Source organism: Hyperolius riggenbachi, unplaced genomic scaffold (assembly GCF_040937935.1).
Source record: "Hyperolius riggenbachi isolate aHypRig1 unplaced genomic scaffold, aHypRig1.pri scaffold_120, whole genome shotgun sequence".
Lineage (NCBI taxonomy): Eukaryota > Metazoa > Chordata > Amphibia > Anura > Hyperoliidae > Hyperolius > Hyperolius riggenbachi.
In genome coordinates, this window is record NW_027152343.1 from 155,560 (window position 1) to 226,507 (window position 70,948).

Sequence of the window (70,948 nt, forward strand, 5' to 3'; positions counted from 1 at the left end):
ATATTCCTATTATACTTACTAGTTCTACATCCAGATCACGTTGTCATCTCCTTCTGTATCTTGGCTTGTTACTGCCCTCAAGTGAACATTTCTGTTGTAGCACTTGTATAAAGCTGGGAAGTTCTGACAGATCAGAAAGTTTGGCATGCTACCACCTCTCCGAGAGAATGAAGCCTGAAGTTTTCATTTTGGTATTGGAAAGTAGAAGCTGTCCGGGTTATGACAGATGGAGACAACATGACAGTTCCTGTCAGACTTTACCTGCCACTCATACACAAAAAGGACACTTTTTCGTGAAAAGTCCTCCAGTGTTAAAAAGCTAATTATTTTAAATGCCTCACACTGTCAGTCATGGCAGAGGGGCCATCTAATGCATGCATGATAATGAACTGTGAAATAAAAAAGTATATTCTCTGCAGCATGCACTCATATTATGTATAATTAAAGGATCCATTGCATTTGAATTGTAAAATACAGTTACCGATTACATCCAAGATTGAAGTATGGCTGTTTACCAAACAAGTTCATAATGAGTGTTGTTCACTACGAGTAGCTATGAGTATGTACAGTAGCTACTCATAAACCAAATTTTAATAAAAGTGACTCTGAAGTAAGTCTCTTTTTTCCTGCTTTTGTCATATAATTATATAAATCATATAATTTGTAATATAATCATATAAAGTTAAGCATGAATGCCCCAGTGAAATCGCCGCATCCCCACGGCAGATAAACGATTTAATAGAGAGAAAGCGACCTGCAAAAGTTCCACGACTTTGCAGGTCGCAGATCGTGCTGCCCTGGAGAGGCAGAGCTTTGAGCTGTAACTCTGCTTCTCCGCAATCAATCTCTGCGGGTCTCCGCCTTCTCTATGCCCCTCTCAGTGAAAAAAGACAAAGGGGCGGGGAGAGGCGGCGATCCGCAGAGATTGACTACGGAGGAGGCTGAGCTACAGTGTAAAGCTCTGCCTCTTCGAGGAAGTAAAGCCCAGCGAGCCCGGGAGCTTTGTAGGGCTAATCCTCTGTCATAAATCAGTCATCTCCTGCAGGGATGCAGCGATTTCACTGGGGCATTCATGGTGAACAGGATTATATAACAAAAGCAGGGAAAAAAGAGACTTCATAGTCTCTTTAAATAGGGCTGTCCACGGAAGAGGGGAGTTAACTTGCCTACGCGGCCACCTATAGCCGATGCGAAAGGAGGAAGTAGTGGCGTTATGGCTATAGGCACCAGCACAGGTAAGTTACCCACCCTGCCGCAGGCAGTGCTATCTAATTTAAATTTCGATAAGTGGCATAAGACAAGACAAATAACATTTATTCTTCCTCGATCTTTACCATGCGTCTGTATTGTCTTTCCCCGCTGATCTCCGGCTAGGACTTCCAATAAAAATGTCCACAAAGCTGGGCCAACTAAATTATGAACAAGATTACAATCCAGTTAACAATAGTTCTGATATACTCAGATGATACAATTTAGTGGAATTGCTGTCACAATTTTCCAATCAGTCAATAATGTAAAGTGCTGAACTGCACTCTCCACTATTTTAGATATCTCCTAGAAAGAATAAAAAGGCTGTACATAGCGTAATACTGTTTCTAATAGTCCACAACACCCCGTGCTTTGTGATCAGTGCACCACTCGTGAACACACAGCTTGCTTCACACTTCCAAATTTTGCGCTCACCAGATGTCAGCCACTTCAGACACCAGGTGGATCTAGCATTTTATCAATAACCTCACAGGCACTTTAAATGTTCGATTCTACTTTATCAGCTTAGAGCTCCAATCTTTTATAGAAGTAGGTCTTGGTGTGGTCAATTGGTGAATCCTGCAAACAGCAACTTTGATATTCCAGAGACACAGCACAGATCTGCTGCTTTTATAAAAGTTGGTCTTGGTGTGGTAAATTGGTAGATCCTGCAGCCAGCAGCTTCTTATCCCAAAGACACAACACAGATCTGGCAGCTGCTTGCTGCCGCCTGGCAACTGCCCACTGCTGCCTGGCAACCACCACCTGGCAACCGCCCGCCGAGCACACAGCTCAACCGCCCATGGAAGGAGGCCAAAGTTTCTAGGATAAATACCTATCAGAGTAGAAAGCTATCAGGGTGGAAAGAAAAAACATTCCCGGCTTGCCATAAGTATTTTATGGCTGTATTTACTTATCAGTGAGGGTTATGCTATAGTCTGACCCAATCCAACCTGTTCCCGACCCGAATAAAAACTGTTACTTGCATACCTGATGTTTCAGGCTTCTTTCAGGCAGACAAAGAAAAAAAGGAACACAGCCTAGTTATTTGTGTGCTAGGCACTGTACATACACAAGTCTATCTCATCATGTCACGTCACCTCGGATGTCCTTTAACACTTTTCACAACAGCTTGGAAAATCCTATGCATTCTCTCTGTCTTTCTGCACGGTGATTTATCACTTTGTTACTTGACGTAATTTACAAAGGTTGTTGCAAAAAATGAACTCGTAATGGGCATAAATGACGGAAAAAATGAAATCAAGAGAAGTTTATAAACTTCAGGTCCAGCCTTGATTTGATAACAGATGGCACTTTATTTGCATATAAGAATTGTTATAAAATCTCTTTGGTATCCCCAGACCATAAATATGTGAATCAGATAGAACATATTGCTTGGAGAAGGAATGTTAGAAGAGTTTTTACAGATGTTAGAAATCAGCAAGGAGTAGTTGTAGGACTTTAAATAGAGGAAAAAGAGGAACTGGAACCAAAGTAACTTAATGATTGCTTATTTTTACACAATATTCATTTATTTAGTCACTGTTTGCCCATTGTAAATTCTTTTTTCTCTCTGATTCATTTTCTGAAATTAGGCGGCAACATCTTTAGTACTGGCAAGTTATCTCTGCGGAATGTTCATTTACTGAGAGTGCTAGATTCAGTACAAAAAAAATAGCTGGTCTGCCAGAATTTGGCATAATAAACAGCCTAGGCTAAGCATCTGTGGGAGGGTGGAGCTACATAGCAATATCCAGCAACATATAGCTATAGGAAGTGTTTCTGATGCTGAAACCAGGATATTTACTGTAAAAGTGGGTATCCTGAATAATTTACTGCATTCTACTATACAGTATGTTGTTACAGTTCCTCTTTAACCCCTTCTTGACCGGCTAACACCGATAAGCGTCGGGAAGGTGGCAGCCCCAGGACCACCTAACGCCGATCAGCATCAAGAGCGGTGGGCGGAGATTGTGCGCATCCCAGATGAGTGATGGAGCGGAGCTCCAACATCAGCCTTCTAGCCCACGATCGGGGCTAGCAGGCTGTCAGACATTGTAAATAAAGATTTTTTTTCAGTTGTACAGTGCTACGATGTGACACAGCACTGTACAGGGGACAGCTTAGTGAGTGACAAAGCTGTCAGCTCGAGTGGCTCACAATGCGATCTCCTCTCATAGGCTGATGCCTATGAGAGGTGATCACTGATTGGATCTCGGGGGGGGGGGAGGAAGGAAAGGGGGATGAAAATAATAAGAAATTAGAAAATAGGGAAATTTATTTAAAAAGAAAAGAAGAAGAAAATTAATTAAAAAAAAAAAAAAACAGATGCCACCAACAGAAAGCACTGTTAGTGGCAAGAAAGGAGGGCAGATTCATTTGTGTGCTAAGTTGTATGGCCGTGCAGCACACTGTTAAAGCTGCAGTGTGCTGAACAGGGCCGGTTCTTTCATAAAGCAAGGTGAAACATTTGCATCAGGCGCAGAGATTTCAGGGGCAGCATTTTTGTACTGTGTGTACCTTCCTGAGGAGGAATGGAGTGGCTGAGGGTGAGCAGTTTGTTTGTCACAGTAAGCCTGTGGTCCTGAACTGGTTAAAGAGGAGCTGTTAGGTATAAGGTCTCAGAGGAAAAAAACACATATATCAGTAGCTAAAGATTGGCTGTACTTACATTACATATGCATTTCACTGTCCACGTTTGGATTTCACAGAATTTTTATATAGTATTTGCAGAGAATGATGCTCCTGACAGCTCATGGCAGGTTCCATGTTTGTATGTCTCCTATGAAGCCAAATGTGTCGTCATGTCCTCCCTGCTTCCTGATTATTCCACTCACAAAAAAGATAAAACTACTGTGCAGTGAATATTAATTAGCCATGTGGCTAGGAACAATAGCGGACTCATGCAGTATACTCTGCCCGGAAATTTTTCAGTGCTGTGAGCTGGACTGCGTTGTAACATATGGCTGTAACTTCTCAATAGCAGCCGAGAGGAGGGCCCCAGAATGCTTTGCAGTATGGTATGCGGCGTCGCGGCCTCTTAAGAGCTTGGGTCTAACAGCCTTGCTGTTCAGCACACATCAAAAGAGAATTTTTAACTTCAGTATTGCCTTTTTGGCTTCCTTCTAAACTGTTTAACACAGGAGAATAGAGGTTTAAATTAGCTTTTGCAGCCTGACAGTTACTCTTTAAAGGAAACCTGAGACCACAATAAATTGCCTGATTTATACTTACCTGAGGCTTTTTCCAGCCTCATGAGGATCAAGGGCTCCATCGCCGTCCTCCCCGGCTGCTCCATTCTCCTGTTATGAGCTTTTTTAGATTGCCCAGTTGTGCTGTTCTGCGCATGTGGGGCCCAACCGGGCACATGCCCCCCGTTGCGCTACTACAGCCAGGACCATTCTGCGCCTGCAGAGCACTGCTGCACAGGTGCAGGATTCTCCAGGCCATGGGAGCATGATGGAAGGTGCATGTGGCCGTCCATGCACAGAAGAACACAACTGGCCGCAACTGGCCAACCGAACAAAGCTCAAGATGGGAGAGCGGAGCGGCCGGGGAGGACGGCAATGGAGCCCGCAGTCTTCATGGGGCCTAGGTAAGTATAAATCATGCAATTAATGTGGTCTCCGGTACACTTTAACCACTTGAGGACCCACCCTTTACCCCCCCTTAAGGACCAGCGCTGTTTTAGCTGATCTGTGCTGGGTGGGCTGTGCAGCCCCCAGCACAGATCAGGGTGCAGGCAGAGCGACCAGATCGCCCCCCTTTTTTCCCCACTAGGGGGATGATGTGCTGGGGGGGTCTGATCGCTCCTGCCTGGGTGTTGCGGGGGGGGCACCTCAAAGCCCCCCTCCGCGGCGAAATTCCCCCCCTCCCTCTCATCCCTGTCCCCCCTGGCAAATCTGGGCTGCACAGGACGCTATCCGTCCTGTGCAGCCAGTGACAGGCTGTCCCCTGTCACATGGCGGCGATCCCCGGCCGCTGATTGGCCGGGGATCGCCGATCTGCCTTACGGCGCTGCTGCGCAGCAGCGCCGTACAATGTAAACAAAGCGGATTATTTCCGCTTGTGTTTACATTTAGCCTGCGAGCCGCGATCGGCTGCTTCCTGATTAATTAGCCTGCAGCCGGCGACGCAGAACTGCGTCGCTGGTCCTGCAGCTGCCACTTTGCCGACGCGCGGTATGAGTGCGCGGTCGGCAAGTGGTTAAAAAGAACCCGAGGTGGGCAGATGGGGGGGAAGATAGGACACAGAGGCATGTTCTCTGCCTCATGACATGCATCAGTGTCCCCACACTGCCGCTCTCTGCCCCCCCCCCCCCACCATAGCCCCCCGAGATTAGTGACAATATTTGTCGCTATCTCGGAGGTAAACACAGGGAGAGGGATTCCCTGCATGGAGAGGGATTCCCGGCTGCAGGGTTTTCTGAGCTGCCATTGGGCAGCTCTCTCTCCCTGGACGTGCCCCCTGCCGCTCCCCCGCCTCCCTGCACGCTGCAAGAGACACACAGTCTCTCATTGCAGCGTCGTGACCTGTAGGTCACGAAAGTGAAAGTGGGCTAGTGTGGCGCACAGGAGAGCCGGGGAGCGGCGTTTTTCGCGCCTACCTTATTTGCTCAGCTAGGGAGCATACTTTATTTCTTGAGCCCACCTCGGGATAATACAAGCAATGGAACACTGAATTCAGAGATCAGTTGCAATAACTGATATATAAAACAGTGCATCCTAGAGTTCCCCTTTGTGGCAGTAGATTTGGGCGCATGAGACAAGTGGACAAAAAGGGCGCCCCATTCACTCCCGTTATAAATATCGTTTATCGGGCGCCGAACAGGGAGAAAAAGGCGCCCGAGATTATTAACGTTTTAACAAACGGCGCCCGGAGAATTTTAAGGATTTATGACTATGTTTGTGATGATTTAACTTTACAAAATCAGCCCGTGACGAATAACGTTTATAAAGATACTAAATCACTATTTATAAAACATTTCTAAAACATTATCCACCCAAAAAAAATTATTACATTTTTTTATTTACATTTTTTATTTATTAATGTCTGTAAAACATTATTATCCATAGGGGGTCTTAAGTTTAGGCACCAACAGGGGGGTCTTAGGTTTAGGCACCAACAGGGGGGTCTTAGGTTTAGGCACCAACAGGGGGTCTTAGGTTTAGGCACCAACTGGGGAGTCTTAGGTTTAGGCACCAACAGGGGGGTCTTAGGTTTAGGCACCAACAGGGGGGTCTTAGGTTTAGGCACCAACAGGGGGGGTCTTAGGTTTAGGCACCAACTGGGGGGTCTTAGGTTTAGGCACCAACAGGGGGGTCTTAGGTTTAGGCACCAACAGGGGGGTCTTAGGTTTAGTCACCAACAGGGGGGTCTTAGGTTTAGGCACCAACTGGGGGGTCTTAGGTTTAGGCACCAACAGGGGGGTCTTAGGTTTAGGCACCAACAGGGGGGTCTTAGGTTTAGTCACCAACAGGGGGGTCTTAGGTTTAGGCACCAACTGGGGGGTCTTAGGTTTAGGCACCAACAGGGGGGTCTTAGGTTTAGGCACCAACAGGGGGGTCTTAGGTTTAGGCACCAACAGGGGGTCTAGGGGTTAGGGAGAGGTACAGGGAGGGTTTTTAACAAACGTTAAAATAAGTTTCAGTTTACAAATAGGGAAGATTAACGTTTTAAGAATTGCCGATCTCATACACATTATTTAGTGATTTATAAATTCTTAAAACACTATTTCTAAACAAAATTCTACACAATATTTCAATAAACGATAATACTGTTTATCGTTTACACCACGCGCCCTTTTTTCCCCGATGCCCTTTTTTGATGTACCCCCCCTTTGTATGGTTTTTATTATCTAGAGTTAAATAACTGCTCAACCGTGCATATTAGAGTGCACTTCTATTTCCCAGCTTAGCCTTTTCTTTTATGATATTCCAGTAGCAGGGGAATCAGAAATCACCATGGTTACTGCTGTGTGTGAAACTGCTGATCAAAACCAGAAGACCCATGGGTAAAAGGAGAAAACAGCAGAGGTTTTGCTATAGATGCTGACATTTATTCCTGTGTAACTGACTGGACAAACATAACTGAGGAGTGTGTGATCAAAAGACGAGCGTCAGAGCAGCTCTGAGAACAGAAAATAAGGTGTCGGTGTTTGAAGGCGCGTCCCCAGAAACGGATGTGTAAATACATTCCAGGCGGGGGAAGCGTTCTGTGACCTTCAAGACTGGTAGGATTGCTGTCCTTTATAAGGAGCAGCTTTATTCATGCACAGTGTCGCCTACACCTATTTTAGCCCGATAAAAAAATAAAGAAAAAAGATAATGCATGCAAACTCTGTAACTTCTGCTTAAAAAAAAACCTGAGGTGAAAATGAACTGATCAGTCAACCAATTGTATCTATCCTCCTACTCCTGAAAATTATTTTAATTTTAGAATCCCACAGTTGTATATTCTTTTTAACCTCCCTGCGGTATGATTATATCCGGATTTTAGGGTCTGAAAGCGTTGCAATTTTTTTCACATGCTTTTAGCCTCTAAAACCAGGAAAAAAATCACACCGCAGAGAGATCTGCAGCAACCCCAGCACTCACTCCCCTCCCTGGGATCCAGCGCTGCAATACTCTCTCTGTCCTCTGGGTAGTGTTGTAAACCTATAGTGAGATCGCTGTCTGTTGTCATGGCAACAAATGGTGATCTCACCCGAGGGATCCAGAGCCTCCGAGGACCGGAAGAATGGGTATTTCTTCTTCCAAGTGACAGCCACCACCCAGGCGCGGTCCGCCCATGATGCCAAGTGAGGCGACTTCCTCAGGCGACAGAAGTCTGGGAGCAGCACCAGGCAGGACCAAGAAGTGAAGAGAGTACCTGGCCAACCTATACAGGGGGCAACTGTACCTAGCTACCAACACTGGGGTCACCTATAACTGGCTACCTACCTATACTGAGGGTGTTTTGGGGGGCTCACCATCCTACCATCAAAACAGCATCATTTGGCAGTGATACCATAAACATAGTTAGGCAGCATGTACCCGCCTAACTAAAATTATTAGGTAGAGTGCCTCCACATAAATAGGACAGTGTGCACCCCTAAATCTAATGCAAAGGCATTAATCCCTTTCATCACAAAAAATCATTAGGCAGTGTCCCCTTTAAATCATTGGTGGGCAGTGGTGCTTATAATAAAAAGACACCAAACTCACCATCCAAATCACTCGCATCAACAGCCTCCTATGTACCAGAGGCTGGAGGACATTTCCCAGCACAACACATTTCCCATAAGCCTCTGAGGCACTGCACTCAGGACGTTACTTTTATTTTGCTATCTGACCATACGAAGTATGCATTTCATACTCCTCATGGCTCCTGTTGCACGTCACATGACATGCAAAAACACTGGAAGCCATACAGAGGTACCAGGTTTCACAATAACCAGCTGCAGTCATGAAAGGGTTGAAGCACAGCCACAGACCTGACCAGACGCTGAGGCCTGGAACCCACTGAAAACCGCAAACGCAAAACGCAACCGCTAGCGTTTTGTCTGAGCGGTTTGCAAGCGGATTCATGCGCGTTTTTGGTCTTGTTTTGCAACATTGTATTTTTTTCCCCAGCGGGTGCCTAGCGTTTTGCGTTTTGCATTTTTATCCTGATTGGTCCTGTGAATTATTTTTCATTTTGTTTACAGTGTGCTGAACCGCAAAACGCTAGCAAAACCGCTCAGTTTAGGTTTTGCTGAGCGTTTCTGCTAGCGTTTCAATACTTTACATTGAAGCGCTAACGCTCCCAAAATGCTGCAGGTCCTGCGTTTGCGTTTCTGGGAAACGCAAACGCTCCTGTGGAAGTTGCCCTATCCATTAACATTAGCCCAGCGTTTTGGCAAACTGCTAGTGTATCGCAGTGCTGCCAAAACGCTGCCAAAAGCGCTCCTGTGGGTTCCAGCCCTGAAGCAGGTAACACAGCTCCCTGCAGTACCGGATTTACTTCACAGGAGCCTATAGGCCCAAATGTCCTGGCACCTTGCCCTCTATGAACCTACAATCCCCCACTAAACTGCACCGCAACTGTGTTGGCTGTCCTAGCTGTCACTTCTCCCTTACTTCCCTTGCCTGTAATAGGTAGCTTCAGGTGCCCCTTAGTATTAGGTAGCCAGAGGTACCCTCAATATTAAGTAGCTAGAGGTACTCCAAAGTATTAGGTAGCTAGAAGAAGCTCAGTATTAAGCAGCTAGAGGCACCCCTAGGGAGGCAGATCTCATTACTGGAATGCGGAGAGCAGGGTGAGTAACCTCTCATTTACACTCTGCTTGGGGCTATGCATAGGGAGGAGAGAAAGGAGGAAGAGAGGCACTCATGGAGTGGAGTGAGCCACCTTTCAATCATCATGCGCCTGTAGGCACGTGCCTACAGTGCCTTATGGTCAGCCCCATTTCTAGGGGTTTGCGGCCCGTGCGGCCGCCCTAAACCCCCGGCTGGGGGAGGCGCCGTGATGGAGGAGGAGCTGCGGCTGTGGGGAGGGTGGCCCGACCTCTCCCTCTCTTCCTCTCCCCGTGGCCCCCTCGGTGCTCCCCCCCCTCCCTGCGTTCCAATCGCCAATCACTTGCCGCTGGTCTCCTCTTCTGCATAGCCGCTTATGCACACTCTACTTCCAGGAAGTGGAGTGTGTATAAGCGGCTATGCAGAGGAGGAGACCAGCGGCAAGTGATCGGGATGAGGTGAGTTGCTGTATACAGCGCTTCCTGCTGCGCTCACATTGCAGTGGAGGGGGGAGCATGGAGGGCAGCCCAGGGAGAAGTCTGGCCACCCTCCTCATAGGCTGACTATCCCCTCGGAGGGAGGGGGGGTTAGTGAGGTTTCACCTACCTATTTAACCTGTATTGCCGGCATCTACCTATTTAACCTATACTGGGGGCAGCTACTATCTAACATATATAACCTATACTGGGGGCACCTACCTATCTAACCTGTACAGGGGGCTCCTACCTGTCTAGCATATACTGGGGGCTCCTACCTATCCAACTTATACTGGGGGCTCCTACCTATCCAACTTATACTGGGGGGTCCTACCTATCTAACCTGTACTGGGGGCACCTACCTATCTACTCTATACTGGGGACACCTACCTATCCAACTTATACTGGGGGCACCTACCCATCTAACCTATACTGGGGGCACCTACCAATCTAACCTATATAACCTATACCGGGGGCACCTACCTATCTAACCTGTACTGGGGGCTCCTAACTATCTAGCATATACTGGGGGCACCTACCTATCCAGCTTATACTGGGGGCACCTACCTATCTAACCTGTACTGGGGGCACCTACCTATCTTGCCTATACTGGGGACACCTACCTATCCAACTTTTACTGGGGGCACCTACCTATCTAACCTATACTGGGGACACCTACCTATCTAACCTATAATGCAGTTACCTACCTATCTAACCTATACTGGGGGCACCTACCTATCTAACCTATACTGCAGGCAACTATTCTGGCTACCTATATTGGAGGCACCCACCTAGCTAACCTGTACTGGGGGCACCTGCCTATCTAACCTATACTGGGGACAACTATACTGGCTACCTATACTGGAGGCACCTACCTGGCTAACCAATACTGGGGGCAATTATACTGGGGCACCTATGCCTGGCTACCTATACTGGGGGGACCTATAGCTGGTTACCTATACTGAGTGCAACTAGACCTGGCTAACCTCTACTGTGGGCACCTATACCTGGCTCCACGGGGGAGGCGCAATTTTTACACCCTCGCCCTGGGTGCATTTTAGCCTAAAAACTGCCCTGCTTATGGCAATCCAGCCCTGGCTTCCTGTGCTATACAGGATATGGTGGGGGCACAAGGGCTACATAATACTGTTCTCTGAGGCATAGGAGGCTAGTAAAGGCTACCTACCGGTAATACTGCTATTTGGGGAGGGAGGGCACAGAGGCTACCTATTTCCTAACTGGTTGGGGAGAGGCATAAAGGATACCTTATACTCTTATTGGGGGTGGGGGCAAAAGCTACCGAACATTAGTATCTTGGGGCCCAAAAAGTACCTAATAGAGGGGTGGATGAGCCCATCCAAAGTTTTGCTGGGGACCCAGCGATTTCTAGCCATGTCCCTGGTCAGAAACATGTCACCACTCCTCCAGAAATTGATTTACGTATAGAGATGGGATTCTTGGGTAATTGCGGACTATTGTATGGGCAAATTATATTCTATGTGGAGAGTGAGTTGGGCTTTAAAGCGGGACTGAAGACTATCTAAAAAAAAAAAGTTTCACTTACCTGGGGCTTCTGCCAGCTCTCTGCAGCGAATCTATGCCCACACTGCATACTGCGCCTTTGCAGGAAGCTCCTGCCTATGGGAACGCATACGAGGATACGCATGGCCAGGGCACAGGGGACGTCAACTTAGAAGTCGGCTTCCACTGCGTGAAGTGAGAGTGAGCCGCGGCGGAGGAACGGAGGATTGTTGAGGACCGGCGTGGGCACAGGATGGCTGCGGGGGGCTGGCAGAAGCCCCATGTAAGTGAAACTATTTTTTTTAGATAGTCTTCAGTTCCGCTTGTCTTCAATATGTGAGTACCTGTACATTTTCAAGAGGTTTAAAAAAAAGAAGTTATTTCACCATGTTATGTAATCTTCATTAGGAATAGACTTTTGGCTCCATCTTCTGGTAAACACTGTTATGTACAACAGCATCAACATAACTGCAGTTTATTTATAACTGCAGTTTATAACTGCAGTATATAGAAAGCTAGTATTTATAAAGTTTATTTATAAAATAATACAGATTAAATCAAACTCAAACTGCCCTCTGATCAGCAGTTATAAACTTAACCAATTTTTCATCTTTGCATAGATCTAAGAAATCTTGAGCTGATTGCGGTTTACAAACACTTCCCTATTTCCAGGAATCTGATTGGACTAATGCATACCTCGCAACTTATTGAGATAAGAAAGTGGGACACTTTAAAGGCCCATACACACGTCCGTTTTTTGCGAACGACGGATCGTTTGAACGACCCGTCGTTCAGTCGTTCGCCCGCTAAATCGGGCGTGTGTACAGACTGCCTTATCACGCAAACGACAGTCTGTACACACGCCCGATTTAGCGGGCGAACGACTGAAGGACGGGTCGTTCAAACGATCCGTCGTTCGCAAAAAACGGACGTGTGTATGGGCCTTAAGACATGCCCTTGCCACACCTCTAACCACGCCCACACCACATACCTTGCCGTGCATATCTCAAGAATTCAGAACCAAAAGATGTAGTTTTATCATTCAAACCACACTGGTCCTCTTTATTATCATTAGTTCTCCTTCATTTTAACATTCAAAAATAAAAAATATATCAATTCAATTGATGGTAATAAAGTTTTGAGTAAGTTAAACACATTTTTCAGTAGATAAATAAATTTCTTTACACACAGACCAAAGGAGCACACAGACCCAAAGGAGAAGAGCGCTGGCTGGAACACTCTGCACACACCTTGCAGGGGCCCCAGGAAACAACTATTCACTGGGGGGGGGGAGTCCTGGGGGCCCATCAGACTGCTCTGTGCCCAAGGCAATTGCCCAGTTTTCCCCTTAAAAGCGCTGGCCCTGAAGACAGATGGATAATGCCACCTTTGCCAAAAATGTAGCTGTTTAGCAGCCCCCGAGAGAAGCAGAAGCAGGCTAATGGATGATTTTGGCGCCCCATAAGCGCTAATGCAGATATCGGCTATTGGGTGTCCAAAGCAGAAATTTGGGCGCCCGATAAATAGCAGGCACCGGGCCCATCTGAACGAAATTTCTTGTTTTTGAAAATTAGAATGTAATAGTTTTTGAAATGTTTTTGTCTTTTGTATTTAGTAAATACAAAAAGGTTTTGGATCAGCACCCATCCAACGTAGGGAGAAACGTGTGCCCAAGCTTATGGCGTTCCACACCACTGGAGCCGTCAATTCAGTAAGTCCACATGGAGCAGGCACCAGTGATGAAAAAAGTCATCTCTTTATTGATCACATGGATTAAAATCAGCAGTGATATTACAACGACAGACCGCTGTTTCGAGCCATAGGGCTCTTTATCAAGTTGTCAAAAAAACTGCAATACAAACAATCACCTTCCACCATTCCTTATATACACAAGTAGCACCAATCGGTGGTCAGTGTTTGAATCAACGAATCACAGTGCATAAACAGCATGGAGGACCTGATGGGGAACTGTGTGATACACCAAAATGCACACCCCTTCAGATCAGACCACTCCCACAGAATATGAATATGGTAAAAAAAGTACTTAAAATTCTCACCTATTGTAAACAAAATATTCTCCAGCTTCCCTGACTTCATGACTGAACATGGGGAGAGCCTCCAGCCCGCCGCGCGGTTTGCAAGATAAAAAACGCCGTTTTTGCCAGCTCCAGCCAATCAAAATGTGACTAGTGTCAACCAATGAGAGGCCCCTATGTCTCCAAGCGGTGACCAATCCGCTTCAACATACGCATCAGCCAATGGGCTATGCGTACGTCACAACGCATCACACGCGGCGGTCAATCCGCATAGACCTGCGGCCAGACCAATAGGCAACGCGTATAAAACGACGCTTGGGCGGCAACGACCAATCCGCATGTACATGCGGACCAGCCAATAAACAATGCGTACATTGAGACAAATCAAAGGAGGCGGCCAATCCACAGTCATCAGCAGCGCATATACTATAAACAATGCGTACTACGTGACGCAACACAAAACTGGCCAATAAATATAAATGACCATTCATGCGTTCCTGAGGACTGCATAGTAAACATAAAGAGAGAACCGCCTCCTCAAAATAAAGCAGCCAATAGATTTCACATTGGCTGCTCAGACAACACTCAACTCAACACTCAAGCTGTGGCCAGACATTTTGTAGAGGCGGGCCACAATGTCTCACAATTGAGAGTCCAAATAATCGATGGGGTCCCAATGGGGTGGGGAGGGGGGAGGGATCGTGATAAAGAGCTATCCAGACGTGAAGCGTTCTGGATTAAAAAATTGGGTGTTCTGGGGAATGGAGGTTTAAACTTAGATTATGATCTGTCCTTCTGCATTTGAAATTGTTAGGATCCATGTGGCTTGTTTGTCTCTATATTGATTACAAGGGAATTTTTATCAATTGATGTAGTAGACGGTGTGTGGTGTTTGAGTCAAAAAAAATTTAATAACACAGTAAGAGAACATGGGTTTTTCCTAGTTTTTTCCTGATCTAGATTCCTGGCTTCTACTCTGCTGGAGGTGGGGAGAGTATCTGGTCACCATATATGGTTGTCTGAGCAGCCAATGTGAAATCTATTGGCTGCTTTATTTTGAGGAGGCGGTTCTCTCTTTATGTTTACTATGCAGTCCTCAGGAACGCATGAATGGTCATTTATATTTATTGGCCAGTTTTGTGTTGCGTCACGTAGTACGCATTGTTTATAGTATATGCGCTGCTGATGACTGTGGATTGGCCGCCTCCTTTGATTTGTCTCGATGTACGCATTGTTTATTGGCTGGTCCGCATGTACATGCGGATTGGTCGTCGCCGCCCAAGCGTCGTTTTATACGCGTTGCCTATTGGTCTGGCCGCAGGTCTATGCGGATTGACCGCCGCGTGTGACGCGTTGTGACGTACGCATAGCCCATTGGCTGATGCGTATGTTGAAGCGGATTGGTCGCCGCTTGGAGACATAGGGGCCTCTCATTGGTTGACACTAGTCACATTTTGATTGGCTGGAGCTGGCGAAAATGGCGTTTTTTATCTTGCAAACCGCGCGGCGGGCTGGAGGCTCTCCCCATGTTCAGTCATGAAGTCAGGGAAGCTGGAGAATATTTTGTTTACAATAGGTGAGAATTTTAAGTACTTTTTTTACCATATTCATATTCTGTGGGAGTGGTCTGATCTGAAGGGGTGTGCATTTTGGTGTATCACACAGTTCCCCATCAGGTCCTCATGCTGGTCCTCATGCTGTTTTAATCCATGTGATCAATAAAGAGATGACTTTTTTCATCGCTGGTGCCTGCTCCATGTGGACTTACTGTCTTTTATATTTACAAATGTTTCATTTTTGAAAATTGTTATTTTTTTTATGTATTTTTGATATATAAATTCAAATGTTTTGGTAACTATGGGCTCAGACACACTATAAGGGCATTTCTGAGCGCTTTTTAGCCTCAAGAGCTTTCTGGGAGCTTTTTAAAAAATGTTCCCATTAACTTTCATTAAAATCAAGTTATGTGTTTTTATTGTGCTTTTAATGAAAGTTAATGGGAGCGTTTTTTAAAAAAAAACTCTCAGAAGGGAGGCCAAAAAGTGCTCAGAAAAGTGCTTAGGGCCGGTTCACGCTTGCCTGCATTTGTGTTCGGCTCTGCAATTGCGATTTGCAGGCCAAATCTCGTGATTCATCGCGATTTGCGCTTGTGATTCCCATTCAGTAGAACAAGAATCACAGCGCAATCGAAACACTGCATGCAGCGCATTTGCGATTGATTGAAATCACAAACAATGCTTTGTGAATGTATGCATAGCGTACATTAGTAGCAGTGGTTTGCTGATCGCCAGAGATCAGCAAATCGCTGAAAAATCGCCCAGTGTCAACTAGCCCTTATAGTGTGTCTGAGCCCTATGTGAGAGTGGGGGAGTTAAAGAGTTAACTTTAATGGGGGATTTATGTATTATTTTTTTTATCACAGGCACTTTGATCGGTGAATGGGAACTGTATGTAGCGAGGTATGTATATCTTTGCCCCTGCTACAATTAAAAGCGTAGATATACTGCCTCTGCTGCAGTAAGTAGTTAATAGAGGCAGAAGGTGCCTCACCTGGACCATCACAATGCCAGAAATGGACCAGAATATAACATTCACCAATATTCACTATAACTGATATCTTCCTGATTGAAAATTGTCTGAGAATGAATTGTTGCACCACTTGATTTTCATCAGATCTCAGCACAAATCCATTTGACAATTTTCCAACATTCTTAAGAAATGAATTTCAATAAAAACACTAAATCTACTAGGGATTGGTCAAAAATCAAGACTCATGAAGAGAAACGAGGTTTTACTAAAGTGCACCACCATCCCCTATACAATTTCCTGGTGTCTGGTTGTCTCCTCCCTCCCCTTTACAGTTCCCCTGGTGTTTAGTGAACCAACCTCCCCTATACAGTTTCCTAGTGTCTAGTGGCTCCCATTCCGCCCCTATACTGTTCCCCTGGTGGCTAGTGGACCTCCCTCTTCTATACAGTTTTCTGATGGTTAGTGACTACCCTTCCTCCCCTATACAATTCTCTGGTGTCTAGTTGCCCCTCCCCCTATACAGTTCCCTGGTGTCTAATGTCCCTTCTCCCTACCATAAACAGTTTACTGGTGTCTAGTGGAACTCGCCTCCCCTAAAGTGGTGTCTAGTTTCCTCCCACCCTCATCTATTCAGTTCCCTGGTGTCTAGTGGCCTTCTTCCCTACCCTACACAGTTCCCTGGTGTCTAGTGGCCCCTCTCCCTCCACCATCTGGCTTCTCCAGGTCTCCCCCCCCCTCTAAAATATAGCATCCCTGGTGGTCTAGTGACCTAACATAAATCATCCAATGATATAACATACATGCAAACACTAATCACTAAACGAGAGATAGGGTATTGTATAGCAAAGCACTGGGATCCAGAGGAATCCTATTTGGACCCTTTGTACTAATATATATATATATATATATATATATATATATATATATATATATATAGTGGGTTGCAAAAGTATTCGGCCCCCTTGAAGTTTTCCACATTTTGTCGTATTACTGCCACCAACATGAATCAATTTTATTGGAATTCCACATGAAAGACCAACACAAAGTGGTGTACATGTGAGAAGTGGAACAAAAATCATACATGATTCCAAACATTTTTTTTACAAATAAATAACTGCCAAGTGGTGTGTGCATAATTATTCGACCCCCTTTGATCTTAGTGCAGTCAGTTGCCTATAGACATTGCCTGATGAGTGCTAATGACTAAATAGAGTGCACCTGTGTGTAATCTAATGTCAGTACAAATACAGCTGCTCTGTGAGGGCCTCAGAGGTTGTCTAAGAGAATATTGGGAGCAACAACACCGTGAAGTCCAAAGAACACACAAGACAGGTCAGGGATCAAGTTATTGAGAAATTTAAAGCAGGCTTAGGCTACAAAAAGATTTCCAAAGCGTTGAACATCCCACGGAGCACTGCTCAAGCGATCAGTCAGAAATGGAAGGAGTATGGCAGAACTGTAAACCTACCAAGACAAAGCCATCCACCTAAACTCACAGGCCGAACAAGGAGAGCGCTGATCAGAAATGCAGTCAAGAGGCCCATGGTGACTCTGGACGAGCTGCAGAGATCTACAGCTCAGGTGGGAGACTCTGTCCATAGGACATCTATTAGTCACGCACTGTACAAAGTTTGCCTTTATGGAAGAGTGGCAAGAAGAAAGGCATTATTAACAGAAAGCATAAGAAGTCCCGTTTGCAGTTTGCCACAAGCCATGTGGGGGACACAGCAATCATGTGGAAGAATGTGCTCTGGTCAGATGAGACCAAAATGGAACTTTTTGGCCAAAATGCAAAACGCTATGTGTGGCAGAAAACTAACACTGCACATCACTCTGAACACACCATCCCCACTGTCAAATATGGTGGTGGCAGCATCATGCTAGGGGGGTGCATCTCTTCAGCAGGGACAGGGAAGCTGGTCAGAGTTGATGGGAAGATGGATGCAGCCAAATACAGGGCAAACTTGGAAGAAAACCTCTTGTAGACTGCAAAAGACTTGAGACTGGGGCGGAGGTTCACCTTCCAGCAGGACAATGACCCTAAACATCAAGCCAGGGCAACAATGGAATGGTTTAAAACAAAACATATCTATGTGTTAGAATGGCCCAGTCAAAGTCCAGATCTAAATCCAATCGAGAATCTGTGGCACGATCTGAAAACTGCTGTTCACAAACGCTGTCCATCTAATCTGACTGAGCTGGAGCTGTTTTGCAAAGAAGAATGGGCAAGGATTTCAGTCTCTAGATGTGCAAAGCTGGTGGAGACATACCCTAAAAGACTGGCAGCTGTAATTGCAGCAAAGGTGGTTCTACAAAGTATTCACTCAGGGGGCCGAATGATTACGCACACCCCACTTTGCAGTTATTTATTTGTAAAAAATGTTTGGAATGATGTATGATTGTCGATCCACTTCTCACATGTACACCACTTTGTATTGGTCTTTCACTTGGAATTCCAATAAAATTGATGCATGTTTGTGGCAGTAATGTGACAAAATGTGGAAAACTTCAAGGAGGCCGAATACTTTTGCAACCCACTGTAAATTACTTTTTTTAAATCTTCCTTTGAGCATGCAAACTCTATGTATATATACATACATACATAGAGTACAAAGGGTCCAAATAGGGATTCCTCTGGATCCCAGTGCTTTGATATAACATACATGCAAAGAGGTGTTCAGAATACAAGTACGGTAACAAAAAACAAAAAAAAACAAATCCTCACCCTTGGCTCAAAGTGTCACAGCGTCCCAAATGAGGCTGCTACTCCATGTCTCCCCCACCTGTAAACCTCACGTGGTATCCCAATAACGCTTCTCCATAGGCAGTGAATGGTGGTAATGGTGTCCCTTAAACGAGAAATTCCGGCAATAATCCCATGCGTGGCCACGCACATGATATTATGGCAGGACGTCCTACAATATTGTGCCACACTGATTCACATTGGTGTGTGTGACAGCATGCCCCTCCCTCGCCCTTGCTATTGGCTCGTGCTCGCCCTTGTTATTGGCTCATGCTCACCCTTGCTATTTGGCTTATGCTTGCCCTTGCTATTGGCTCGTGTTCGCCCTTGCTATTGGCTCATGCTCGCCCTTGCTATTGACTCGTCTCTCTCGTAATGCTTTCAGCATTTAGCCATATAGGCTTAGCAATCAGGTGCTCCTGGGTCAAACATAATGCAAAGTGGGGAAACCACTAGCGGGCCAAATTTGATAGCACCACAGGCCAGATTAATTTAAAGGGATGCTATAGGGGGTCGGGGGAAAATGAGTTGAAGTTACCTGCGTTGCCGTGTCCTCGCTCCTGCTGAGGTCACCAGGAGCGTACTGCGCAGGTGCAGACTGTACTAGGACTGCACAATACACTCCTGGTGATGTCAGTGTGAGCGAGGACACGGCAACGCAGGCGCAGTGCTTTTCAGACTTTAAAGTCTGAAATTCCAGAAGTGAACCGGAGGCGGGGCCGGAGCATCGGGGAGTGGCTGCGGGGGCACAGGATGTCTGCGGGGGACCATTAGAAGCCCCGGGTAACTTCAACTCATTTTCCACCGACCCCCTACAGTATCCCTTTAACTTTATTATGATTGATTTGTAAAACACCAGCATATTCCGTGGCGCTATACAAAGTAGGAAAACAACAAGGGGTACATAATGATACAGACAATGATATACATCAAATATGGACAAAAAAATACAGAACTGCTGGTTACAATGACAGCTGTAACATGATGAATCAAATGTAGAGTGCAAGCTATGAAATGAATAACAAATCCAGACACAAAAGGGAGAGAGAGGCCTGCCCTTGCAAGCTTACAATCTGAAGGAATGGGGGGAAAGGAGGTGGTGAAGAATACATGTTTGACATGTATGCTTTATCGAAAAGGTTAGTCTGTATTGCGGATCACGTATTATATCTGGCTGACAATGGAAAGCACAACACGTTATTGATCAATTTCATCAGTTTTTCAACTTGAGACTCAATTGGTTTAGAGGTGTTCATTCACACAACATACACTGACCACTCACATGTTCCCCAATTTTCCCTAATTATGAATAAAAAGATTGCAAACACTGAAAAAATTTGCTTGGGTCCATAAATCGACCCAAACCTGGACAAGCATGCAGATCAGATGTTTCTGACAAAAATCTGACAAGATCAGCTGCAAGCTTGTTTCAGGTGTGTGAGTCAGACACTACTGATACCAGAATGATCAGCAGCCAACTGGTGAAAAAAAAAGTAAATAAACATGGAAGCCTCCATATCCCTCTTGCTTCAGGTTCCCTTTGGCAGGGATCACACTTGTCTTAGAGAAACACACTAGGCAGAACCGCATGAGTTTTCCCCATAGCACATTGTGGAAAACGCATATGCAATTCTGCCTGTGTTCCTATCCTCAGTTTTCTGCATGTTTTTTTCACAGCTTCTAATGTAATTGATAGAGAAGAAGGACACAATGGCCTCCATTCACAATAACATGTGTGGTAATGAAAACGGAAAATTGTATACTTACCTGCAGGTAATTTTCCTTTCCTGTTTAGCTTCATGGCAGCAATACTACGGGGGGGGGGGGGGGGGGTATGGGGGGTTAGTCCCGCCTCCTAACCCTTTACAGGACTGGTCTCTATAAATTTTAGCCCTGCCCCCTCATACCTGCTTTCTTTTTGTAGTCTGCAATTTTGACTGTTAATGTCGGGTGGGTCCTCCGTATGCTGCCATGAAGCTAAACAGGAAAGGAAAATTACCTGCAGGTAAGTATACAATTTTCCGTTTTCCTGTATAGCTTAATGGCAGCAATACTACGGGGATTTAACTAGCCTATAAAAATTAACAGGGAGGGGTTTTGAATGCAGTATTATTTATCAGTCATAACATCACAGTAGTGCATATATTTTACACTTCTGAATTTGTCACATTATATCCCACCGATGACAATATTTCTCTCCCAAATTGGACCGTGGATAATGCTCCCGGATCCACTCTATAATGTCTTATAAATGTATTAGTCGAGGACCAATTGGCCGCTCGACAAATTGTCTCTGGTGAGATCCTCGCAAAAGCTGCCCTAGATGTTGCAACCGATCTCGTTGAGTGGGCGGTAACTTCCCTTGGGGGAGTTTGATTCATGCCCCTGTATGCCGACGCAATAGCTTTGACCAGCCAGGTCGCTATCGTCCAGATGGTTGCCGGTTGGCCCCTTCTGTATCCGAATGGTATGACGAACAGTCTGCTCGTGGTACGTATCTGAGAAGTCCTACTGACGTACTCCTTCAGCAGGACTGGAATATTAAGCGAGTCTGGATTGTCCGCCTCTGGGTCTGAAAATGTTGGTAAGCTCCATTCTTGATTAAAATGGAACTCACTAGCTACCTTGGGCACAAACTCCTGCACTGGCCTCACCGTAACCCTATCCGGGAAGAATTCCATGTATGGGTTTTCACAGCTTAATGCCTGTAATTCCGAGACTCTTCTCGCGGACACTATGGCCGTAAGAAGTACTACCTTCAGCGTTAGATTGTATAGACTACAGTTAGCTAAGGGTTCAAAGGGTTCTTTGCCGAGACCCTTTAAAACAAGGGGCAGACTCCACTGCGGATACCAGTTTTTCTTGGGCGGTTTGATCTTTGTTACCGCCTTAATGAATTGCACTACCAACGGCTCTAGCACCCACTTTTTTAAGGTCAGAGCAGAGATGGCAGAAATCTGTGTTTTTATCGTGCTAAGGCTTAGGCCCAACTCGACCGCCCTCTGAAGGAAGTCTAGGACGTCCGTCACCCGTAATACGGCTAACTGTGTGTCCTTGTTATGGAGGAATTCGATGAATCTTTCCCATGTTCTGTGGTAGGTCCTATTGGTAGTACACTTCCTTTCCTTCAATAAAGTGTTAATTACGTCCGGAGAGCAGCCTACTGCCTGTAGCCTCTCCCTTTCAGTCTCCACGCCATTAAAGATAGTATTTGCGGTCGAGGGTGGAAGATCTTGCCTTGCGATAACAGGTTCCTTGTGCAGGGCAGTCTCATTGGAGGTTCCAATGTTAGACATTGAAGCAGTGGGAACCAGGGCCTCCGAGGCCAACAAGGTAATACTGCTATCACCTCCACCTGTTCCCGCTGTATTCTTCTCAGGAGCCTGTGGATCAATGGCGTTGGGGGAAACACGTACCCGAGGCTGAATCTCCATTTCGTGGTCAGAGCATCCCAACCTGCTGCTTGGGGATGTTTGTGCCTGGAGTAAAACACCGGACATTTGGTGTTGCCTGGAGTCGCCATCATATCGACTTGTGGTTGTCCCCATCTCTTGCAGATGTTCCTGTATACCTCCTGGTTTAGTGCCCATTCCTTGTGGTCGAGCCAGCTGCGACTGAGCGCCTCCGCCACTTGATTCTGCACTCCCGGTATATGTACAGCTTGTAGGAGTGTCAGGTGTTGTTGCGCCCACTCCATAATTGGCGCCACCTCCTTGAGTAGGGTCCAGCTGTGCGTCCCTCCCTGGTTGTGCACGTAAGCCACTGCTGTGGTATTGTCCATCCTTAGTGTTACTGTTGAGCCGTGGATATGTTTCGAGAAGAAGGTCAGAGCTTTGAATGCTGCCCTTATTTCCAAAACATTGGCTGGTAGATGTTGCTGATTGTGCCATCTGCCCTGTGCTAGCATGTTCTCCAACTGTGCGCCCCAGCCCCACTGGCTTGCGTCCGTTGTAATGATCCTCGGATTGTCCATGACTAAATTGTGATAATTGAGTAAGTTCTCCTTGGTCGTCCTCCATGATAGCTGTCTCTTCATGTCTGGCGTGAGTACTATCTTCTGATAGTAGCTGATACCCTTCCATTGGTCTAAGAACTGCTTCTGGAAAATTCTGATATTCCACCTTGCCCACTTTATCATGGGAATCGTGGAAGTACATGTTCCTAGAATCATCAGACACTGTTTGGCGGTTAGTTTGTCGGCCTGCATCGCGTCCGTTACCCTGCAGATTATAGTCTGCATTTTGTCCTGCGGAATCTTTACCCAGTTCCTCTTCGTGTCCAGCTCTGCACCCAGAAATACTATATTTTGGGTAGGCTGTAATCTGCTCTTTTTCTAGTTTATTAGCCATCCGTACTGCTTTAAGGTTGACAGCAGCTTGTCTCTGTGTTGAAGCAGCCTTTCCCTCGATGATGCGGCTAACAAGATGTCGTCGAGGTAGTGGTGAGTCCGAAGACCCTCCTGCCGCAGTAAAGCTATTAAAGTTACAAGAATTTTTGTGAACGTCCGAGGGGCGGTACAAATCCCAAAGGGGAGCACCTGAAACTGGTAGTGTGAGTCTCCAATTGCAAATCGTAGATATTTTTGAAATTATTTTTTTATCGGTATGTGGAGGTAGACATCTGATAAGTCTATGGAGATTAGCCAGTCGTTGAGTTGGATAGTTGGTAGTATGCTCTGGAGTGACTCCATTTTGAATTTTTCCTGTTCTATGTGGGAATTGAGGAAGCGGAGATCTAACACAGGCCTCAGGTCCCCTGACCTTTTCCTTACGAAGAATAGAGGGGAGTACAGACCCTTGAACCTCTCTATATGTGGTACCTCTATAATTGCCCTCTTTTGCATCAATTCCTCCACATACTGGAAAAGCATCTCTCTTTCCTGAGGTCCTGGTGGAATCTTCGTTCCTGCCACGTGTGTCTTTGGGGGCTGTAATTTGAAGGTCCAAGTATGCCCTTTCGTCAAAGTCTCTATAACCCATGGGTCTCCAATCTTTTCCGCCCAGAGCTGGCAATATCTTTGGAGCCTGCCCCCAACCGGTTCCAACTGGGCGGACGCATCTTCAGAATGACTTTTATACTCTGAGAGGTGTTGCTTGAGCCACGCTGCTTGCTGAATTTTGCGATTGCCGATTGTCCTGATTGCCAGGGTTTGCGAAAGGACTGGTTCCCCTTATTCGGTCTGTAATCCCGAGTCTTATATTGGAACTTCCTCTTGTCTCCTGGCCTGTATCTCTTCTGACGGCTATCCTGGGGAAGCAACCCAGATTTCCCTCCTGTCACCCTGGAGATTGCCGAATCCATTCTATCGCCGAACAGGTTTTTCCCGTCGAAGGGAATCTTGCACCATACTGCTTTCGATTTTGAGTCCGCATTCCATGGTTTCAACCACATCGCTCGTTTAATTCCCACGGCGTAAGACATGCTTCTCGAATTCCCTCGAATAATATCTATAGCCGCCTCGCCTATAAAGTCAGATGCCAATTTGAACTCCTCCAGGGCTGACAGGAGAGTATTACGATCTACCTTAGCAGGAGAGTATTACGATCTACCGAAGCATCAACCGTTGGCGGTGATTCCAGCTGTGCGACTATGTCTCCCTCTACTGGGTACAGCTTAGACATCCGGTTACCTAGTGGTACCTTTCTGTCCATCTCTGACTATTCCTCCTGGATCAGTTCCTTGACCTCCTCCATGACCGGAAAAGATATGGTATTTTACTTCAGATGAGGATAGTAACTTCTTGTTTTAGCCTGCGGTTGATCCTCCTCTTCCCACTGGATGGCTTCCCTAACTGATTTGACGAATGGCAGTACCAGAGAAAAATCGAAGCCTATAGCTACTCCATCCTCAAATTCAGTGGGTTCTGACAGAACTGAACCCTCCGAATCTCTTGCCACATATGATCCACTGGTGGATGGCATTTGCTCGTCCAGAGTCTGCTTGACGACATCTCGGACTAATGCAGGTAAATCCTGATATATATCTTCTTCCATCGGAATGGAATAAAAGCAATTGGCACACACCAATTTCCCCGGCATTGTGTCCTCTCCACATGCCCAACAGGATTTAGCTTTATGTGGCTGTGAACGACTATGGGAGCTTGATTTCCCTGTCGCTTTGGAGGAAGAGCTTCTTCTCTCCTTAGATGAGGATCCTTCAGATTGGGGAGGTCTGCAGCGTGAAAAAGAAAAGATAAATGTTCATTTTTAATGAACATGCTCTGTAAAGAAAAAACCTCCTCCGCAACTGTTCCCTAGCCCTTACCCATCTGTCTGTAGCTGATCTCTTTCAGGGGCAGTAGTATCCTCCATCTCTCAGCTTTGACAATAGTCTATAAGGGAGAGGATAAGCAGTGAGAGGTGACCTGAGGGCAGTGGCAAAACAAAATCAACAATAGACTCGGTAAGCTAGTGTCTGTACCTTTAAATCTTGCAGATTCCACTTGGCCAGGTAGTGCTGCACGTAGAACGGCTCTTCCTGAAAGAGAGGATATTATAGTGAGTGTGAGCCAGACAGCCAACCTCAGCTCGTATGCCACCTTCAGCTCGTATTCCCCCGTGCAGCCGCTCACCGGTAACCAGTCTTTCCGTGCTTCCCCAGCCAGCGTACACGCCGCAATGCGCGCTGTTTAAAGTTTCCGGCGTCCTACTTCCGATACGCCCACTGCCCTCTAAACCGGAAGTTGATTGTAACTACGTGGAACGCAGGGCGCAGCCCTCTTCTTCCGCCTGCGTTCCACTTCGCCCAGAGCTCTCCTGACTACTGCCCCTTCTTACACTCGCCGCATTGCAGCGAAACAGTCGGTCACAGTGCCCCAGAAAGATCAGCTAGAAAGAGGGGCTTACCACCGCATCCACGTCATTTAGAGGTGCTACAGCGGGGCTTCATGCTGGGAGGCAATCAGCATGGTGGCTGCCAGGAAAGCAGCAGGTAAGGGCAAAAAGGAAAAAAATGGAAAAAAATAGATTATTTCAGAGCTAAAATTAAACAGTCCTGTAGGTAGGACGGAAAAAAAAGCAGGTATGAGGGGGCACGGCTAAAATTTATAGAGACCAGTCCTGTGAAGGGTTAGGAGGCGGGACTAACACCCCCCCCCCCGTAGTATTGCTGCCATTAAGCTATACAGGAAATTTAGTTAAAGAACATTACCTCCACCAATAATTACCATTGTTCTGTCTCAATTCCCAAATGCACATCATTTTGCCAGGTGTGAGTAATATTCAGTAAAGTAGCGCGGTGGCAATGGGCTCTATCCACAATCATTTTCCGCATACGGACATGGCCGGATTTCCGCACAGGCCACCTAGGCCGGTTCCTAGGGCGGAAACCTGCCGACAGGAGAGCTGGGGCGGATGTCCCACACCGGCAGCAGATCAGCTGTCTGCTGCCACGCTGTCCTCCGGTCCCTCCTGCATGCTGCACAGCACGGAGCATAGCGCCCCTCTCCTTCCCTCCTCTATGACAGTGGGGGGCGGGACTGAGAAGAGACAAGCCCGGAGATTTGAGCCGAGGAGGGAGGAGGAGGAAGAAGCCAGCAGTAGTGGCACTGTGGCAGACGGGTAGGCATTATGCAACTAGGCATGGAATCAGCTCATTGAGGATTGAGGAGGGAGAATTGTGTGTGCAGAACTGCAGGCATTTTGCACACTTTGCCCTACGCTGTTGTGGAGTCCTGAGTGACCAGCTGTCTCCCTCCTCCTTCCCCTCCCGTAGCCTGTGACCAGGGGCGTAGGAATAGGCCCTGCAGCCCCTGCGCCCGCGGGGGGGCCCGGCCCCCCCCCTGGGGCCCGCTCGGGGCCGTTTTGTGGGTGCTGGAGGGGTGGCGGCATGAGGGGAAAGCCTTGCCCACAGTCGGCGGGGAGAGGGGTAGTTCCCCCCTCTCCCTCACCTCGGGGCTCTCCCCTCTGCGCTCCCCTCCAGCTCGTAAGTGTCTGTGGGGCTGTGGTGGGCAGCGAGCGGCGAGCAGATACATACCTGCTTCCGTGCGTTCCATCGGAGACTTCTCCCTCTAGCGGCTGACGTCACTTCCGGAAGTGACGTCAGCCGCTAGAGGGAGAAGTCTCCGATGGAACGCACGGAAGCAGGTATGTATCTGCCCGCCGCTCGCTGCCCACCACAGCCCCACAGACACTTACGAGCTGGAGGGGAGCGCAGAGGGGAGAGCCCCGAGGTGAGGGAGAGGGGGGAACTACCCCTCTCCCCGCCGACTGTGGGCAAGGCTTTCCCCTCATGCTGCCACCCCTCCAGCACCCACAAAACGGCCGCGAGCGGGCCCCGGGGGGGGGGGGGCCCGCTCAGAAAATCTGCAGGGGGGCCCGGTGGGGCCTAGTTACGCCCCTGCCTGTGACTCCCACAGTCATATCCCTTTCACCTTCACACACACACAAAGCTATTCATATACTGTATGGGGTATTCTTTTTATTATTATAGTCAGTGTAATGTCCTGCTATATTAATATTATGTACCAAAATCATATTCTGATGGACTACGATAATGTTATTGTGTGTTTTTATAGCGCTGACATCTTCTGCAGAGTGCATAGCCCTTTCACTGACTGTCCTCAAAGAAGCTCACATTCTAATCCCTACTACAGTCATAATCTAATGTTGTACCATATTATTATGTATTTATACAGCACTGACATCTCCTGCAGCACATTACAGAGTGCACAGTCGTGTCACTGGCTGTCCTCAGAGGAGCTCACACTCTAATCCTACCATAGTCCTAGTCTAATGTCCTCCCATATTATTATTATTATGTATTTATATAGCACTGACATCTCCTGCAGCACATTACAGAGTACATAGTCATGTCACTGACTGTCCTTAGAGGAGCTCACACTCCAATCCTACCATAGTCCTAGTCCTATGTCCTCCCATATTATTATTATGTATTTATATAGCACTGACATCTCCTGCAGCACTTTACAGCATACATAGTCATGTCACTGTCTGTCCTCAGAGGAGCTCACACTCTAATCCTAACATAGTCCTAGTCTAATGTCCTCCCATATTATTATTATTATGTATTTATATAGCACTGACATCTCCTGCAGCACATTACAGAGTACATAGTCATGTCACTGACTGTCCTTAGAGGAGCTCACACTCCAATCCTACCATAGTCCTAGTCTTATGTCCTCCCATATTATTATTATGTATTTATATAGCACTGACATCTCCTGCAGCACTTTACAGCATACATAGTCATGTCACTGACTGTCCTCAGAGGAGCTCACACTCTAATCCTACCATAGTCCTAGTCTAATGTCCTCCCATATTATTATTATGTATTTATATAGCACTGATATCTCCTGCAGCACTTTACAGCATACATAGTCATGTCACTGACTGTCCTCAGAGGAGCTCACACTCTAATCCTACCATAGTCATAGTCTAATGTCCTCCCATATTATTATTATGTATTTATATAGCACTGACATCTCCTGCAGCACATTACAGAGTGCACAGTCATGTCACTGACTGTCCTCGGAGGAGCTCACAATCTATGTATGTTACGCTTAGAGTGACGTCATGTAATCAAACTCATGGCCGCCATCTTGTGGCCAAAAAGTAAAACTACAGCTAAAAGTGAAAAAAATAAAACTCAAAACACATTTACATTATAAAACTATGGCTTACATCCCACCCTCCCAAAAATACCCAAATAAAATGTTTAATACAAAAAAAAAAAAACCAAAAAAACATTACAATAAAAAAAAAAACATGTAAATATTTACCTAAGGGTAAACTTTTTAAATATCAATGTAAAGATGAAATATTTCTAAAATGTTTTTATTTTAAACTTGTAAATAGTGATAGATGCAAAACGGAAAAAATGCACCTTTATTTCCAAATAAAATATTGTCGCCATACATTGTGATAGGGACATAATTTTAACGGTGTAACATATGAGCAAATACAATACATGAGTTTTAATTATGGAGGCATGTATTATTTTAAAACTATAATGGCTGAAAACTGAGAAATAATGAATTTTTTCTGTTTTTTTCTTATTTTTCCTGTTAAAATGCATTTACAGTAAAGTGGCTCTTAGCAAAATGTACCCCCCAAAGAAAGCCTAATTGATGGCGGAAAAAACAAGATATAGATCAGTTCATTGTGATAAGTAGTGATAAAGTTATAGGCTAATGAATGGGAGGTGAAAATTGCTCGGATGCATAAAGTGAAAACGACTGAAGGCTGAAGTGGTTAAACAACTTTTTTTCCCACATGGTTTCCGTATGTTTGCTACCTGATTACGCATGTTTCCGCAAAAAAATTTTTTACACATTGCTCCCGCTTGCAGAAAACTTGCAGAAATGTCTTACTGAATGTGTAAAAAATGCGGAAAATATCACTGCCACTAATATAGCGGTAAAAAATCCCTCAGGCTGGGTAAACGCATAGCAGAAATGTTAGCATAGCGAGAAACGCTGAGTTTTATGCAGCAATGTTAGTCTATGGGATGCAGAAGAAGATGCGTTTCAATGGGTTTTTACAGTACGCTTTTTGCAAACGCTGGTATTGTTGCATATTATGCAGAATGGCTGCCAAAACGCACATAATGGAAGTCTATGGTAACACATATGCATTGCGTTTTGCATGCATTTTTTATTAAAAATTGAAGATTTTTTATGTGTTTCCGCTTCCTGTTGTCTTCCTTGTGATTTGCATAAATTGAAATAAAAAAACGCATACAAAACGCATATGCATTTTACATTAGCGAACCGCAAAACGCATGAAAAACGCATCTGTGTAAAATATATGCAAAACGCACCAAAAACGCAAAGAGATGCAACAGAAAATCGCAAACGCACCATCCTAAAATGCTAATAGAGTCCATTGTGTTAACAGTTAAAAAAGTTTGATCAGGATCTGTTCACACCTCAAACCGCAAAACGCTGACGATTACCGCTAGCGTTTTGCGGGAGTGATTTTTCTGCAATTACCACGGAAAAAAATCACTGGACACTGCAGCGTTTTGGGAGGGAACGCGATTAGCGGTGCTTTGCATGCTAATCGTGATCACTAATCGCGAATCGCCAGAAAACCGCTGCATTTAACACATTTGCGGTTAACGCTAACCGCAAAAAGGCGGGCGCATGCGCAGAGAAAGCCCGAAGTAGACGGGATAAAAGAGTTAAAGAATTTCCCTAAGTTTTTTCTAATTTAATAATCTATACAATAATATGCATATTTGTGGCTGAGGAATATTAGAAACAGTATATATAAAAATTTATTGCATGAGAATTAGGTAGCTTCAGACAATTAAAGTGAACCTAAAGCCGATCAAAAAAATTGAGATGAACTCACCTGGGGCTTCCCTCAGCCCCCTGCAGCCGATCGGTGCCCTCGCAGCCCCGCTCTGACGCTCCAGGACCCGCCGGCGACGACTTCCGGTTTCGCCGTCACAGGCCGACAGGCATGGGAACGCGAGTGACTGTTCGCGTTCCCAGCCTGTATATCGCCCCCTAAGCTGCTATTACTCAGTATTCTAAATGGGTTCAAAAGTTCACTAGCCTGCTCTGTAAACTCTTCCCTGCAGAGGGAAAAAAAGATACATTGGCTATCATTCATAAAAGTGTGTTCGGTAAAAAAAAATCTGTGCGGGAAAATACAGCATTCGGTATTTTAGACTTCTGTGTGCTCATTCATAAAAATGTTTACAGTTGCAATAGCAATGCGGTGATCTCCGAACTAGGCTGGCGGTAGGCTGGTGTAACATTAGAAGCTAAGGGCTCGTTTCCACTATAGCGAATCCGCATGCGGGCACTGCATGCGGATTCGCATAGTCAATGTAAGTGGATGGGGCTGTTTCCACTTGTGCGGCGGCGGGAGCGTTTTTCGGTGCGGCAGAAATCTGCACGGCAGAGCCGTCAGATTTCGCGTGCGGGAGGAATGCGGGCGAATCGCCGCTAATGCATTTAATAGGGAAATCACATGCGGCTTTGTCATGCGCATTTCCCCACGATTTCGCGTGCGATTTCGCATGGTTTGCTATGGAGCTTTACTCAATCAGTGACATGGTTAAATTCGCCTGGCTCCTTGCCATGCGAAATCGCGGCTAAATCCGCATGTGGAAACGCAGCCGCATGCGATTTCTTCTGCGGTGGAATCCAGGCGATTCCGCACCGCAACAGTGGAAACAAGCCCTAACTGAGTTGATACAGCCTTAAAATAAAAGAGGCAGCCCCAGCTTCCCTGTAGATGTGCATTTTTTTTAAATTGCCTCTGTTTGCCCTGAGTCTGTCTTTTGTTCTGCTTTCACTGTTGCTGCCTGGGAGGTCTGTCTCCATTAAGGCTGCTTTCACAGTAAGACGTTACAGGCGCACGTCAGTTGCAGCCCACCGCACAGCAATGAAAAATCAATGGGCTGTTCACAGTGCCCACGTTGCGTTACATTGTAACACAGCACGTTTACAGAAAGTGCTGCATGCTGTGCGTTATACGCGGCTAAGCCGTGTTAGACTGTTTGCACATGCTCAGTAACGTTGGAGGAGAAGGTCTCCCCTCCTCCTCCACGGTCAGCCACATGGCTAATTAATATTTACTGCACTCAGTGACGTCAGTGTTTACTTCCTGGAGCGGCCGCTCTGTGCGGCGATTGGCCAGTGGGACCACGTGATGCGGATCACATGGTCTCCGCATCGCTTGGCACAAAAAAGGCAAACCAAGAGCTGCATAACGCGGCTCTTGGTAGCGTCCTCCTACAACACCACCAGGCGTTGCGTTAGGGGCACGTTATGTGACTTATAACATCCCCTAAAACGCAACGTCTTGTTGGGAAAGAGGCCTAAGTTAGCTGTTAGCCGCATGCTTATCGCCTCTTCCAAGGGAGCGGTATTGTCCGTACTGATTCCGCCTGCTCTAATCTTTATGCATTGACATTTAGTGACACGTGTTAATATAATCACCGCACAAGGCGGTAATTTAGCGCTCTTCTCGGGAATGTCAGCTTTTCATGCGGTAACAGCTTTTATGAATGGACATTTTGCTAAGTGCTCGGTAAAATCAGCTGTTTTCAGCATTACCGCATGCGGGAATGCTTTATGAATGATAGCCATTGTCTTTTAAAGCTTATTATCTCAAGGCTCTGGCAGAGTTCTCTGCGACTTTGAAAGTTGTGGAGCTCAATGGCTAATTTGCATGGATAACAACAGGAGTTTCTTAACTCTTCCTTTACTGGAAACAATATTAGACTTGTGTCGCTGCTGCTAATGTTTTTTTTTAGCTGTACTACACATACAAATCATTATATCATAATTTTTTTTTTCGCTTCAGTGTCTCTTTAAGAGATGTTATGAGTAAAGATATATACAAGGATGAAATAGTGACATCTAGTGGGTAATAATAGAATGATTCACAAGTTATATACCACATAAGAAATTGGATACAAAAAAACATGCATGTACAATTACAAAAATAGGTATATATATATAATATATATATATATATATATATATATATATATATATATATATATATATATATATATATATATATATATATGAGAAAATAATTGTGATACAAATGCACCTTCATACAATTAGGGCCAATAAACAGATATTGCACATAAACTGTTTTAGAAAAAATGATTACACAAATAATAAGTATAATATTAATGGTAGAGGATATGGCCACACTAGTGTTGGGCGAACACCTGGATGTTCGGGTTCGGGAAAGTTCGCCGAACATGGCCGCGATGTTCGGCATGTTCGGGCCGAACCCCGAACATCCCGCTTTTGGGGGCCCTATGGGGTCGCAGGCATAAGGGGGGAGCATAAGGGATATCTGGTTCTTTGTGTGTATCTATGGTTAGATATGAAGGGAACCTAAACTGAGAGGGATATGATGTTTCCTTTTAAACAATACCAGTTGCCTGGCAGTCCTGCTGATCTATTTGGTTGCAGTGGTGGCTGAATCACACCTGAAACAAGCATGCAGCTAATCCAGTCTGACTTCAGTCACAGAGCACCTGATCTGCATGCTTGTTGAGGGGCTGTGGCTGAAAGTAAGAGACACAGGATCAGCAGGAGAGTCAGTCAACTAGTATTATTTTAAGAGGAAACATCCATATCCTTCTCAGTTTAGGGTGCCTTTAATCCCTTGTTGTCGCACATTCTACCCAGTATAGGGAGGTAGTCTGAGTCCTAATATATGAAACAGCTACCTTACTCCATAAAGAATAATTGATTATTATTTATTTATATGGTGCTGGTCCATCTTCTGTATGCATGTATTGATCAGACATGCTGCAAAATGTCGGCCCGTCATGGTCAATCGAGTGAGTGGCAGTAACGGCGAACAATGAACGTGACAGAACCCGGATACATTAAAAGAACCCGAGGTGAGAGACCTGTACACACAGGGACGTTACAGGCGCACGTTAGTGCGCCTGTAACGCTCCCCCAACGCACAGCAATGTAACACAGCCCACGTTGCGTTACATGTAACGCTGCACGTTCTCCCGAAAGTGCAGCATGCTACGGCGTTACAGCGGCTTAAGCCGCGTTAGACTGTCTGCACATGCGCAGTCATGTTGGGGAGGAGCGGAGAGCGGCCAGGCACATGGCTAATTAATATTCACTGCATGTTGTGACGTGCAGTGTTTACTTCCTGGAGCGGCCGCTCTGTGCGGTGATTGGCCGGCGGGACCACGTGATGCCGCATGCGCACAAGAGTACGCATCACGGCATCACGGACGCCAGAGTGAGCTGCACAACGCGGCTCACTCTGACGTCCACATAGAAGAGCACCAGGCGTCGCGTTAGGTGCACGTTATGCGACCTTAACGTGGCACCTAACGCAACGTCTTAGTGTGCAAGTAGCCTAAATAATGCACATTGCTTGGCAGTCCTGCTGATCTTTCTGGTCAGTAGAGTCTAAAGGTGCGGACACACGCACTACGGCCACCAACGACGGGTCCGTCAGACCCTCCCGCTGGGCGGACTTTCAGGGGACAGTAGCGCGTGTGTACGCACTGTCGGCGGACTAATAAGGCTGTTTCTGCACGATCCACCGGGTGGATCGCTCAGAAACAGCCTTATCAGTCCGCCGACAGTGCGTACACAGGCGTAACTGTCCCCTGAAAGTCTGCCCAGCGGGAGGGTCTGACGGACCCGTCGTTGGCGGCAGTAGTGCGTGTGTACCCACCTTTAATCACACGCCTGAAACAAGCATGCAGATAATCTTGTCAGATTTGTCATCGACATCTGATCTGCATGCTTGTTCAGGGGCTATGGCTAATGCTAGGTACACACGATACAATTTTCTGACAGATTTACTGTCAGATCGACTATTTCCAACAGGTCTGATCTGATTTCCGATCGATTCTCCATAGAAGTGAATGGAAAATTGATTGGAAATCACATCGGACCTGTTGGAAATAGTCGATCTGACAGTAAATCAGTCAGAAAATACTATTAGAGGCAGAGGATCAGTAGGGCAGCCAGGCAATGTGCATTGTATAAAAGGAAATAAACATCAGCCTCCGTATCCCGCTCACCTCGAGTTCCCTTTTTAAATGGAGTGTGAATCTGAGACTACATCTACAGAGCGAATATTCTTCCTTTGCAACCTCTCATTTATAAGCCTGTGCATGTATTCTGTACAGTTTTAGCTCTGTAAGGGCCCTTTTCCACTGGATGTGATCCGCTTCAAAAAGAGGATCGCAGCCGTTTGGCCGATCGCTAGAGCGCCACGATAACATGTAAATCGCGGTGCACATTTTCCACTACCACGATTTTTTTTGCCAAATCGCCGACTGGAGCAATTCTCATTGCGATCGTGCTACGCTCCCGGTGGCAATTTTCACTTTTCCTATTTAGGGCCCATTCACACTTAAAATCGCAAAATGCTAGCGCTTGCGATTAGCATGGTAAATATCACTGGACACTGCCGCAATTTCAGGGTAATCGCGGTCAGCACTTTATAGGCACTGTACTGCGATCGCTCCATAATCGCCTCAAAGCTGCTGCAGCTAATGCATTTGCGATTGGGGCTAATCGCAAAATGCCCGCGACTGGCACCAATCACGGCAGTGAGAACACTGCAATAGGGTAACAAAGTATTAGTGCTTTCAAAAGCCCTAGTGCATTAGCGATTAGCGGGAATTGCCTGCTAATTGCTTAGGTGTGAATGGGACCTAACTGAAGGCTGAATCGCCTCAGGAATGCTGCAGAACCTGCATTTGCGTTTGGGAAAAAAAATCACATTGCATCCATTCTATTCAAATACATTAGCCAAGCGCTTTTTAAAGTGCAAGAGTTTTGAAAAGCGCTCAGAAGTGCTCTGAGGCCTGGTGCACACCAAAAACCGCTAGCAGATCAGCAAAATGCTAGCAGATTTTGAAACGCTTTTTCTTATTTTTCTGTAGCGTTTCAGCTAGCGTTTTGCAGTTTTGTGTAGCGGTTTTGGTGTAGTAGATTTCAGATATTGTTACAGTGAAGCTGTTACTGACCAGCTTCTGTAACAAAAACGTCTGCAAAACCGCTCTGAACTTCCGTTTTTCAGAGCGGTTTGCGGTTTTCCTATACTTTACATTGGAGGCAGAAACGCCTCCGCAATCCAAAATCTGCAGCAGCCCGGGAGTATGTGTTTCTGCAAAACGCCTCCCGCTCTGGTGTGCACCGGCCCATTGAAATACATTACCCAAGCGTATCCGCAGCCGCAAGCGTATCGCAAAACGCAGCCGAACCGCTCTGGTGTGCACTAGGCCTAGTTGTGCACTAGCCCTCAGATGTCTCTGTTGAAAAAAAACCTGGTGCACACCAAAACCCGCTAGCAGATCCGCAAAATGCTAGCAGATTTTGAAACGCTTTTTCTTATTTTTCTGTAGCGTTTCAGCTAGCGTTTTGCGGTTTTGTGTAGCGGTTTTGGTGTAGTAGATTTCATATATTGTTACAGTAAAGCTGTTACTGACCAGCTTCTGTAACAAAAACGTCTGCAAAACCGCTCTGAACTTCCGTTTTTCAGAGCGGTTTGCGGTTTTCCTATACTTTACATTGGAGGCAGAAACGCCTCCGCAATCCAAAATCTGCAGCAGCCCGGGAGTATGCGTTTCTGCAAAACGCCTCCCGCTCTGGTGTGCACCGGCCCATTGAAATACATTACCCAAGCGTATCCGCAGCCGCAAGCGTATCGCAAAACGCAGCCGAACCGCTCTGGTGTGCACTAGGCCTAGTTGTGCACTAGCCCTCAGATGTCTCTGTTGAAAAAAAACCTGGTGCACACCAAAACCCGCTAGCAGATCCGCAAAATGCTAGCAGATTTTGAAACGCTTTTTCTTATTTTTCTGTAGCGTTTCAGCTAGCGTTTTGCGGTTTTGTGTAGCGGTTTTGGTGTAGTAGATTTCATATATTGTTACAGTAAAGCTGTTACTGACCAGCTTCTGTAACAAAAACGTCTGCAAAACCGCTCTGAACTTCCGTTTTTCAGAGCGGTTTGCGGTTTTCCTATACTTTACATTGGAGGCAGAAACGCCTCCGCAATCCAAAATCTGCAGCAGCCCGGGAGTATGCGTTTCTGCAAAACGCCTCCCGCTCTGGTGTGCACCGGCCCATTGAAATACATTACCCAAGCGTATCCGCAGCCGCAAGCGTATCGCAAAACGCAGCCGAACCGCTCTGGTGTGCACTAGGCCTAGTTGTGCACTAGCCCTCAGATGTCTCTGTTGAAAAAAAACCTGGTGCACACCAAAACCCGCTAGCAGATCCGCAAAATGCTAGCAGATTTTGAAACGCTTTTTCTTATTTTTCTGTAGCGTTTCAGCTAGCGTTTTGCGGTTTTGTGTAGCGGTTTTGGTGTAGTAGATTTCATATATTGTTACAGTAAAGCTGTTACTGAACAGCTTCTGTAACAAAAACGCCGGCAAAACCGCTCTGAACAGGCGTTTTTTCAGAGCGGTTTGCGTTTTTCCTATACTTTACATTGAGGCAGAAACGCATCCGCAATCCAAAAAATGCCTTACCCCGGGAGTATGCGTTTCTGCAAAACGCCTCCCGCTCTGGTGTGAACCACCCCATTGAGATACATTGGCCAAGCGTATCCGCAGCCGCAAGCGGCTGCAGAAACGCTGAAAAAGCCGCTGAGTGTGCACCAGCCCTACAAGGTCAAAAATGCAAAGTTGGGTTAAATGCCACGTTTTTGCATTTGACCCAAACTTTAGTAAAGCTTCACTACACACAGGTGATTTTACTCATGAAGCATGTGCTTAGCATTAGGCCTCTTTTCCACAGACTGTTGAAAGGCAATGAAATGCCTCTCAAACTTTCACAACTGCTCACTGCTGCCTGGAAACTGTTTGTTGCTGCCTGGTAACTGCTCACTGCTGCCTGGTAACTGCTCACTGCTGCCTGGTAACTGCTTGCTGAGCACACAGTTCAACAGTCCGTGGAAAAGAAGCCTAAGTAATGTAGAATTAATTAAATATACTTTCTCTGTGCCGCGTAAGGACTACAAACACACACACACGCATCAAGTCACCACAGTACAAATCAATTCGCCAAACTTTATTAGTAAACACAGGGTGGTGCACATGCATTCCTCGTGCGTCATGTAGGGAAAATGGCTGTCAGCCAATGGAAGTGAGCCACTACTTAACAGATTAGCCAATGAGAAGAGCGCAGCCTCAGCGTGCAGCCAATGAACGGGCGGCATTTGATTTAAGAGCAGCCGGAGACATTGCTGAGATATTGAGCTCTGCTGTTGGAGATAGACGGTAAGCTGATGGTGAATGGGGGCTGTTGACTCTGCTAGCCGGGATGGGTGAGCTGTATGTTGGGGAATGAGGCACTGGAGGTCAGGTGCTCCTCATTAAGAAGCTGGTTTAACCATCAGTTGGTAAGTGGCTGTTTAGGCCTTTTCTAGGTCAGTATTGCCTGGTGCTGTAACCTGAAATGACCTGGTGATATTTTCAGATGTAGACCATATGCCAGGCTTAAACCCACTTCCCCCAGGTAGTATGAATGTCTACATATCTACTATGTTAAATTATATAATTATCTTTAGCAGTGATTACTAAGCAAATGTGCTGCTCTGCAACTTATAGCTTACTAGTCTATTCTATGGCATTGGATTGCCTCTTGCAGGGAGAGGAGTTTGGCAATGCTTTCCACCCAACCGCAAACCCTTGTCATTATTGGTTTACTTACAGTGCAGGTGACTAGTTTAAATAAGTCAGTGGAAGCTCTGGTGCCCCAAAAGCAATGTCATCCAACTTACTCCTAACCACCAAACATTTGCACTCAAAGCCCATCTTTATTCTAACTATAACTTCTCTGTAGTAGTGTGAGAAAGTTATAACCTCCCTCTAGAAGTTAGTCAGGGGCGTAGCAATAGGGGGTGCAGAGGTAGCGACCGCATTGGGGCAGAGGGGCCCCGAAGGGCCCACCCTCAATTACAGTATTAGCTCTCTATTGGTCCTGTGCTTATAATAATCACTTCTATAGATACTTTGAACAGTGGTGATCATTAACAAGCTATTCCCCATCCTCTTCTTGCACCTCTGACACTGTAGTTGCCATTGGCAGGTTTTGGCCCGCCGTATCAATTGTTATGTATAGAGTGCTTGGGGGGGCCCCATTGTAAAACTTGCATCGGGGCCCACAGCTCCTTAGCTACGCCACTGAAGTTAGTAATTTAAAATTTGGAGTATAAGCCTGTTACTTTTAGATGATTGAATGGCTGTAATCACGTGACTGCTGCCACACTTTTGGCTGTCCTGTATGAGCTGAAAGGGAAAAAGGCAGTCGCATGACCAAGAGATTGATGGTCATGTCTATGTGATCACCTGAGTTGCCAAGCTCTGCTTTGCTGTGATCACATCCTGCTTCAACAGGATCATTAATGACAAATCAGACTTGCATAACAATCACCTGACCAAACTGATCATATGCTTCTCCATGAGTTCTAGACATGACCATTAGGCCTCCTTTCCATGAACTGTTGAGCTGCATGCTCAGCAAGCAGTTACCAGGCAGCAGCAAGCACTTACCAGGCAGCAGTGAGCAGTTGAGAGGCATTTTACTGCCTATCAACAGTCTGTGGAAAGGAGGCCTTACTAGTGCCCAAAGTATGGAACTTCTTGCAATAGTTTAAGCAATATACCTCAAAGATGAGTCTGAATTGGTGCTTTAAAGGAACACTGTAGGCTGCCCTTCATTTTAAATGCATTTCCTTACTATGCTGTGTCTTTAAAAGAGCACCTAATGATACAATATTTACCAATTCTAATGTAATATGGGGGACTAGCAAAACGTATTTATGCAGTGCTCCCTTCTACAACATGGATCTAGTAACATTGTACACTTAAGATAGTATTAGTGAGCCCCTTAAATACCTGGAGTGTGGGATATGGAGGATACCTCTTTTCCTTTTAAACAATGCCAGTTGTCCTGCTTATCTCTTATGCATCAGTATCTCACACCTCAAGCCCAATCTACACTATACAATTATTTTGTGATTTGATTACAATTCTATTTATGATCTGACATATCCGGGATGATACACTTCGATTTACAATATCGAATCCTGATCAGACATGTCGCATTTAATTGATTTCTTCCCCACATGTTTACATTATGCGTGCAATCGGTGGCTCGCACGCTGTTCACGGAGACAGTCTCCGTGAACTGGCATGGAAAGGCCGCTCGATCGAGCGGCAGTTTCCATGCTATACCACTAACGACCCGCTGACGCCTATCGGCGTTAGGCGGTCGTTAAGTGGTTAAATAGTATCGCAATCGTGTAGATGGGGCTTTAAACAAGCATGCAGCAAATCTTAGTCAATCATCTGATCTGGATGCCTGTTTAAGGTCTGAGGATTAGCAGGGTGGCCAGGCTATCTGCATTGTTGGAAATTAATGGCAGCCTCCATGTTCCTGAGGCCTCTTTTCCAAGAACTGTTTCTAGGCCAGGCATGGGCAAACTTGGCCCTCCAGCTGTTGAGGAACTACAAGTCCCACAATGCATTGCAGGAGTCTGACAGCCACAGTCATGACTCATAAAGGCAAATGCATTGTGGGATTTTTAGTTCCTTAACAGCTGGAGGGCCAAGTTTGCCCATGCCTGTTCTAGGCAGTGAAATGCCTCTCAAACTCTCACAACTGCTCACTGCTGCCAGGTAACTGCTTGTCGCTGCCTGGTAACTGCTCACTACTGCTCGCTGAGCACAAAGCTCATCAGTTTGTGGAAAACAGGCTTGGCTTCAGCCCACACTAGACCCTAAATATCAACATTGGGTGCTGCGATTAGTCTAGCCATATTGACTGCATGCTTGTTTCAGGTGTCATTTCAATGCTGCTGTGGGTAAAAACCATCAGGACTGCCAGGCATTGTATCTTTATTGGATGCCTACAATTTAACAAAAGGTAAATGTAAGCACTCATTATAATCCACCTCTTGAAAAGTAGTCTTCCCAGCATGCAATCAATACACTTTTTAGAATGCCACTGTGAATCCTGACAAATTGCTTATGTGCAGCTGAATTGTACTTTGATCTGCAATTCTTGGTGCACTTGCAATCATTTGCAGTAGGAACAAGGCTTTAGCCTCAGTCATACATAAAGAGATATTTAGATGCTTAAACAGTCTGCAGGTTGTCCTTAAAGAGAACATGAACTGAAAATACAGTCAAAACAACCATACACAGGTCATACTTGCCTCCTGTGTAGTCTACTCCTCAATCTTTCTCCTCTCCTGTGTCCCATTTGTCCACTGTGATCGATGACATTCTCCATCCTCCATTTTAAAAATGGCCATTACCTCATAACAGCTTCCTGGTCAGCACCCTGTTAAACTGTAATAGCACCCACTTAAACCATAGGGAAACCTAGACATTACCTTGCATGTTCAGTTGTAACTGGTATACTTCAGTTCTGACAAAATATTGTCAGAACTGGAAGGGATCACTGTAAGAACAAAATGGTGAGGTAAGTGTAATATTCATGTGCAGCCACATCATGATTTTTTTTTTTTTTTTTTGACACCTTCAGGAAAAATCTGACCAGAGTTGCCTTCAATTCAGTTCTGACCGTGAAACATGGCTACTTTGATTTTTGTTGACCAGGAGAATGGAAATGTTGGATCCAGAGTCTTGTCTAAGGGCCAAGTAAAACTGACTGCAAACACTGGTAAGTAGTGTGCTGTTGTGAGGAAGGCTTCTAACTTGGCTCCTTGTAATTACTGGTTTTGTAGCTGCTAGTTAGTTTAACTCTTGTCCAGGAGAGATGCTGGGTTTGCAGGTCACAGAAGCTGTCACACTGACTCACTGGCTAAGTATCCAGTTCCTCTGCCTAAAACTAATGTTGCAGTCACTTTGCTCCACAAAAAAAAATTGATTTAAAAAAGCAGGTTTGCAAGTCCTCATTTACAAAAGGGACACTTAAGTCAATGTAAAAAAATGAGTTATACTCATCTGGGGCTTCCTGCAGCTGTATCGTGCCCATGCAGACTCCCAACAGATGCTCCGGGCCCCACTGGCAGCCACTTCCAGTTTCGTCAACAGGAGCTGACAGGCTGGGAACGTGAGTGATTCTTCGCATTCCTGGCCACAATAGTGCCCTCTATGCTGCGTGTTTTTTTTTTTTTAACTTGCCTGGGATTTCTGCCACCCCTCTGCAGCTGACCTGTGCCCACACTGTTACTATACATACCATCCTCCATTCTGCTTTAAATATTTCACATGGATGTCAGGCCTCTAGGAGGCTGGATGCCCCTGCTTTAGTCTTGCATTTACTGTCTGGCCCTATTCTCCTGGCTGAAGCTCCTACTTATCTTGGACTAGGTATCTCTGTAGGACTTGGCATGTACTCAGTGGAATGGTCTTACAAAGTTGTCCTGTTAGGATGGCCACTGGTGTGCCACTGTCTGGTAACCATCTGCCTGAACCGGTACAAACTACTTCCAGTAACATGGTTTAGGTCCAGCAACTGCAGGATTTAAGAGTAGTAGCAAGACATCATCATATGCTACACACGAAGTGTGGTGCTTAAAGTGGACCCAAATTAAAAATACAAGATTTCAGAAATAAAATCTTTAACTTATAATAAATGGCAGCCTTTTTTCAACTGCATGATGACAAATATAAAGTATTTTACATTTGTTGGAGGAACCCCTTCCTTTCATATTCCCGGGACAGAATCCGGCAGACTGGTGGAGGCAAACAAAACACAGGCTGTTACTGATGTCACAGGGGAGGTGAGATTTCACATAGCTGATGCCCCTGTGAGGGAGGGTAGCTGACACACACCCATGATTTAAAACCTCCTAAGCTCAGAAGTAGTGGCTGCCACCTGTATAACCCTAGTTATGAAAAGAGGGTGAAAAGCATGCCCTGAAATGCTCATAGGCTTGACAGAGTGTTTATCTATCTCTGTATGTCAGAGCAAGGAAGTATATTGAATAAAAAAAAAAATTGGTTTGGGTCCGCTTAAAAATTTGCTTCGTCTGAGTAACAAATGGCAGGTTCGAACATTGGCTGCCAGTATTAACCCTCCTGGCGGTCTAAATTCCGCCAGGAGGCAGCGCAGCAGTGTTTTTGAAATCATGTAGCGAGCCCAGGGCTCGCTACATGATAGCTGCTGCTCAGCGGCATCCCCCCGCCTGCTTTGATCGCCTTCGGCGATCTCCGATCAGGAAATCCCGTTTAAAGAACAGGATTCCCTGAAGGGCTTCCCCCGTCGCCATGGCGACGGAGCGGGATGACGTCGGACGCCATTGGGAGTCCCGATCCACCCCTCAGCGCTGCCTGGTACTGGCCAGGCAGCACACGGGGTCTGGAGGGGGGGACCACCCGGCACAATGGATAGCGGCGATCGAGCACGGGGCGGTGGCGATCGGTGTGCTGACGCAGCTAGCAAAAGTGCTAGCTGCATGCAGCAAAAAAATTAAACAATTCGGCCAAGCAGGGCCAGAGAAAACCTCCTGCATGGCTTACCCCGAACCGCCAAGGAGGTTACTTGACTAGACTTTCACTGAGATGCATATGGAGGCTGCCATGTTTCCTTTTAAATGCCTGTCCTGCTATCTTTGGCTTATCAGGAAAGCTGCAGCTGGCTGCAGACTGAATTATAAACAGTGAAAAGGTGTAGACTTGGCCAAATTCACTTTGAGTTAGGCCTCTACCAATTGGGTGCTTTTAGCCTGTGTTCTGATCTTTATTGGTCACAAAGTCAAAGCCAATTAGGCAGTTGCACTTTGTCCTGAGTGAATGGGGCAGGGCTGTGAAAAACACTGGCTTGGGATGGTTAGTGAGGTGCAAATTGTATGCAAGTTTATACGAATTTAAAATGGGACTACCTTAATCCTGTAAAGGTTGACTTCCATTGGTCCATTTCAAGCTATGGAAGTGTGCATTGCCTAATTTGCATATCATTGACCATCCCTAATGTTTCCTTAGCATAGCTCCCAACTGTCCCCCTGTCTGGACTCTGTCCCCTACTATAAAATGTGTTTTGACTCTAAACTTTATTCCTATCCTTTAAATTGATATTACTAATTTTAAAATGTTCATATGAGGGGAAAATGAACCAGTATAGAAAAGACCAATGTTTGAATCATAAAAATTTTCTTATAAAATCTTTATGGTATATGTGGCAGGGGCATGGCTTAAGTGTCCCTTTTTCTCATCTCAAAGTTGGGAGGTATGCCATAGATGTGCTGCCTAACACTGGCCCAAATCCAGACTCCACCCATCTGCATGGAACCCAGACTCGGCATATCATTCTATATCGTGGGGGGGGGGGGGGGGGGTAGAGAGTATAGTGTCTGGCATGCCTTTCTAATATCTAACTTTTTTTTTTTTTTTTTTTCAGCTGAGCCAGTTCTCAGAGCTCCTCCAGGAAAGGTGTTTGGCCAGTCTGGTGCTGAGAAGACTACAAGGAAAGCACTGGGAAACATCAACAAGCAAGTTGTGCGCCATAAGGCTGTTCCTGCCCAGAAAAGCCACCTCAAGGTGAAGAAACCAGCACCAGTCATTAAGGAGGTATGAATATAAGATGACAAATCTTATGCAGTTCCGTTAGTATGTCTAGCTCTGTAGATGTGTTGGCATCTAGGGATGATCAATACAAATTCCTTTGCGTTCAAATTTCATGTAAATTCTCTGCAGATTTAATTGACCCATAAAAATGGGCAGTAAGGGCCAGTGCACACTAAAACCACTAGCAGCTCCACAAACACTAGCAGTTTTTGAAGCTGTTTCTCAGTGATTTCTAGTCATGTTTAGAGCAATTTTCAGTACTTTTCCGTTAGCTGGGCACATCCAGCAGGTGGCGCTAATTACATCAATACTTGCCGTCCCTTAAAATGTTAATGTTGACAAATGTCTAGTGTTTGAAGTGGCCAAATGTATATTAAAGTGAGTTAATGACAAATAAGCCGACGACATTGTAACAGATCAAGCTGCCAGCTTCGTGTCTCGCTTCCCCTCCTCCCCTTGCCCTTTCTCCTATACAATACTGACAGCCCGGGGGGGACATGCATTTATTAGCCAAGTGGTTTCCCTGCAATTTTAAAAACACTAAGAACCGCTCTTGGTGTGCACCAGCCCTGTTATTCTGACTGGTCCAGAGTTCAAGCTGCATACCATTTACATGAAATTAGAATGTAAAATTTGCATAGCATTGATTATCCCTATTGGGAGCATTCCCCCCTTGCAGCTGCTGCATCTGATGGGTCTGTTTCCAAGCTGCATACAACTTCCTGCAGTTTAGTAGCTTTTATTGGCATGCAAACACTTGACTTCATCTGCATAATTCAGCATTTTAACTCTTGCAAATCTTTCAGGTTACTGGAGCACAGGTGAAGCCCAACAAACCAATCTACCCTGAGATTGATAAGTTTATCCCTTATGATCCAACAGGTAAGTGCCTACCTGATTCTAAAATGCTTACACTAAGCTATAAGTTGGGCTCTTTAACCCCCCCTGGCGGTGTGAAAAATTCCACCAGGGGGCAGCGCAGCGGTTTTTTTTTTTTTTTTTAATCATGTAGCGAGCCCAGGGCTCGCTACATGATAGCCGCTGCTCAGCGGCATTCCCCCCCCCCCGCCCGCTTCGATCGCCTTCGGCGGTCTCCGATCAGGAAATCCCGTTCAAAGAACGGGATTTCCTGGAGGGCTTCCCCCGTCGCCATGGCGACGGGGCGGGATGACGTCATTGGGAGTCCCGAACCACCCCGCGGCGCTGCCTGGCACTCATTGGCCAGGCAGCGCACGGGGTCTGGGGGGGCGCGTGCCGCAACAGATAGCGGCGATCAGAGTGCTGTCCAGCAAAAAAAAATTATGAAAATCGGCCCAGCAGGGCCTGAGCGGCACCCTCCGGCGGCTTACCCCGTGTCCAGCACGGGGTTACCGCTAAGGAGGTTAAAGCAAGCTTGCCATTTTAAAAACTTAGATGCTTGCCTCCATATCAGAGGCTTCTCTCTTCCACAGGCAGTGAAATGCCTCAACTGCTTTCTGGTAACTGCTTGCTAAGCACTCAGTTCAAGTCCATTGAAAAGAGGCCTTTAATCTGCTGCTGGTCTCCAGGACCCTCTGAACACACATGGCTGCACAGTAGCATGGAGCCACTCAGGCAGAGGAAAAAGCCATGCACAAGTTGCTCCATGCTACTGTCAAGCCCTGCACCTGTGCAGTGGTCACCCTCCTACAGATGGGCTCTGACAAGCCCTTGTACAACAGGTTCAGAGTGTCCCAGTACTGAAACAGCAAGCTGAAGATTTAATCTTCTCTCCACAACTTGCATTTAGAATTGGGGTGCATACACACATCAGACCATAGTCTTTGGAAAACGAAAGATCACAGACCAATTTTACCACCTTCCATGTAGAATGAGAGCCATACTCTACAGTCTATTCTATTGAGCTGAGCTCCCCCATCAGATAAAAATCTTTGCAAGATGCTGCACACATGCAACAGATCAGTTCCAGTAACATGGATCTGCAGATGTGTTTGGTTGTAGAACAGAGGCGCCAGTAGGATAAAAATACATAAAATCCTTAAAAAATGCTTGGAGGAAGTGGTGGGCTTACCTCCCAAAAGCAAACAAGAAGTACTGTTTGTATAAATTAACAATTTATTTATACGGTACCCCAAACACAGAAATGCAACGCGTTTCGCAGGTCAAACCCGCTTCATCAGGCAACAAATTAGGGACCACTGTAAACAAAAGATAAAAATAAAAATAAACAATCAACAGTAACCACTGCCTCATCAGCAAAGGATAATGCACAGTGGTGGCAAGGCGACGGAGGGCTAAACAGTTCAATACAGACTCATTGTTACTATTCCTAGCAGTACTAGTGAGCAACAAAAAACTCTTTTCATAATAATGACAGTATTTTTACGAGCATTGCTGGTAGCATAAGAGAGGTACAAAATAAGGTGCACAGCAGGGTATCATGTCTAAAGTAGATCGAGGGGGAGGGGGGGTGACCAAAATTTAAGGTGGATGATGCACATGATTGTACTAGGAGACATTGGTAAACAGACAGCTATCTAGGTGTATGCAAAGGTGGGTGAGCGGAATGGGTGAAGATAAAAGAGACCTGAATGTGCTATACTCAGAGTGGACAGAAGACAAAACAACAATTAAGCACTTACCAGTAGATCTGAATTGTCAGGAGTAGCGCCTCAGTAGCAAGTGGTCGGCGCCCAAACCGTTTATATAGTACTATATAAACGGTTTGGGCGCCGACCACTTGCTACTGAGGCGCTACTCCTGACAATTCAGATCTACTGGTAAGTGCTTAATTGTTGTTTTGTCTTCTGTCCACTCTGAGTATAGCACATTCAGGTCTCTTTTATCTTCACCCATTCCGCTCACCCACCTTTGCATACACCTAGATAGCTGTCTGTTTACCAATGTCTCCTAGTACAATCATGTGCATCATCCACCTTAAATTTTGGTCACCCCCCCTCCCCCTCGATCTACTTTAGACATGATACCCTGCTGTGCACCTTATTTTGTACCTCTCTTATGCTACCAGCAATGCTCGTAAAAATACTGTCATTATTATGAAAAGAGTTTTTTGTTGCTCACTAGTACTGCTAGGAATAGTAACAATGAGTCTGTATTGAACTGTTTAGCCCTCCGTCGCCTTGCCACCACTGTGCATTATCCTTTGCTGATGAGGCAGTGGTTACTGTTGATTGTTTGTTTTTATTTTTATCTTTTGTTTACAGTGGTCCCTAATTTGTTGCCTGATGAAGCGGGTTTGACCTGCGAAACGCGTTGCATTTCTGTGTTTGGGGTACCGTATAAATAAATTGTTAATTTATACAAACAGTACTTCTTGTTTGCTTTTGGGAGGTAAGCCCACCACTTCCTCCAAGCATTTTTTAAGGATTTTATGTATTTTTATCCTACTGGCGCCTCTGTTCTACAACCAAACACACTGTGTCCACTCCTGGTGGAAGGGAGTATCACCCGTTTTCCTACTACAGAGAGCGACTTCTTAGCCCTGAGTGAGGACAGGCATTATCTCCTCACCTGCCCTTTCAGTGGTTGCCTATGAGGTGACCCATGTTTGTGAGTATAATTCTCTCGCATTTTACCTTATCAGATCATCTTAACATACTGCACCATAGTGGGCTCTCGGTTTCTCTCTTTTTATGGATCTGCAGATATCATGGATCTGCAGATATCAGACTATGAATGGATCTTTTGCAGGAACTGATCTGTTGCATGTGTGCTACCATACTACTGCCAGCTCCCCACTCAAGCTTTCTGCACATGCTGTAGTGCCAACCTGCACATCTCTTCACGATAGAATAGACTGTGTAGAGTATGCTCTCATACTATATGGAAGGTGGTAAAATTAGTTTGATCTTTCACTGTCCAAAGACTATGGTCTATTCTAGCAGAGCTCTGGCACAAATGTGCCTCCCCAGTACTGTTCAGTCAATTGCAGTTGTATTTGGTGCACAAGCAGCTTATCTGACCTCTACATCACTTTGCAAGAACCTGGTTGTTGTGCTGATCCTTTTTGTTCTAGATCACTGCATGCTAAGCTATAAATTCTAACTGAAGCCAGAAGATTTGACTAATAGCCAAACAGATCTGATCTCACTTCAGATTACTTGGGGCTGGTGCACACAAGCAGCTTTTTGTGTGTTCAGATTGCTTGCGGATGTGGAAACGCTAGGGTAATGTATTTCAATGGGGTGGTTCACCAGAGTGGGAGGCGTTTTGCTGAAACTTGTACTCCCAGGCTGAATTTTTATTTTTTTTTATTTCAGATGTGTTTTCTGCCACCAATGTTAAGTATAGGAAAAACACAAACCAGTTTTGCAGGTGTTCTTGTTACAGAAGCTGTTCAGTAACAGCTTTACTGTAACAATATTCAAAATCTACCCCACAAACGCTAGCTGAAACGCTTCATAAAAATAAGAAGGCGTTTCAAAAACTGCTAGCGTTTTGCAGATCTGCTAGCGGTTTTTGGCGTGCACCAGGCCTCATAGTAGGTTGCTGCCCAACTAGCCATCACTTGGGCTGCATAGTACAAACCCTTACAATCTCCTGCAGTACTGGCTGAACTCTGCATTCTAGTTCTTCCAAACAAAACCACCATGGTCCTGCAGTACCATAAGCAGTAAGGAGGGGGTGTAGCAAAACCCAGACTTCAGAGCATACCATTCTGGGTCTGCTTTTACTATTGTCTGAGGGTGAATGTATTGCACTAGGAGTGGCTATGGGCAACTTGTCTGAAATGATGCAGACAGTCAAGACTGTTTGCCTTAACACTTAACAAATGGATCCTATTTAGGATCCGCTTCCCATGCAGCACTTGAAATATAGACAATTTTTAATAGAGCCTTAGCCCAGCACCAGGGCTGTGGCGTTAGTACAAAAATAGGACTCTTCAGTTTCATGGAACCTGCAGTGCCCAATCCACTATATGTTAATGCTAAAATATCTTGAGTCTAGCTTCTGACTTGCTGTTGTGTTCAAGGAAACTCCTTTTTTATTTTTCCGCTTTTAGAGTTTGACACATTTGATGTCCCTGAAGAGCACAAGCTGAGTCACCTGTGTCTGGCTGGTGTTCCCCTTATGGTGGCTGAGAATGATGCCCTGAGGTTTGATGCCTTGGTGAACAAAGAACCAGCACCTATGGACATTCCAGTCTTCAGCTGGGAAACAGGTTGGCTTGAGTGTATTTCTTTTGGGGTGGTGGAGTTGCAGCCTGAATGTAGCATCAATGAGATTACAAATCTTGAAGTTTGATATCAATCTGCCATTGTATTTGACTAGCTCAGTTCCAAGTTGTAGGAGCTTGACACTTGCATCTCATTGGTTTTTTTTTTTTTTTTTTTTTTTTCTGGTCATAACACACAAACTAAACTTTTTGTCTTTCAGATGTTCCAGACAGCCTCCCATGTTTCTTGTCCCCACTTGAAGACTCCCTTGATATGCCTGAACTGGAATGGTGAACTCTCAGCTGGAGCCTTTTATTTTAAGTCTTGTATAGTTTAATAAATATAATTTTTATATAAAAAGCATCTGATTTATTGACTTTTTGGGGAAGGGTCTGTATACCTTACTGAATAACTGTTGCATCACTAATGCTACTGTGTCTATAGTCCTGACTTTTCAAAAGGATTCATGTGTTCATTGCTCAAACTAGAGGTTTTGTAATCCCACTTCTGCACACATGGTTACACTCCCTTTTCCTAAATCATACATGTCAAACTCCGGCCCGCAGGCCAAATCTGGCCCTCGGAGCCCTCAGATTTGGCCCTCAAGGGGTTTCCCCACTTTGCATTATGTTTGGCCCACTCTAGGCCACTAGGGAAGCTATATTGGAGGTGAAGCCAGGAATACTAGGGAAGCCATATGGGGGGGGTGGATGGGCAAAATATTAGTATCTTGGGATGCATATCTTAAAACCATTTTCTGGTCTGTTACCACAATCAGCTGTAGAATATCTCAAGCAGTCAGCATTTAGACTAGGCCCAGGCAATTTAACTAGAGCAGAACCACATTTTGGTTTAACTTAACTAGACACTGAACCTGAGGTGAGGTTCAAATGGTTGTCAAGGGCTGAGAATTAAAAGCTTTTATTGGATGTTGCAGTTCAATTACAGTACCTCTGCTGTGATGAAGAATCAGACACTGAAATCTGCATCCCTATAGCCATGCATGGCACAGCTATACCCATGTGTGGGTTTGTACAAGTGCAAACAGCATGCTATAAATGGGACTATCAGAATAGGGAGTTTTTCCCGCTTGGATCCATGCAGGGCAAACGAGATTCCACTATAGTGGAAAAGGGCCTCAAGACTTATCTCTTCAATCAAATTTGCTCTTCAGCTAATCTGCAGGCCTTGAAGGGATATTGAGGCTGCCATGTTTCCTTTTAAACAATACTTTGGAGTCCTGCTGGTATATTTGGCTACAATAGTGTCTGCATCACACCCGAGACAAGCATGCAGCTAATCTTGTCAGGAGCATGCAGCATCTCAGGTGTTTGCCTAAAATAGCTGAGGCAGAAGGTCAGCAGGATAGCCAGGCAACTGGTAACAGTCAAAAGGAAATTTATATTAATCTCACTTCAGTTGTCATTTAAGGCATGAAGGTTCAGGTGGACAGGCTAGCTGGCTCTGGTGAGACACTAATTACCTCACCTGTGCATGTTGTGGTTTTCTGCAAAACATGTACTGTTGGTGGGCCTTGAGGATGAGGTTGGGACTCTGCCCTAGAGGCTCAAAACGCTAAGGGCTCCTTTCCACTATTGCGGTGCGGAATTGCCTGGATTCCACCGCTGATGAAATCGCATGCGGATGTGATTTCCCCATGCGTTTTGGGTACTTATCCGTTAGCATCCTCTAGGTGGCGACAAAACTACACCAGAGTTACATCTTTCACTACTATCCATGTCGGCCTGGAGGGGGAATAGTAATTAGCGCCACCTGCCGGATGCGCCCGGCTAACGGATAAGTACCCGTTTTTGCTGCGAATTCACATAGGTGAGGGTTTTTTTCTTACCATGTCACTGCCTGTGTGAATTTACATTGGTACCAATGCAAATTCACGGCAAAAAACATGGGGAAATCGCATGCGATTTCCCTATTAAATACATTGCATGCATTCCACTCACAGGCGAATTCTGCTGCTCTTTTGTGCGCTTTTCACTGCTGGAAAACGCACCTCAACAACGCTACAGTGGAAACAGGCCCATCCACTTGCATTACATGTGCGAATCCACATGCATTGGACGCATGTGGATTCGCAATAGTGGAAACGTGCCCTCACACTAGGCACAGCATTTCAGAAACTCATTTAACAGCATGAATCAGCACATGGAGATGACTGCTGCCATTATCTGTCAAGCCAGTAGTAAATGCCATGAAGTTGCTCATCTGAATATGTTGTGTTGGTGCCCACTAATCTGATCTTGTCAAATCAGAGGGCACAGCCATAGGGGCCATTTATGACAGACTTTGGGTGCTCTTCATGCCTCTGAACCAGCTATCAGGTGCCAAAACTTACCTTTGCTGCAAAACACAGCTATTATAACTAGCATAATTTGCAGCAAGCAAGGGAAATTTTGGTAGCCTATAAAATGTTGGATGCTGAGGCACGCAAACTACAGCATTACATAGCAGATGCTCTGCAACTGTAATGCTGCTTTTTGCCATACCTCAGGGGTTTTTTTTTTTTTGGAGTAGGTTGTGATGGAGGGTTAAAGGACTTGCAAGGCCAAAAAAAATAAATAGCAGGTACAGATTTTTTTTTATATGCAGAGGATGCCATCAGCGCCCTCCGTGCAGTTCTGCCAGGTCCCTACTGCTTTATGTTGGGCTGTTAAGCCTCCTCGAAAATGGCCACCGGAGGTTGCTGCACAGCTCTAAGGACAAAGATTACCAATATTTTACTATTCCTAGAATCTTACAAATCTTCTACTGGCAGCAATCGCTCACATTTTTACATGTATGCACCAAATCTAAGGGTTTATTCACACATGAGCTTAAAGCGGATCTGAGATGAAAAACTCTAACCAGTAACTTGTCTATATACCTTACCTAAATTTTTTTTTTTGATAGTTTGCACAGCAAATCTAGCTGCAAACAGCTTTTAATAGAATGATTATTTCTTCCTGTGATACAATGGGCTCTATTAGTAAAAAAGTTGTGGTGAAAACTCCTGGAGGGAAAATACCGCAGCGGTATTTTACACTTCTGGGTGGTCATTCAAAAAAATCTTGCCAGCTGCGATGCAAGAGTGGAGATCTCCTGCTGAAGGCTGGCGGTAAGCTTGTCGGAAGGCATGCGGAAACACTTCAGCCGGCAGAGTCCCTCCGTGCACTGCTCTCTCTGGGAGGTCTGTCCCATTCACTTGTATGTAATCCGCAAAATCAGAGGAAGCGGTATTTCCCATCCACATACCGCTTCCTCTAAACTTCATGAATGGCCATTTTGTTACTTTTTTCTAGATAAATCTAGAAAAACACTGGAGTGGAAATTTCTCGCTCTGCGGGGGATTGTAGATTTTCATGCGGGAACAGCTTTTATGAATGCCCACTTTGCTAAATGGACGGGAAAATCCGCTGTTTTGAGCGGAAAACTTGCGGTAAGGTTTTATGAATAGAGCCCAATGACAGCAGCCATGTTTGTAAACATTACACAGAGGCAGGCTTATCTGCATCTTGAGCAAAAGAACCTAATCTCCTCCCCTCTGCCTCTGAAATCTCTGGTTAGTAATACCTCCATCTCCTCCTGCCCAGACTGGGCTCCCATGAGCCCTTGCTACTGTCTGAAAGTGCCTTGGCTCTCTGAAAGCCTGTGGGCGTGGCTTGTTTAGTTTTATAGGGAACTAGCTGGTTGCCCGGGTATGTATTTGGCTGGTGTTGGCTCTGCATACTTTTTCTAACCCTAACACACAATTACTCACTGACCAAGTTTGTGAGCTTTGCAGTCTTTGGTATGAATAATTTGCATTAAAATGAAAAATCTGGCTGTGGCTCCACCCCCTTTTCTGAATTTGAACCCCAGTCACCCAATAACCAACTGTACCAGGTTTGAGGTCTGTGCCATTAACAGTGCAAGAATGGTAGCAATTACAATTCCCCTTGAAAAGCAATAGGTGAAGTTTGAGTCACTTTTGTAGGCTCCACCCACTTTTCTGAATCTTAATCCCAGTCACCCAGTGACCAACTGTGCAAAGTTTAAGAACCCTGCCATTAACGATGTAAGAATGGCTGCAGTTTATATTTTCCCAGTAAATGTTTTTGGCTCCACCCACTTTTTGTAACCTTGCCACAGTCACTCAATGACCATGTTTGTGAGCTTTCAGGTTCCTGGCATCAAAAATGTGTAAATGGAAGCAGTTTATCCACCAAGGAAATCTGATTGGCTGAATGTGGCCCCACCCCTTTAGTGAATTTGGACCCCAGTCACCCAATTACCGACTGTAGCAAGTTTGAAGCCTCTGCCATTAGCAGTGTAAGAATAGCAGCAGTTGAAATATTCCCCTTGAAAATCAATAGGTGAATTTTGATTGGCTGTTGTAGGCTCCACCCATTTTCTTGAATCTTAATCGCATTCACCCAGTGACCAACTGTGTCAAGTTTGAGAACCCTGCGATTAACAGTCTAAGAATGGCTTTCATTTTCCCATTTAAAATGAATGGCTGAAATTTGGCTGTTTTATGCTCCCCCCCACTTTTCCTGGATTTGTAACCTCGGTCACCAAGTGACCACCTGTGCCAAGTGTGGGGACTCTGGCTTGATTACTGTGAGAATGGCAGCCTTTTACATTTTTTCCATTGACTTGAATGGGTGAAATCTGATTTGCTGTTTGTAGCTCCGCCCAGGTGTGCAGGGGGGGGGGACGCGAGACCCCCAGAACATATCATCCCAGGTAGTAAGGGATCGGTGTACCAAGTTTTGTTCAAATCGGTCAAGCCGTTTTCGAGTGATCGCAGCACACACACGATTATATGATTATATATATATATATATATATATATGTATGTATATATATGTATGTGTATTAGAGTATTAAAACAAACGTATTTGGCTTAAAGGGGAACTGAAGAGGTATACAGAGGCTGCCATATTTCCTTTTATTCAATACCAGTTGCCTGGAAGCCCTGCTGGTCTATTTCTCTGCAGAAGTATCTGAATAAAATCAGAAACAAGCATGCAGCTAGTCTTGTCAGATCTGACCTTAAAGTCTGAAACACCTGATCTGCTGCATGCTTGTTCAGGGGCTATGGCTAATAGTATTAGAGACAGAGGATCAGCAGGGCTGCCAGGCAACTGGTATTGCTTAAAAGGAAATAAAATGACAGCCTCCATTTACCTCTCGCTTCAGTTCCCCTTTAAGGAATGCCCTATAAACAATAGGAACACAATTATGCAATGGCTATCATTCATAAAAGTGCTGTCGGTAAGGAGAATCAGTGCGGGAAAACACCGCTGCTGGTATTTTAGACTTCTGGGTGGGCATTCATAAAAAAGTGTTCAGGTGCGATAGTAGTGCGGAGATTTCCCGAACTAGGCTGGCGGTAGGCTTGCGGAGACACAGGAAGCTGCCGAGTTGATACATTTCCCCGTGTTCCGCTCTACTGCAGCTGCCTGGGGGGTCCGTGTCTCCATTCACTTTACATTGTTATGGCCACATACGAGGGAGCGGTATTTCCCGTCCTCATACCGATTGCGGTAATCTTTATGAATTACAATTTTGTTACATTTTTATGAAAATCAGAGCACAAGGCGGTGATTTATCACTCTGCTCGGTAGTGTCAGTTTTTCATGCGGAAAGAGGCTTTATGAATGCCGAACTTGATGAGTGTTCGGTAAAGTCAGTAGTTTTAAGCATATCCGCATGCGGAAATGCTTTATGAATGATAGCCATTGTGTGAGGCTACTTGCACACCAAGACTTTGCGTTAGGTGGTACGTTAAGGTCGCATAATGTGCACCTAACGCAAGGCCTGGTGCTCTTCAATGTGGACGTCAGAGTGAGCCGCGTTGTGCAGCTCACTCTGGCGTCCGTGATGCGTACTCTTGGACGCATGCGGCATCACGTGGTCCCGCTGGCCAATCGCCGCACAGAGCGGCCGCACCAGGGACTAAACACTGCACGTCACAACGTGCAGTGAATATTAATTAGCCATGTGCCTGGCCGCTCTCCGCTCCTCCCCAACACGACTGAGCATGTGCAAACAGTATAACGCGGCTTAAGCCGCTGTAATGCTATAGTATGCTGCACTTTCGGAAGAACGTGCAGCGTTACATGTAGCGCAACGTGGGCAGTGTGAACAGCCCACTTGTGTTACAATGCTGTGCGTTGGGGGAGTGTTACCAGGGCCGGCCCGCTCATGAGGCGGGGTGAAACTTTTGCCTCAGGCGGCAAAGTTCTAGGGGCGTCATCCGCCCGTCCGTGGGTGCGGGGGGGCGGCTGCTGAGCTGGAGGGGTAGCGGGCAGGACGGGGGTATTGGGCCTAGCGGTGGGAAGGGAAGTCGGACCCCCCCTCCCTCGCCTGGGTCCCCCGATCTGCGCTCCCCTTCAGCTTTAAATGTAGAGTAAGCAGCCGACGGACAGTAAGAGGCACGGGCGGGGGATCACTCACCTCTTCCTCGTTCCAGTGTGCGCTCCACTGACGTCACTTCCTGCAAGGCGAGGGAGGGGGAGGGTCCGACCCCCCTCCCCACCGCTCGACCCAATACCCCCGATCTGCCCGCTACCCCTCCAGCTCAGCGGCTCAGCGGCGGGCGGCAATTTTTTCAAAATTTGCCTCAGGCGGCAAAAAGTCTAGGGCCGGCCCTGAGCGTTATAGGCTGCACTAACGTGTGCCTGTAACGTCTTAGTGTGTAAGCAGCCTTAAAGTTCACCTTGGATCCACTTTAACCACTTTGCTTCCCTGGGGTTTTCCCCCTAAAAAACCAGAACAATTTTCTACATTTCACAATCCTCCCATTCGTTTGCCAATAACTTTATCACTACTTATCATACATAAATGATCTATACCTTGTTTTTTCAGCCACCAATTAGGCTTTCTTTGTGTGGTACTTTTTGCTAAGAATTATATTATTTTCAATGCATTTTAAAGGGAACAAGGGGTAAAAAAATGAAAAAAGTCATTATTTCCCAGTTTCCAGCCATTATAGTTTGAAAATAAAAGTTGCTGCTGTAAGTTAACCTCCTTAGCGGTAACCCCGTGTGTGACACGGGGTAAGCCGCCGGAGGGTGCCGCTCAGGCCCTGCTGGGCCGATTTACTTAATTTTTTTTTTTGCTGGACGCAGCTAGCACTTTGCTAGCTGCGCCAGCACCCCGATCGCCGCTGCCGCGCGCCCGATCGCCGCTATCCGGTGCGGCGCGCGGCCCCCCCCAGACCCCGAGCGCTGCCTGGCCAATCAGTGCCAGGCAGCGCCGAGGGGTGGATTGGGTCTCCCAATGACGTCCCGACGTCGCTGACGTCATTCCGCCCCGTCGCCATGGCGACGGGGGAAGCCCTCCAGGAAATCTCGTTCTTTGAACGGGATTTCCTGATCGCCTATCGCCGGAGGCGATCGGCGGGGCTGGGGGGATGCAGCTGAGCCGCGGCTATCATGTAGCGAGCCCTCGGCTCGCTACATGATTTTAAAAAAAAGTAATTAAAAAAAAAACTGCTGCGCTGCCCCCTGGCGGTATTTTTCATACCGCCAAGGGGGTTAAACCCACACATTTTACATTTCCATTTTCCCTGGTTATTTTACCATTTAAATTTCAATACTAGTACAATGTATGATGACAATAAATTATTTGGAAATAAAATGCATTTTTTCATTTTATGTCCGACTTTTATTTAGTTATTTTTTTTCCTCCTTTATAATCTGATCCTTCCCCCAGTTAGCCAGATGTGCACCTACATAAGCCTCCCTCCCCCATAGTTGGTCAGATGTGCCTCTGGATATCCCCCCCCCCCCCCCAGCTAGCCAGATGTATATCTTTGGCCCCTCTCCCCCAAAGCTGGCTGGATGTGTCTATTCCCTCCCCCCCTCCATAGCTAGGTGTGTACGCCCCTTAACCCCCCTCCCCCCCTTGTTAATCCCATGTGTATACATACAAAAAGGCAGACCGGGCATAAGTCCCTTTGAGTTACTTTATTTCAGCATCTTGCCAAAAAGAGTGTTGCAGTAATACATTCGTATATGGTCACAAACGGATGGATCAAACCTGCATTGTTGAGGATGTTCGGGGAGTGCGGGGTGCGGGTGACCAGGGGTGAGTGGACTGCACTACAGCCGTTTCGCGCCCGACTGGCGCTTGTTCACGTGTTTGCGTCCTTGTTTTTTCCAAGGACGCAAACACGTGAACAAGCGCCAGTCGGGCGCGAAACGGCTGTAGTGCAGTCCACTCACCCCTGGTCACCCGCACCCCGCACTCCCCGAACATCCTCAACAATGCAGGTTTGATCCATCCGTTTGTGACCATATACGAATGTATTACTGCAACACTCTTTTTGGCAAGATGCTGAAATAAAGTAACTCAAAGGGACTGATGCCCGGTCTGCCTTTTTGTATGTATATTGATGGACTGTTATTCACAGATTTTGAAACCGGTGCACGTCCAGAGTTCCAGTCATATGCCATTTGCTTAAGTGACTGAAAACAAGAGGGGAAGTATCTATTGAACAATAAGCAAATGCAGAGCCCGCCCCTCATGCACATGCACTGGGTTTGAGTGCCAAGTGTTTTCTATTCTACATTGTACCATTTTAATCCCATGTGTGTTGCTCCCCTTTCCTCCCCCCCAACAGAGCAGCGGTGTCTCTTTAATGATTCCCCCCCTTCCCCTCCATGCTGCGATCGGGCAGCATGGGGAATTACAAAGAAGATTTCCCACTTAATGCACGGCGATCGGATCCCCTTCGTTCAGTACTGCTGACAGCCTCTATGTGCAGAGTGGATCGAGTCCCGGCTTGATGACGTCATTAAGCCGGGACCCGATCCATTCTGCACATAGAGGCTGTCAGCAGTACTGAATGGAGGGGAGCCGATTGCCGCGCAGGAAGAAGATTAGGTGGGAAATCATCTTTGTAATTCCCCATGCTGCCCGATCGCAGCATGGAGGAGGGGGGTTGTGTCATTACAGGGGATCGGGCGTGGGGTGGGGGGATCGGACCCCTGGGAAGGCATCCAGGAGTAGTGTACTTAGAGGGAGGGGGGTTGATGAGCCCAGGTGCGTGCTAGCACGCACGCTGTGCTCATTTAAAGGGGAAAACTTATATTCACGTCATGTGGCTTTCAGAAGCCACTTGCAATGACGTGAATATACTGTAGGTAGGACATGAATTGGTTAAAGCATTAGTGATTTTGAAAAGCTCTTGCTAATTAAATGCTATGGGGATTTTTACAAAATCACATTGCTCCAGTGAGAACACACATAGGATAACATTAGCAAGAGCTTTTAAAATCAAAGTGCTTAATCCTCTTGTGTGAACAAGCGCTAAGAAGGGTAAACTCGGTGAATACATTGCATTTTGGCTGTCCCTTTATATTATTAAATAGAAATCTTAAGGATAGACAAAAGATTGGATCATTAGTGGGCACTTTCAGACCAGAGTAACTCTAACCAGTTTTTGCTGCTAGCAGGATACACAGAATTAAAAAGATGTGCCTCAAGCCCATTGAGCTGTAGTCTGTGTGGATGGTCAATATTTGAAAAATCCAACCTGATGTGAAACTTTATAAATTTGCATCTGACAATCACTAGTGGTCTGTGCTAAATTGTGGATGAGCAAGTAGTGTTTTTGCTTCCAGTTTCATAAGTAATGGTTCCCATACAGTGGCGGCTCCAGGAATTTTTTTTAGGGGGTGCTATGCAGGTGCTGGACCAATTTCCAGGGGAGCTGACGACCTACGGCGCGCGAAGCGCGCCGCGTCAAAAAATGGGTGTGGCTACAACCTGCGCCGCGGCGAAAAAATGGGCGTGGTCATGACCGGATGAGGGCGGGGCTAACTGTAATTTAAAGTGAACCCAGGGTGAGAGTGATATGGTGGTTGCCATATTTATTTCCTTTTAAACAATTCTAGTTGCCTGGCAGCCCTGCTGAGCTATTTGGCTGTAGTAGTGAACTGAATTACACCAGAAACAAGCATGCAGCTAATCTTGTCAGTTCTGACAATATTGTCAGAAACCCCTGACCTGCTGCATGCTTGTTCAGGGTCTATGGTTGAAAGAATTAGAGGCAGAGGACCAACACGGCAGCCAGGCAGCTGGTATTACTTAAAAGGAGATAAATATGGCAGCCTTAATATTATTGTCACCTCGGGTTCCCTTTAAAAGTGCAACGCAAAGACAGAGGGCCCAAGTTTTGGTGACCCTTTCCCCAGAAAATTCACATAATTGTGCAGGTTTTCTCAAGAAAATACACGTACTGTGAGCAGATTTTAACAAAAAACACGTCCAATGACCCCAATATGCACAATCGTTATCAGATATGGCCCCAATATGCACAATCGGTAGCAGATATGGCCCCAATATGCACAATCGGTAGCAGATATGGCCCCAATATGCACAATCGGTAGCAGATATGGCCCCAATATGCACAATCGGTAGCAGATATGGCCCCAATATGCACAATCGGTAGCAGATATGACCCCAATATGCACAATCGGTAGCAGATATGACCCCAATATGCACAATCGGTAGCAGATATGACCCCAATATGCACAATCGGTAGCAGAAATGACCCCAATATGCACAATCGGTAGCAGATATTGTTAGGCTTGGAGGTGTAATCTCCACAGTCAGCATGCAACACATAAGCTGACGTGAAGGAGGTACACACACCAGCACAAGGGATCAGGATATCCCCAGTTTAGTGGAGGAGAGGACTGACTCCAATAGGAGATTGTGGTGCACAGAGCCGGTGCAGATCCGAACAGCCACAAACAACACTTTCGTAATAACGTCTCAGCGCAAAGCAGCGCTGAGCGCATAAACCAGGACTGAGGAGATCAGGACAGGTAGACAGAATGAACGCTTGCTTAACTAGCCACTACTTAGTGACAGCAAGCGTCCACAATAAGACAGACTGGAATGAGGCAGCCAATGCGTTTGCAGCGATGGCGTGCCTCACAAAGACAGGACAAGATAGTCAGGAAATAGCAGGATCAAGATAGATGAACGTAACACAGACAAATATACAATAAGTATGTTTTCCTAGCGTATTACAATTACAGCTATCAATGAAACTATTTGTAACGTCTGACTAACATATGTATATATCGGCAATGAACCGATATATGACATAAGCAGGAACACTGACTAGCACTGGAGCAATACAGGGAACAGGACTCAGAAGGATTCGCTATCTCTTCGCAGAGATGAACGCAATCCACAAGCAGTAACAGGACAGGATTCAGAAGGATTCGTTATCTCCTCGCAGAGATGAACGCAATCCACAAACAGGACCAGGAGCAGGATACTAGCTCAGCACGGGTGCTCACGATACGCGCAAACTACCAAAACGTGCTGGAAGGCTGACTAACTGAACACAGGAAATAAACAGTTCGTGTACGTATATATCAGCGACACTGATGTATCAACGTAACACGAATACAAGGAAAATAACAAAATGTGCAAGTATGCGTATATATTGGCGATGAACCAATATATGACACAAGACAAGCAGAGTAACAACTTCTAGAACAAGAGCAGAACTAGGAGGACTCGCTGACCCCTTCGCAGGAGTCAGCGCAGTCTACACAGACTAGGAACGAGGTGGGGCACGAGCAGAGTAACAGACAGAATCTAAGACTATGGTAGCCCATCAAGCATTGCAGGAAGCAGTTCTTTATACTGAGGTCATCCAATGGGAGCAGACCTGCAGATTCCCACACAAGTGAATGGTAATTAATCACAGGCTGACAGCAGGAAAAGGCAGACAATGATATGCAGCCTGCAGGAAAGGGATTGCCCCTCCATTGCAGCAGACAATGGGCTCTATTCATAAAACCTTACCGCAAGTTTTCCGCTCAAAACAGCGGATTTTCCCGTCCATTTAGCAAAGTGGGCATTCATAAAAGCTGTTCCCGCATGAAAATCTACGATCCCCCAGCAGAGCGAAAAATTTCCGCCTTCTCCAGTGTTTTTCTAGATTTATCTAGAAAAAAGTAACAAAATGGCCATTCATGAAGTTTGGAGGAAGCGGTATGTGGACGGGAAATACCGCTTCCTCTGATTTTGCGGATTACATACAAGTGAATGGGACAGACCTCCCAGAGAGAGCAGTGCACGGAGGGACTCTGCCGGCTGAAGTGTTTCCGCATGCCTTCCGACAGCTTACCGCCAGCTTTCAGCGGGAGATCTCCGCACTTGCATCGCAGCTAGCAAGATTTTTTTGAATGACCACCCAGAAGTGTAAAATACCGCTGCGGTATTTTACCTCTACGAGTATTTATGCCACAACTTTTTTATGAATAGAGCCCAATGTTTGTTTACACAAAAGCATATTAAACTGTCATTAACTTCAGAGCGACTGCAGATGGAATCAGCAACTAGTTCAAGTGCAAACCAAACTATGCAAGAAAATGCATGTAATGACATCAGAACTGCTTGGGTTACAATACCACTGCAGCCAGCAGTAAACGCTGCAGACATGATCATAACAGATATGACCCCAATATGCACAATTGGTAGCAGATATGACCCCAATATGCACAATCGGTAGCAGATATGACCCCAATATGCACAATCAGTAGCAGATATGGCCCCAATATGCACAATCGGTAGCAGATATGACCCCAATATGCACAATCGGTAGCAGATATGACCCCAATATGCACAATCCGTAGCAGATATGACCCCAATATGCACAATCAGTAGCAGATATGACCCCAATATGCACAATCGGTAGCAAATATGACCCCAATATGCACAATCGGTAGCAGATATGACCCCAATATGCACAATCCGTAGCAGATATGACCCCAATATGCACAATCCGTAGCAGATATGACCCCAATATGCACAATCGGTAGCAGAAATGACCCCAATATGCACAATCCGTAGCAGATATGACCCCAATATGCACAATCCGTAGCAGATATGACCCCAATATGCACAATCCATAGCAGATATGACCCCAATATGCACAATCCGTAGCAGATATGACCCCAATATGCACAATCGGTAGCAGAAATGACCCCAATATGCACAATCGGTAGCAGAAATGACCCCAATATGCACAATCGGTAGCAGAAATGACTCCAATATGCACAATCCGTAGCAGATATGACCCCAATATGCACAATCCGTAGCAGATATGACCCCAATATGCACAATCCGTAGCAGATATGACCCCAATAAGCACCACCTGAAAAAGAAAAGAAAAACCCATTTACTCACCTACAGCCAGAAGACCTTCTTTCCCGACCTCCTGTCCCGACCTCCTTGTGGCGCACAGCGCCCGCGCGCCCACGATCCTCTTCCTTCCCGACGTCACGACGAGACTTCCTGCCTGCATGCAGAGCAGGGCTACGGGAAAATGGCCGCCCGAAGCCATGCACTGCAGACTCGAAGTCTGCAGAGCAGGGCTCCGGGCGGCCATCTTACCGTAGCCCTGCCTGCTGCTCCGTGCTGCCGCTGTGTGAACTGACTTGGCGTCTTTAAGACGCCTGAAGTCAGTTCACTCCAGGGGGTGCTTTGGGGGTGCTTGGACAATTCTAGGGGGTGCTCGAGCACCCCCTTGCACCCCCCTGGCGCCGCCCCTGTTCCCATACATGATACAATTTCACCCAATCTTAACATTTCTATGTAATCTAAAGGTGGCCACTAACAGTCCAATTTCTCTCGAAAAATCGTTCGAGCGATCAATTTTAGTCAAACCAAAATTTGGATTTTCTTGTTGGTTGTGATAGGAAGCAAAGATTGGTTCGTTGATGGTGTAGTGAGCGATGTATTACAATATTTCACTTTCAATCAGAATTTCTGATCGCTCTAACGATTTTTCGATAGAAATTGGACAGTTAGAGGCCAGCTTTAGGGAGCTGCCTAAATTATCCTTTCAGTATAGTCACTTAATTTACCCTAATACTACATAGAAAGGGTAAGATTGGATGAAAATTGTACCATGTATGAGCACCATAATGGCCATACATCAGATTTTGAGGCCAATTGACCATGCATCAGTAGTATCAAAATGGGTGAAAAATCAGTGCTGCAACAAGCATGTACAATTGATTCACCAGATTCCAGACTGCAATTGGCCAAATGTACCAATTGGACATGCTGGGAAAAATAAAATCTCAGGCTGACTTATTCAATTGGGTGCACAGTATAATATTGCAGCTGACAAATGTGGCAGAATCCCTGGCTGCTGTCCCTCCAAATGTTGTGCCCATACTTTAATACTCTACCAGTCAATCTGTGTGTGCTGTTTATACATTCAGGTACCACATGACTACCAACATATAGCACTTGGGTTGTGAGATACATGCCTCACAGCACCCACATGGGATGCCAATGTGCAGGTGGCTTGAAAGGTGACTTAGTTTAATCCACAGGCACAACATTTGAGGGGACAGAAGTTGGCATCATGAGGCAGATTCCCAAAAGATTTCATACTGAGATTGATCAGGAATCAGCCTGCAGTGTGTGGGTGGCCAATAGATCTCTGACCAAGATCCAGATCTCTATGAACTGGATCAGACTGTTCATACATCCCCCCCCCCCCCCCCCCCAAAAAAAAAAATATAGACACCTTAACAGTCCCCAGTCATGTTGGGAGGGGGTCGCAGCAGTATTACAATATAATCTTGTTATAATAAACTCTGGTATAGTAAACTACATTTCCAGGTCCTGGCCAATTCCAATTATAAGTCTGAGATCAATGCCTGATATAATAAAACTTATGGTACAGTAAGCATGTGTTTGACCCCCCCCCCCCCCCCCCACATCAAGGGTCAGGAACCTTTTTTGGCTGAGAGCCATGAACGCCACATATCTTAAAATGTATACAAGATCACCATGCGCTGGGGGGACTATACTGGTTAAGCAGCGTGTCAGATGAGGGATCCCTTCACCCTCAATAATTGAGCAAGAATATATAATACTGACATGCGCTAAAATAAACACAAGTTTATTTTTAGTTTAATTTAATCTAAAATCAGTAGACAATCTTCTCAAGAAGGGCCCTTCTGGCAAGTTATACCCCTAAATATGCACAAAAAATTTAACATTCATCTGAAAAAAACTAAAATCATAGAAAACTGGCGGATATAATATATAAATGAAGGAGGTTCTCTACTTGGTAGGAAATGCACTCCAATAGTATCCTCCAATAGTTCCTTGCTGTGGTTTGTAGTCAGTATAAACTCACAGCATCAATCCGGGGTTTCTCCCATTAATAAACACAGTTCACACTTACAGTTCCGTAGTTTGGGTGTATAAATGGATCATGTATGTTTCCACACTGTAATTTCAGCAGCTCCTGGTCTCCCCAGCTTCACCACCGCGAGCCCGGGTTCTCCTCGTAACAGCCGATGTGCACCGCTCTCCGCACTGGTAACCCGATGCGGCCTGCATCACTTCCGGTTGTTAGAGTCTGAGCTTGCTCTGGCGTGCACTAGTCTCAATGGGTGACGTCACCACTAGGTCTCCTGGATCTTTGTTCAAAGGCGGCCGCTGCGTGCTCCTGCAGGACGCCTATAATCCTGGACCTGCTCAGCTTGTTAAAGTTAACAGAATGTAATAGAAACCTCGACGCGTTTCTGCCAATTAACATTGGCCTTCCTCAGGATATTTTAACAGTCTATGGCCACCATGCTCTTCCTTCCATATAAATTCTTCCTGTATAGGGATGCTCGCTGGATTCCGCGGAATTCTAAATTCCGCGATTCCGGACGGAATTGGGCCGATTCCGATGGTCGGAATGGAATTGCTATAGCTCTAAAACGGAATTCCGCGGAAAATATTTTAATTCCGTGGAATTCAAATGTATTTCCTCACCTATCTATTTTCTCTCTTATTCCCTCTCCCTCCTCCCAGAGGGAGGAGGATCTCATCTCATCTTCCAGGGAATTGTAGTATTTCAAAAGCCAGCTTACATACCGTGGCTAGGAATTGAACCCAAGTCTCAGTGTGTGGTAGGTAACTGACTTAACCACAATACCACCACCAATACTACATGCTGAAGCCAGCCTAGCATGTACCATTATGATCAATCCAAGAGAAAAATTAGCTTGCTTAAGGATTTGTAGCATGTCAAAAGCCAACTCACATTGGCTGGGAATTGAACCCAGGCTGGGCTGGGAATTGAACCCATGTCTCAGTGTGTGGTAGGTAACTGACTTAACCACTATACTTCCAACACTACATGCTGAAGCCAGCCTAGCATGTACCATTATGATCAATCCAAGAGAAAAATTAGCGTGCTTAAGGATTTGTAGCATGTCAAAAGCCAACTCACATTGGCTGGGAATTGAACCCAGGCTGGGCTAGTAATTGAACCCAGGTCTCAGTGTGTGGTAGGTAACTGACTTAACCACTATACCACCAACACTACATGCTGAAGCCAGCCTAGCATGTACCATTGTGATATACCCAAGAGAAAAATGAGCTCTCTCTCTTTCTCTCTAGGACTTGATGCCATTGAACTGAATTTTCAGCTTAAAACCATCAACGGATACCGGCAGAATTTCACAGGCATTTTCGGAATTCCGCCAGATTGAAAAAGCAATTGCAAGAATGACCAATTTCCGCCTAAATATTCCGGAAAATACAATTCCGCGGAAAGCGATGACCATCCCTACTAGAGAGAGAGGGAGAGAGAGAGAGAGAGAGATGAATCTACCTGGCTATCTGGGGTTCTGTTCGGACAACTGTTGAACACAAAAGGCAAGGCCATGCCTGGCTACAATTCCTTAAGCAAGCTATTTTTTCTCTTGGATTGATCATAATGGTACATGCTAGGCTGGCTTTAGCATGTAGTGTTGGTGGTATAGTGGTTAAGTCAGTTACCTACCACATACTGAGACCTGGGTTCAATTCCCAGCAAATGTGAGTTGGCTTTTGACATGCTACAAATCCTTAAGCACGCTAATTTTTCTCTTGGATTGATCATAATGGTACATGCTAGGCTGGCTTCAGCATGTAGTGTTGGTGGTATAGTGGTTAAGTCAGTTACCTACCACACACTGAGACCTGGGTTCAATCCTCAGCCCAGCCTGGGTTCAATTCCCAGCCAATGTGAGTTGGCTTTTGACATGCTGCAAATCCTTAAGCAAGCTATTTTTTCTCTTGGATTGATCATAATGGTACATGCTAGGCTGGCTTCAGCATGTAGTGTTGGTGGTGGTATAGTGGTTAAGTCAGTTACCTACCACACACTGAGACCTGGGTTCAATTCCCAGCCACTGTATGTAAGCTGGCTTTTGAAATACTACAATTCCCTGGAAGATGAGGAGGGAATAGGGACTAGGGAGAAAGGGACTAAGTAAATAGGGACTATGGGCCACCATATAGGATAAATAAGGTTACTTTAGTGATCTTTTCAATTGTTCCGACGGAATTCGGAATTCCGCGGAATTTCGTACAAATCCGGTGGAATTTTCATAGCGACGGAATTTAATACTGACGGAATCCGTGATTTACGGCTGAATGGAATTTGCTCTTTCCGATCATCCCTATTCCTGTATACTACCAGCTCCTCCCATTACTTGGGTTAAGAGGTCACGATCTCTCATTGCTCTCTTTTGCTGGAAACAGATCCTTCTTCACATATTTGTCATATTTATTTCATATATTCCGCCACTATGATTAAAATTATCCATATCATATCCATTCTACTATTAAAATTACAAAGCATATAGCTTCATACATATTCCTATCCCTTAATACTGTCTCCACCCACCCACACAGAAGCATGCATCAATGAGTAGGCACCAATACTGTCCCAATCATAATATAGATTTTTCACACATTTCACCTTCCCACAACACTCTCACCACTCAAACCACACTCATTCACCTAGAAATACAAAAAGGCATCAAAGTAAGAACAAGGAACTCTGTTCCCCTTTAGTTATACCCCATGTTTACATTAATCACTTAAAAAATGCAAATAGCTCCATTTCACTATTTAATCCTCTAGGAGCAAGTGTATCCAACTGAAAAATCCATTTTGATTCACTTCTCAACATTTTTTCTACGTAATTCCCACCTCTCCCACTTACTTCCACAATCCCAAGTCCAAAAAATATAGTCCCCCTCACTCTCCCCCCATGATTCTCTTTATAGTGTTTAGACAGGGGATGTCCTTCATTTTTATGCTCAATATTGTTGAAAAGTTCTCCCACCCTTCTTTGGAGAGATCTCTTCGTTCTTCCAATATATCTTTTTTGACGGGCATTGTACAGTAAATTACCCCACAGGTCGTGCATGTTATAGAGTCCTTAATTTTATATTTTACTGAATCTGGTGCTTCAATCTCTACTATTCTACCTGATTTTAGATTAAATTAAACTAAAAATAAACTTGTGTTTATTTTAGCGGGTCAGTATTATTATATATATTAAAAATGTAGTTTTGTGATAGCCATACAACATGCTTCAAACTGGGACTATGCATGCACAGCAGAGGGCTCATGTCTCTGGTGCCATGGTGATGTGTATACAGTTGATCCGCCGGGAAGCGGAAGTGTCAGACACTTCATCTTTTTGGGTTTCAGCAACATCAGCACTTTCCCCTAGAGCCAGGCAGGAGAAATACGGACTAATGGCTTGTACAGTCAGCTAGCTGAGTTGATTCACTTTGTAGGACGAGATCCCTGCACTTTGGCCCAGTCCATCTGTCCTACTCATTTTGTTTACACTGTAAAGTTGTCCATGCATCTCGATTTGGCAGCTGATTAACCATCCGATTTGATTACTATCGGTGCCGCCAGGAGCATGCCCGATTAACGATGAGATCAATTTCAGGCTGAAATTGGTTGCATGTATTAATCAGACATGCTGCAAAATGTCGGCCCGTCGTGGTCAATCGAGTGAATGGCAGTAACAGCGAGCGATGACCGTGACAGAACCCCAATACATTGAAAGAACCCGAGGTGAGAGACCTATGGAAGCTGCCATATTTATTTCCTTTTAAATAATGCACATTGCATGGCAGTCCTGCTGATCTTTCTGGTCAGTAGTCTAAATCACACGCCTGAAACAAGCATGCAGCTAATCTTGTCAGATTTGTCATGGACATCTGATCTGCACTGCATGCTTGTTCAGGGGCTATGGCTAATGCTAGGTACACACGATACAATTTTCTGACAGATTTACTGTCAGATCAACTATTTCAAACAGGTCTGATCTGATTTCCGATTGATTCTCCATAGAAGTGAACGGAAAATCAATTGGAAATCAGATTGGACCTGTTGGAAATAGTCGATCTGACAGTAAATCTGTCAAAATTATGCAATAGTAGGAAGTGCGCTGGACATAATTGTGTTGTAATAAAAACTTTATTCAGATCTATATATCTTCTAAACCAGGGGTCAGGAACCTTTTTGGCTGAGAGAGCCATAAACACCAAATATTTTAAAATGTAATTCAGTGAGAGCCGTACAATAGGTTTCAAACTGGGACAGTGCGCATGCGCAGTATAGGGATGTCCCTGTTGCCATGGTGATGTGTACACAGTTGATCCGCCGGGCAGTGGCAGTGTCAGACACGTCTCCAGCTTCTCTTGGGTTTCAGCAACATCAGCGATTTCCCCGAGAGCCAGAGAGGAGAAATACCGACTAACAGCTTGTACAATTAGCTAGCTGACTTTGGCCCAATAGGCTGCCTGTCAAGTGACAGGCAGCCTATTGGGCCATTCAAAGTGTGGGGATCTCGTCCTACAAAGTGACTGGACATGACAGGATCCAGAGTGGGACAATTGGAGCAGCTGTTCGTTTTGGGGGGAGTGTGAGTAAGTTAGTAGTGCATGCTAGAGCAGTAGTATGCCTACTTTGAAAATTTTATTTGCACTGCCATACTAAGCTGAGCTGCTTGAGCAGTGCAGCTTAGTGAATCAACCCCTACTGATTTGTCTGTGAGCCAGATGTAGCCATCAAAAGAGCCACATCTGGCTCCCGAGCCATAGGTTCCCTACCCCTGTTCTAAACAATACTTAAAACAGTACTATACCACATACATCCACACATACAATCACACACAAGGAGCGTGCTGGTTCCCCTTAAAAAATCAAGTCACGTGACTAATAAAAATTAGTGGTCATATATGCATGTAAATTATATAAAAACGAAACCAGGGCTCAAAAAAATTTTTTGAGTGTTCATATACTTAGATTTCCCTCACTCTTCCACAGGTTAATATTGCACTGATTTCCCAGTATTAAGTCCCTGTGCTACTTATAAACACAGACGTTTGCACAGTCCTATTTGAGATCATATATGGCTAAAATGGCCTGCCAATTGCGGGATTCCTAGCCTCCACAACAGATGACACAATTGACAGTTTATATCTTAGGTCTCACCGCTCCCCGTTATGGTGCCCGGATCCAATTTACGTCTTTCCGACCCTCAACGGATATTGTTCTGCAGGCAAACACCTTCCTGTCAATTGTGTCATCTGATCTGAATAAAGTTTTTATTACAACACAATTATGTCCAGCGCACTTCCTACTATTGCATAAATTTGACCCCTTCTTGAGATAGGGAATAGGGGGTAACCCTATCCTGGGGAGTTGCAGCAGGAGGTAGATAAGTTTGTGGAGAATTCAACGAGAATAATTCATCACGACCAGAATCTTAGGCAGCGCCCTCCAGTCCTTTTTTAAATCTGTCAAAATTGTATTGTGTGTACCTAGCATACAAGTATTAGAGGCAGAGGATCAGTAGGGCAGCCAATGTGCATTGTATAAAAGGAAATAAACATCAGCCTCCGTATCCCGCTCATCTCGAGTTCCCTTTTTAAATGGTGTGTGAATCTGAGACTACATCTACAGAGCGAATATTCTTCCTTTGCAACCTCTCATGTATAAGCCTTTGCATGTATTCTGTACAGTTTTAGCTCTGTAAGGGCCCTTTTCCACTGGATGCGATCCGCTTCAAAAAGAGGATCGCAGCTGTTTTGCCGATCACTAGAGCACCGCGATAACTTAAATTGCGGTGCTCATTTTCCACTACCGCGATTTGTTTTTTGCTGACCAGCGCAATTCTCATTGCGATCGCGCTACGCTCCCGGCGGCACAGGGCGCAAGTGTGGTAGTGTGGAAAGCACCTTGCACGATCGCAAGCAAAGGTGATTTGCGCTTACGATCGCACTTGGTAGTGGAAAAGGGCTCTAAGGGCTGGTGCACACCTAATAGCACTCGCATAATCGCAAACGCTCAGCAATTTTAGAAGTTATTTTTCTAAGCGATTCTAGGCATTGGCCTAGCGATTTTCTAGTTATGCAAAGCGATTTCTGGAGCGTTTTGGTGTAGCAATTTTTTTTTTTTTTTGTACAATAGTGCTGGAAGTGTACAGCTTTTGTAAAAAAATAAAAACACTAGGAAAATCGCTCTGTACTAGTTTTTTAGAGCAATTTTACACTTTTCCTATTTAGACCCATTCACACTTAAAATTGCAAAATTATAGCACTTGCGCAAGTGATTTTTACCACGATTGGCACGATAAAAATAACTGGACACTGCCACGATTTCAGAGTGATCGTGGTCAGCGCTTTACAAACACTGTATTACGATCGCTCCAGAATTGCCTCAAAACTGCTGCAGGTAGTGCGATTGGGGCTAAACGCAAAATGCCCGCGACTGGCACCAATCACGGCAGTGAGAACACTGCCATAGGGTAACAAAGTATTAGTGCTTTCAAAAGCGCTAGTGCATAAGCGATTAGCGGGAATTGCCTGCTAATTGCTTAGGTGTGAATGGGACCTAACATCGAGGCTGAATCGCCTCAGGAATGCTGCAGAACCTGCATTTGCGTTTGAGAAAAAAATCCGATTGCATCCACCCCATCCCATTCACATAGACAAAACAAGACAAATAACATTTATATTGCGCTTTTCTCCTTGCGGACTCAAAGCGCCAGAGCAGAGCAGCAGCCACTAGGGCGCGTTCTATTGGCAGTAGCAGTGTAAGGGAGACTTGCCAAAGGTCTCCTACTGAATTAGTGCTGGCTTACTGAACAGGCAGAGCCGAGGTTCGAACCC

The 70,948-nt window shown here is 45.6% G+C and overlaps 1 protein-coding gene across 3 annotated transcripts; it reads left to right on the forward strand.

The window, feature by feature from the left end:
- Positions 1 to 7,258: 7,258 nt before the first annotated feature.
- On the forward strand, positions 7,259 to 49,249 carry PTTG1 (PTTG1 regulator of sister chromatid separation, securin). Of its 3 annotated transcripts, XM_068264729.1 has the most exons (7): positions 7,259 to 7,480; positions 15,959 to 15,995; positions 40,803 to 40,940; positions 43,623 to 43,792; positions 44,596 to 44,671; positions 48,792 to 48,950; positions 49,166 to 49,249. In XM_068264729.1, exons 3-7 carry the CDS (start codon positions 40,850 to 40,852, stop codon positions 49,237 to 49,239), a joined length of 570 nt encoding a protein of 189 aa, XP_068120830.1. In that variant the 5' UTR covers positions 7,259 to 7,480; positions 15,959 to 15,995; positions 40,803 to 40,849; the 3' UTR covers positions 49,240 to 49,249. The 3 variants fall into 3 exon arrangements, with proteins under 3 accessions (XP_068120830.1, XP_068120832.1, XP_068120833.1); XM_068264731.1 differs by lacking the exon at positions 15,959 to 15,995; XM_068264732.1 differs by lacking the exons at positions 7,259 to 7,480; positions 15,959 to 15,995 and adding an exon at positions 37,433 to 37,528.
- Positions 49,250 to 70,948: the final 21,699 nt, after the last annotated feature.

Coding starts and splice junctions, on each gene's coding strand:
- PTTG1 (XM_068264729.1), top strand. CDS start 40,850: ATGGCTACTTTGATTTTTGTTGACCAGGAGAATGGAAATGTTGGATCC. Junction 40,941..43,622: donor AAAACTGACTGCAAACACTG/GTAAGTAGTGTG, acceptor TTTTTTTTTCAG/CTGAGCCAGTTCTCAGAGCT. Junction 48,951..49,165: donor AGTCTTCAGCTGGGAAACAG/GTTGGCTTGAGT, acceptor TTTGTCTTTCAG/ATGTTCCAGACAGCCTCCCA.